This window comes from Erythrolamprus reginae, chromosome 4, assembly GCF_031021105.1.
Source record: "Erythrolamprus reginae isolate rEryReg1 chromosome 4, rEryReg1.hap1, whole genome shotgun sequence".
Lineage (NCBI taxonomy): Eukaryota > Metazoa > Chordata > Lepidosauria > Squamata > Dipsadidae > Erythrolamprus > Erythrolamprus reginae.
The window spans coordinates 137,259,204-137,331,292 of NC_091953.1; the positions used below are offsets into that span (position 1 = coordinate 137,259,204).

The following is a 72,089-nucleotide window of genomic DNA, read 5'->3' on the forward strand; positions in this document are numbered from 1 at the left end:
AGTTGGAGGGGATCTTAGAGGTCATCGTGCCCAACCCCCTTGGGAGGCGAGAGCTCTATCTCTAGGCCACGGCAGTCCCTTGTTCCCCATCTCTCTTGTTTCTTTCTTTCGTTCTCTCTCTCTCTCTCTCTCTCTTTCTCTCCTCTCTCTCCCCCCCTCTCTCTTTCTTTCATTCTCTCTCTCTTTCTTTCTTTCTTTCTTTCTCTCTCCTCTTTCTCTCCTTCTCTCTTTCTTTCATCCTCCCTCTTCCTCTCTCTCTTTTTCTTCCCCTCTCTCTCCTCTCTCTCTCCTTCTCTCTTTCTTCCTTTCTCTCTCCCTCTCTCCCCCTCACTCCTTCTCTCTCTTTCATTCTCTCTCCTCTCTCTCTTTCTTTTGTTCTCTCTCTTCCTCTTTTCTCTCTCTCTCCCTCTCTCCTTCCCTCTCTCTTTCTTCACCCTCTGTCTCCTCTCTCTCTCTCCCTCCGTCCCCCTCTCTCCTTCTTTCTCTCTTTCATTCTCTCCCTTTCCCTCTCTTTCTATCTCTCGCTCTTTCTTTCTTTCTCTCTCTCCTCTCTATCTTTTGTTCTCTCTCTCTCTCTTTCTTCCCCTCTCTCTTCTCACTCTCTTCTCACTCTCTCTCCTTCTCTCTTTCTTTAATTCTCTTTCTTTCTTTCTCTCTTTCTTTTGTTCTCTTTTTCTCTCTCTCTTTGTCCCCCCACTCTCTCCCCTCTTTCTTTCATTCTCTTTCTTTCTCTCTTACTTTCTCTCTCACCCTTTTCTCTCCCCCTTCTCTCCCTCCCTCCCTCCCTCCCCCCTCTCCTTCTCCCCCCCCCCCTCTCTCACACAGACACTCCCGGGGGGAGGGGGAGGAAAGGCAGAAGCTTGGCAATATACAAAGTAGCAAGCCGGTGCAGAAATTGGTGACAAATCCAGGGCTTGCCACGCTCTCTGCAGAAGGCCTGATATGGTTGATGGGAACTTGAGAGGGGGGATTTTCAGGAGGGAACAGGCGCAGCCACAGAGCCTTCTTTCTTTGAGGGGTTCAAGGCCATCCTATGCCCACCCATCTGGGCGGAAGCGGAAGGAGGACTGGCCACGCTGGCACAACCTGAATGGGCAACGTGACAAATTGATGGGTTGAGAGGCAAGGGATGTGAACTTTCAACTGGGTGGGAAACTCAGATTCAGTTTCCCCAGTGTAGGTGCCAGGATAACTCCAGAAATAAATTGAAATTTTGAGGAGCATTTTGACTGGGACTCTCTGATTTAGCTTGAGTGCAACCTGGAACTTTGACACATAGAGTGAGACAAGCAGCAACTAAAAAAAAAAACCCAGAAAGGTTCAGAATGGGATGGGAGACCAGCAGGTGATCCCAGGGCCAAAGGTTGGAGTGATATTTTTTTTTAAAAAAAAAAAAAAAGCAGGAAAAATGCAACAGCTACACACATACACACACACATGCACAGAGAAATACATAGACATATACATCATATGCATATGTGTGATAATATTAATACTAATACTACTACTAATAATAATAATAATAATAATTATTATTATTATTATTATTATTATTATTATTATTATTATTATTTGATAGATTTGTATGCTGTGAAAAGCTTTTTATGAAGGAGATTTTATGCACAAGGAAGCATGGAAGAGGGGACTACTCCTGGTGTTGGTTGCATTTACCGCTGTTACCAGGGTGCTGCGCACACAGCTTCAAGGGTCTCGTGAGATTTTTCTTTCTGCACATTTGCAGAAACAAATGCACACTGGACCATGCATGTGCGCATGCCACACACCTGAAACTGCATGCTCAGCTCAACTTTTACTACCAGTGTAGGAACCCACTTCTGGTCTAGTCTAATCCTCAGTCTCAGCTCTCCTGTTTGGCCTCATCTTCAGCCTTCAAGGAGCGAGTAGAAGGAAGCCACATATCTGTGGAGGAGGCAGGTGGACAGAGGGCTCGCTTTGAGTAGCCAGGATCCCTATTCTATAGGGAAGGGAAGAAAACTCAATACCACCTCTCTATAGAACCATTCCAGACCAATGGCAGTCCAATCTCTTCCTGAAAACCTCCAGTGATGGGAACACCTACACTTTCTGGAGGCAAGTTGTTCCACTGATTAATTGTTCTCACTGTCAGGAAATTTCTCCTTAGTTCTAGGTTGCTTCCCTCCTGGTTTAGCTTCCACCCATTGCTCCTTGTCTTACCCTCAGGTGCTTTGGAGAATAGCTTGACTCCCTTTTCTTTGTGGCAGCCCCTGAGATATTGGAAGACTGCCATCATGTCTTCCCTGGTCCTTTGTTTTTTTTAATTTGGGAAAGAATACAAAGTGGATTTATTTGATCAAGGTTAAAATATATGTGTTATTGTCTCTGGTATCTCCTTTTTTTCCCCTGGTCCTTCTTTTCATTAAACTAGACATGCCCAGTTCCTACAACCATTCTTCATGTGTTTTAGCCTCCAGTCCCCTAATTATCTTTGTTGCTCTATCTGGGGGAAGAGGAATTCAAAATGGATTTATTTGATCAAGGTTAAAATATATGCGTTATTGTCTCTGGTATCTCATTTTTTTCCTTCCCTGGTCCTTCCTTTCATTAAACTAGACATACCCAGTTCCTGCAACTGTTTACCATACCATCGTATCCTGTTCGTGTCGTATCATTATATCTCAATTCCTGCTTTTTGGCAGGCATCTCCTTATCTTCTATGAGCCCTGATGATGTTACCTAGCTGGGTATTGAAACGCTTCCAAGAAAACAACCCCTCTTATCATTAGCAATTGCAGTTATTTAGGAGCTCGAGCTGATAACACACCTGTGTGGCTGCCAAAGGAAAAGAAAAAACCTACAGACAATTAGATTTAACAGATTAACAAAGTTGGAAGGGATGTTGAAGGTCATCTGGATCACCCAAAACAGAAAAGAGCTGCAGATGCTTCCTCTAGCCCTTTGGCTCATGTGAAGAGAGTTGGATTGGTAGTATACAAAGATATCGGACCAGAATATCTCTGGGACCACCTTCTGCCGCACGAATCCCAGCGACCGGTTAGGTCCCACAGAGTTGGCCTTCTCCGGGTCCCGTCGACTAAACAATGTCATTTGGCGGGACCCAGGGGAAGAGACTTCTCTGTGGCGGCCCCGACCCTCTGGAACCAGTTCCCCCCAGATATCAGAGTTGCCCCCACCTTGCCTTTCGCAAGCTCCTTAAAACCCACCTCTGTCGTCAGGCATGGGGGAATTGAAATTTTCCCTTCCCCCTAGGCTTATATAATTTATACATGGTATGCTTGTTTGTATGATTGGTCTCTTAAATTGGGGTTTTTTAGATTATTTTTTAATATTAGATTTGTTACATTGTCTTCTTTATTGTTGTTAGCCGCCCCGAGTCTTCGGAGAGGGGCGGCATATAAACAAACAAATAAATAAATAAATAAAACACTGTATATATACATAGGATGGCTACTAATAAGAGGAAGACATTAGGACAGGGGACGGAAGACACTCTGGTGCACTTATGCATGCCCCTTACTGACCTCTTAGGAATTGGGTGAGGTCAACAGTGGACAGTCTAAGGGTAAGATTTTGGGGGGTAGGTGATCATACTACAGAGTAAGGTAGTGAGTTCCAGGCATCAGCTACTCGGTTACTAACATCGTATTTCCTGCAGTCGAGTTTGGAGCGGTTCACTTTAAGTTTGTAGCTGCTGTGTGCTTGTGTGTTGTTGTGGTTGAAGCTGAAGTAGTCATCAACAGGAAGGACATTGTAGCAGGTGATTTTATGGCCTGTGCTTAGGTCGTGTTGAAGGCGACATAGTTCTAAGCTTTCTAAACCTAGGTTTATAAAGTCTAGTTGTGTAGGGGATTCCGTTGCGAGTGGAGGGGTGGACAGATGTCTTTCCCTCCAGTTTATCTCTTGCAGATGTGCAGGTTAAGGCCGCTGGATCCATCCAGATAGATTAAACAGTGCTGGAGATTTTGTTTGGATCCATTTTGGGTCTTCCCCCCCCCTTCCCCGATAACCCAGTGGGAGGGGGGAAAGGAAGGCCATGTTAACTCAGCCAATGTCGTGGAACGGCGTCAGTCGGCAACAAGGAACAAGGTTTCATTTAGCCGCTAAGCAAGGGAACAAATCCTCCAAGCGTCTGCGGGTTGTTACAGAGTAAATCATGGCTTAAATTATAGATGAGCGGAAGGAGGGAAAGAAGCTTGGAAGCCCAGCCAGCTTTCGCAAGGACAGGAAGGGAGAGCCGGGGAGGTGTCGAAGCAGAAACTCAATGCAGAAGACCCTCCTCCCGGCTCCTTCCTGCCCAGAGTTCTCCTGCCAATCAATCAATCAATCAATCAAAATAGAACTGGAAAGGACCTGGGAGATCCATTTCAGAGAAGGGACTGTCCAATCTCTTCTTAATAACCTCCAGTGATGCAGCAGCCACTTCTGTCATGTGGATCCTTACGATTGATATTAATATTGATTGTTTCCTGATTGCTTATTTGTACCCATCATTATTTATTTGGACAATCATTAAGTGTTGCATCTTTTTATTCTTGATGAATGTATTTTATTATGTACACAATTCTATTCTATTCTAATTCTATTCCATTCCATTCCATTCCAATATTCTATTCTATTCTGTTCTATTCTATTTTCTATTCTGTTCTATTCTATTCTATTTTCTATTATGTTTTGTTTTGTTCTGTTCTATTCTAATATTCTATTCTATTCTAATATTATTCTATTTTGTTCTATTCTAATATTCTATTCTAATATTATTCTATTTTGTTCTATTCTAATATTCTATTCTAATATTATTCTATTTTGTTCTATTCCAATATTCTATTCTATTCTATTCTAATATTATTCTATTCTACTCCACTATTCTATTCTCTATTCTCTACTCTCTACTCCCTACTCCCTACTCCCTACTCTCTATTCTCTGTTCTCTACTCTCTATTCCCTTCCTTCTCTCTCTCCCCAATGGTAGATGACACTGAGTGAGATTGAAATACATTTTGGATCCTGTGGACCCCTCAGTTTAAACGCTTTGCTGCCGCTCATGAGAAACCAAAGAAGATGGGTAGTTGGAACGGATGGACAACTCACCTCTTTGGAATGAAAACCTGGTAGGAACTTTCAAACTCCTAGGTAGGAAAGCTATGGCAAATCTAGACAGCAAACTAAAAAGCAGAGACATCACCCTGCCAACAAAAGTGCATCTTCTTGAAAGTGTCCAGTGTTGGGGCATTCACAACTTCTGGAGGCAAGTTGTTCCACTGGTTAATTGTTCTGATTGTTGGGAAATTTCTCCTTAGTTCTAAGTTGCTTCTCTCCTTCTTTAGTTTCCACCCATTGCTTCTTGTTCTACTCTCAGGTGCTTTGGAGAATAGTTCAATTCCCTCTTCTTTGTGGCAACTCTGAGATAATGGAAGACTGCTCTCCTGTCTCCCCTGGTCCTTCTTTTCATTGAACGATCCATGCCCAGTTACGGCAACCGTTCTTCATATGTTTTAGCCTCCAGTCCCCTAATCCTCTTTGTTGCTCTTCTCCGCACTCTTTCTAGAGTCTCAATATTGTTTTTGGTATCCTGCTGACCAAAACTCGGGAGGATGGTAGAGGATGTTGTGCATAGGGTTGCAATGGGTTGGACATGACTTCGCAACTAACAACCACCAAAGGCCCGAAGGCCGCTGAGATTTCTCCTTTTCTGCTTTGACTTTTCTACCTTTCTGAGCATATGTCTGGCTGAAGGGGACAGTGGACAAAGGAGAGAAAACATACGTAGAAACATAGAAGATTGGCGGCAGAAAAAGACCTCCTGGTCCATCTAGTCTGCCCTTATCTATTTCCTGTATTTTATCTTACAATGGATCTATGTTTATCCCAGGCATGTTTAAATTCAGTGACTGTGGATTGACCAACCACATCTGCTGGAAGTTTATTCCAAGCATCTACTACTCTTTCAGTAAAATCATATTTTCTCACGTTGCTTCTAATCTTTCCCCCAACTAACCTCAGATTGTGGCTCCTTGTTCTTGGGTTCACTTTCCTATCAAAAACACTTCCCTCCTGAACTTTATTTAACCCTTTAACATATTTAAATACCGAAGGCGTGTAAATATTGCCCGCTCAATTATCCATCCTGAACTGGGGCTGTCTCATCTTCTCCTTGGACATTAGCTTGGATTGATTGATTGATTGATTGATTGATTGATTGATTGATTTTGTCCAATACACAATGAAGGTTATAGGGAATATACTCATAGTAAAAATATATCAAAGAAAGAATAGAAGAAAAGATATAGGAATAAAATATGTCAGTGAAGAATAGAGGAGAAGATATAGGAAAGGAAGAAAATAAATATGAGATATAGGAGAGACAATAGGACAGGGGATTGAAGGCACACTGGTGCACTTATGCACGCCCCTTACTGACCTCTTAGGAACCTGGAGAGGTCAATCGTGGATAGTCTAAGGGTAAAATGTTGGGGGTTAGGGGTTGACACTGCGGAGTCCGGAAATGAGTTCCACACTTCGACAACTCGATTGCTAAAGTCATACTTTTTACAGTCAAGTTTGAAGCGGTTAATATTAAGTTTGTATCTGTTGCGTGCTCTTGTGTTGTTGCGGTTGAAGCTGAAGTAGTCATTGATCGGCAGGATGTTGCAGCATATGATCTTGTGGGCAATGCTTAGATCATGTTTAAGGCATTGTTAGGGAGAATTGAATAAAATACCTGAAGAAGAAGAAGTGCTTATTCCTGCTAACAATTCTTTCCCAGGACTATCGAGCTGTCGGCTTGGTAATGCTCTTGGGTTTTAGGTGTACATGAGCGCATAGTGTTTGAGCTGTGGCAGAAAAGCTTTCTTGCCAAGCAGACCCAATTTCTGAATGAAGACGCCCAATGCACGTCGCTTGCTTTCTTCATCGTTCATCTCCCAAAGGAGTTGTCTAAATCATCCCTTAATTTCATGATGAATGGGTTGACCTTGGGAGGCCCCTCCAAAGGACATGGAATAACCCAAGAGGAATCAAATCTCGACAAGAAAAATGAGTTGGGACTGTTTTCAGTTGGGCCTCAGCTGAAATGCAGGAATAAGGGGCCTCATTTGTGGTTGGGAGACCTTATTTATTTATGTGGTATCTCTACTTACAAACTTAATTCGTTCCGTGACCAGGTTCTTAAGTAGAAAAGTTTATAAGAAGAAGCAATTTTTCCCACAGGAATCAATGTAAAAGCAAATAAGGCATGCGATTGGGGAAACCACAGGGAGGGTGGAGGCCCTGTTTCCTGCCAGGAGATTCCTAGAGAGGCCCCACGCAGGCTTCTCCCCACCTTTTCCGGCCCTGTTTCCTCCCAGGAGATTCCTAGAGAGGCCCCACGAAGGTTTCTCCCCACCTTTTCTGGCCCTGTTTACTCCCAGGAGATTTCTAGAGAGGCCCCACGGAGGCTTCTCCCCAACTTTTCCGGCCCTGTTTCCTCCCAGGAGATTCCTAGAGAGACCCCACGGAGGCTTCTCCCCAACTTTTCCGGTTACAGTTTCGGAGGCTCGAGTTTGTAAGTGGAAAATGGTTCTTGACAAGAGGCAAAAAAAATCTTGAACACCTGGTTCTTATCTAGAAAAATTCATAAGTAGAGGCATTTGTAGGTAGAGGTACCACTGTACTTATTTTATCCACCTGTCTAACCTGTCAAATTCTGGGTGGTGAAAGACAGGGAAACATCATTGCATTATCCCAATTTTTATTTTATTTTATCGTTGCTAAAAATCTCACGGTCACTCACAACACAGCTTCATTAAAATTATGGCCTAGATCCTTGGGGGAAGAGACTGCATATTCATGAAGGTTGGCAGGACGTAGCATTGCAGAGAAGCATGTTCCATATGATAGAAATGAGGTTTTTGCAACACATGTGTCAGGCATGAAGAATCAGGGCCACAGGACCCTCTGTCTCTCTCTCTCTCTCTCTCTCTCTCTCCCATCTATCCATCTATCCATCTATCCATCTATCCATCTATCCATCTATCCATCTATCCATCTATCCATCTATCCATCTATCCATCTATCCATCTATCCATCTATCCATCTATCCATCTATCCATCTATCCATCTATCCATCTATCCATCTATCCATCTATCCATCTATCCATCTATCCATCTATCCATCTATCCATCTATCCATCTATCCATCTATCCATCTATCCATCTATCCATCTATCCATCTATCCATCTATCCATCCATCCATCCATCCATCCATCCATCCATCTATCCATCTATCCATCTATCCATCTATCCATCTATCCATCTATCCATCTATCCATCTATCCATCTATCCATCTATCCATCTATCCATCTATCCATCTATCCATCTATCCATCTATCTATCATAAATTTGTTTGTTTTGTCAAGAACATATTGGTGGTATACAAAGATATAACAATGTTTATATATACGATACTAGTAAAAGAGAAACTTTAGAACAGGGGACTGAAGGCACGCTGGTGCACTTATGCACGCCCCTTACTGACCTCTTAGGAATCGGGAGAGGTCAACCGTGTATAGTCTAAACTGGGTAAGGTTTTGGGGGTTAGGTGATGATACTACAGAGTCAGTAAGTGTGTTCCATGCATCAACTACGGTAGTTGGTTACTAAAGTTGTGTTTCCTGCAGTCATGTTTGACGTGGTTTACTTTAAGTTTGCATCTGCTGTGTGTTGTTGTGGTTGAAGCTGAAGTAGTCGTTGACAGGGAGGACGTTGTAGCAGGTGACTTTATGGGCTATGCTTAGGTCGTGATTAAGGCGACATAGTTCTAAGCTTTCTAAACCTAGGATTCTAAGTCTAGTTGTGTAGGGAATTCTGTTGTGAGTGGAGGACTCTTCTAGTAAAGTATCTCTGGACATTTTTTAGAGTGTTTGTGTCTGAAATACAATGTGGGTTCCAGACAGATGAGCTGTATTTAAGGATTGGTCTGGTGAATGTTTTGTATGCTCTGGAAGAATCTGGTCAACCAGTGGTCTCCACTAAACGGACTCTAGATAAGAGGGGTTGGATTTAGACCATTTGTGGGAACGTAATGACTCCAGGGCCAGGCTGGTGACTTGCTTGACTCTGCCCCCAGGCTCTGCCTCACCTTCTCCTGCATGGTGCTAGATGTCAGTTTTGTGTATTTTGTTAATTCTCGTTGGTTTTCAATGCTGCACTCTTCTTCTCCATCAGTGGGGTTCATTTTGGTGCTTTGATGTTTCCCATTAGTTTATCTTTAGAAGATGATCTCCGAGACCGCCTGCTGCCGCACGAATCCCAGCGACCGATTAGGTCCCACAGAGTGGGCCTTCTCCGGGTCCCGTCAACTAAACAATGCCGGTTGGTGGGCCCCAGGGGAAGAGCCTTCTCTGTGGCGGCCCCGGTCCTCTGGAACCAACTCCCCCCGGAGATTAGAACTGCCCCTACTCTCCTTGCCTTTCGTAAGCTCCTTAAAACCCACCTTTGTCGTCAGGCATGGGGGAACTGAGATATCTCCCCCGGGCATATACAATTTATGAATGGTATGTTTGTATGTATGTTTGTTTAGTAAATGGGGTTTTTAAATATTTTTAAACTATAATTTAGATTTGTTGTGAATTGTTTCATTTTGTTGTGAGCCGCCCCGAGTCTGCGGAGAGAGGCGGCATACAAATCTAAATAATAAATAAATAAAATGATATCTGGTGGAATTTTTTGGGCTCTGTCACAATATGGTGTCCCAGTGTTATTTTGATTATTTTCATTTACACAACTACTACTACTACTACTACTACTACTACTACTACTACTACTATGACTTCTTTTTCTTGTTCTTGTTCTTCTTGTTGTTCTTCTTCTTCTTCCTCCTCCTCTTCTTCTTCTTTTTATTTTTCTCCTCCTCCTCCTCCCTCTACCTCTACTTCTACCTCTTCTACCTCTCCTCCTCCTCTGTTTCCCCTTCCCCTCCTCCTCTTCTCCTTCTCCTTCTCTTTCTCCCTCCACCCTTACTATCTCTCCTCCTCCTCCTCCTCCTCCTCTTCCTCTTTCTCCTCCTCCTTTGAAACATGGAGCAAACAGTACATTCCTTAGGCACTGAGTAGCCTTTAGGAGGAATGAGTTATGGTGCCGTCTTATGAGTGTTTGCACAGGAAAAGTTTATTCGCTCCTCCACCAGGTAAAGAGAGCGATTACCCTCTTTCAAGAGGACGCCTGTTGTACACACCGGCACGTGTGTAACGAACACAACTTAAATCACGACCGTTCCAATGTGCTCTTGACAAGCCGTCAAGATAACAAGCTAATTATGGCTGTCAAGCGGTGTCTTAAGAGCAGCTACGGACAAGGAGAGAAAGAGGCAGATTCAAAACAACTAATCAACCTGGAGGAAAAGAGGAGGGGGACAATGATCTCACTCCTCCCAGTTGGCCCCCCACAAATGCAGGTGGGACTTCCTTGACAAGACAAAAGTCAGAGATTTGCATACACTACTTTTAAAAAATAGAAGGGAAATGGCTGGGACACAGGAATCTTGTTAGAGAGAATTATTTACCAATGATCCCCTTTCGCAAAAGTTTTGACTTTCAACCCACTGCAACAACATTTCCAACAAGGCTTCAAGAGTTGTTAACCTAACCCTACATAGCTTCTGCTCCGGTAATCTCACACTACTAACCAAAGCATACAAAACATTTGCCAGAACAATCTTTGAATACAGCTCATCTGTCTGGAACCCACACCGCATTTTGGACATAAATACATTAAAAAGTGTCCAGAGATACTTTACTAGAAGAGCCCTCCACTCCTCCACTCGCAACAGAATACCCTACACAACTAGACTTTCAATCCTCAGTTTAGAAAGCTTAGAACTACGTTGCCTTAAACACGACCTAAGCATGGCCCATAAAATCATCCACTACAACGTCCTTCCTCTCAACGACTACTTCAGCTTCAACCACAACAACACACGAGTACACAACAGATACAAACTTAAAGTAAACCACTCTAAACTCAGCTGCAGGAAATACAACTTTAGCAACCGAGTAGTTGATGCATGGAACTCACTGCCTGACTCTGTAGTATCATCACCTAACACGCAAATTTTTATCCTTAGACTCTTCGCTGTGGACCTCTCCCGATTCCCAAGAGGTCAGTAAGGGGCGTGCATAAGTGCACCAGTGAGCCTTCCGTCTCCTGCCCTATTGTTTCTCTCTTACTAGTATCATGTATATGAATATTGCTATATCTTTGCATACCACCAATATGTACTTGACAAAATAAGAAAGAAAGAAAGAAAGAAAGAAAGAAAGAAAGAAAGAAAGAAAGATGGATGCATGCAAAAATAATGCATTGTTTTAGAAAAAGGGCCCCCTGTTTTGGCTTTCTTTCCCCAATGGTGGTGGATTCTTTCTCTCTTTTTTCTTTTACAACTACTGGGTTAGCTATTTGGGTATTGGAATGAAGAATAGAATAGAATGGGAGGGGAGGGGAGGGGAGAAGAAGGAGAAGAGAAGAGAATTGGAATGAAGAATAGAATAGAATAGAATAGAAACATAGAAACATAGAAGTCTGACGGCAGAAAAAGACCTCATGGTCCATCTAGTCTGCCCTTATACTATTTTCTGTATTTTATCTTAGGATGGATATATGTTTATCCCAGGCATGTTTAAATTCAGTTACTGTGGATTAATCTACCACGTCTGCTGGAAGTTTGTTCCAAGGATCTACTACTCTTTCAGTAAAATAATATTTTCTCATGTTGCTTTTGATCTTTCCCCCAACTAACTTCAGATTGTGTCCCCTTGTTCTTGTGTTCACTTTCCTATTAAAAACACTTCCCTCCTGAACCTTATTTAACCCTTTTCCTCCTGTCCTCCAGACTAGACAGATGGAGTTCATGAAGTCTTTCCTGATAACATGTTATGCTTAAGACCGTCCACCATTCTTGTCTTTGGACCCCTTCAATTTTGTCAATATCTTTTTGTAGGTGAGGTCTCCAGAACTGAACACAGTGTTCCAAATGTGGTCTCACCAGCGCTCTGTATAGCGGGATCATAATCTCCCTCTTCCTGCTTGTTATACCTCTAGCTATGCAGCCAAGCATCCTACTTGCTTTCCCTACCGCCTGACTGCACTGTTCACCCATTTTGAGACTGTCAGGATGGAAGGGAATAGAATGTAATGAAGAATAGAATGGAATGGAATCCTATTCCATCGTAACCTCACCACCACCACCACCCCAACCTCCTGGGCTAAGTTGGAACCCCCTTTCTTCCTTGATAGGAGCTGAGGAATCCATGAAATTTTTGAAAAGTCCAAAAAAAAAAAAAATGGGGAAAATATTCATAAGGGGAGAAATGCTGCCCCCTGCTGGCTGTTTCCACTCCCAACCTCATCGGATGGCGTCAGGCTGCTGGTGGGGTGTTTTTATTATCATTATTTTTGCTTTCCATCAGGCCAAATGAGATGGGAGGTTAAATGGCTCTTTGCAGCCTGCGTATTCATTTGTGAAGCATCTGCCGGAGGCGTCATAATTAATAAAATGCCGGAGGGGCCGAGGAGCAGGAGCTGAAACCTGTCCTCCTGCAGGGCAGTTAATGAAAAGCCCTTTCATCCACAAACCCACGGCTCCTGAGCTACGAAGCCTTTTTGGAAACTGCACTTAAGTCTCCTGGTCCTCAGGCCTTAAGAGACTGCGGATCCAGATGGAGCCAATCGGAGAGACAGTCAGACGGACAGAGTTGGAAGGGAACTTGGAGGTCATCTAGTTCAACCCCTCCCCCCCCCCCCAAGCAAGAGACCCTACACCATTTCTGACAGATGGCAGTCTGGTTTGTTCTTGAAAGCTTCCAGAATGAGATGCTTCTGCCAAACTATCTGTAACGCGTGGGGGGGTGGGGTATGGGAGGAGGGGGAGAAGGAGGAATAGAAATAGGAGGCGAGGAAGAGGAGGAGGAGGGGAAGAAGAAATAGAAATAGGAGAAGGAGAGGAAGAAGAAGAGGAGGAATAGGAATAGGAATAGGAGGAGAGGAAGAAGAGGAGGAGGAGAAGGAGGAATAGGAGAGAAGAAATAGAAATAGGAGGAGAGGAAGGGGAAGAGGAGGAGGAGGTGAAGAAGAAATAGAAATAGGAGAAGGAGAGGAAGAAGAAGAGGAGGAGGAATAGAAATAGGAATATAGAAAAAAGAAGGAGAGGAAGAAGAGAAATAGAAATAGAAAGGGGAGACGAAGGAGAAGGAATAAAAATAAGAGAATAAGAGAATAAAAATAAGAGGAGGAAGAGGAGAAATAGAAATAGAAAGAGAGGAAGAGGAAGAGGAAAATGAAGGGGAGAGGGAGGAGAGGAGGAGATGAAGAAGAAATAAAAATAAGAGAAGAAGAGGAGCAGGAGGAGGAATAGAAATAGGAGAGGAAGAGGAAGAAGAGGAGAGGAAGAAGAAACATAAATAGGAGAAGGAGAAGGAGAAGGAGAGGAGGAGATGAAGAAGAAATATAAATAGGAGAGGAAGAGGAGGAGGAGGAATAGAAATAGGAATATAGAAGGAGGAGAGGAAGAGTAGGTGGAGGGGGGAAGGAGAGGATGAAGGAGAAGGAATAAAAAGAAGAACAGGAGAAATAGAAATAGGAGCAGAAGAAGAGGAAGGGGGAGGGGAGGAGGAGATGAAGAAGAAATAAAAATAAGAGAAGAGGAGAGGAAGGGAGGGAGGAAGACCACACCTAGAATCCTGCATCCAGTTTTGGTCACCACACTATAAAAAAAATGTTGAGACTCTTGGAAAGAGTGCAGAGAAGGACAACCAGAGTGATGAGGGGGCTGGAGGCTAGAACATCTATCTATCTATCTATCTATCTATCTATCTTATTTATCTATCTATCTATCTATCTTTCTATCTCTCTAATCTCTCTATCTATCTATCTCTATCTATCTATCTATCTATCTATCTCTATCTCTATCTCTATCTATCTATCGCAGTTGCAGGAACTGGGTAGATCCAGTCTGATGAAAAGAAGGACCAGGGGAGACATGAGAGCAGTCTTCCAATACTTGAGGGGCAGCCCCAGAGAGGAAGGGGTCAGTCTGTTTTCCAAAGCCCCTGAAGGCCAGACAAGGAACAATGGGTGGAAACTGACCAAGGAGAGATTCAACTTGGAAATAAGGAGGAATTTCCTGAAAGTGAGAACCACCAACCCACGGGACAGAAGTGGCCTTCAGAAGTTGTGGGAGTTTCATCCCTGGAGGCTTCCAAGAAGAGACTGGACTTCCGTTTTGTCAGAAATGGGGTAGGGTCTCCTGCTTGGGCAATGGGGGGGAGGCTGGACTAGATAACCTCCAAGGTCCCTTCCAACTCTGTGAATCTGTTAAACTTCAAAGAAACGATTGGGATTTGACGGACAGGAAAATCCAGAAAACCATTCTTAAAAACCAACAGCGTCGTCCCTCTTTAGAAGTTCTCATGGGAGGACGGCGCAGACTGGGAGGGGGGGAAAAGCCCCACTAAGTAATCCCGGTGGCGTCTTCAAATATTGGTTCTAATAATCAAAGGAGAGAATGCCGGGGAGAAATTAAGGCCACTTAAAAGCGAGAACGCAAGGGTTGTAATTGAGCTGCTTTTCTCATTTCTTGGTTCTTCCTCTTTTTGCAAACGACGCTGAGTTCGTTCGTAATTGTGCAACCCGTGAGGGCTTCGTTTACATCTCTGTCCATTGGGTCCAGCACCTTTCCTCTGCGTGTTTGTGTGTGTGTGTGTGTGTGCTTCCATCCATTATTAATAATAATTAATAATAATAATTTATTAGATTTGTACGCTGCCCCTCTCCGAAGACTCGGGGCGGTTCACCACAATAACAAACGATGTAACAAATCCAATAATTAAAAAAACATTTAAAAACCCATATCATTAAAATAACCATAAACTCAATCCTACCATACATAAATCCTATTAGCCATGGGATAGCTCAATTACCCCATGCCTGGCGACATAGGTGGGTTTTCAGCAACTTATGAAAGGCAAGGAGGGTGGGGGCAGTTCTAATCTCCAGGGAGAGTTGATTCCAGAGGGCCGGGGCCACCACAGAGAAGGCTCTTCCCCTAGGTCCCGCCAGACGACATTGTTTAGTCAACGGGACCTGGAGAAGGCCAACTCTGTGGGACCTAATCAGCCGCTGGGATTCGTGCGGCAGAAGGTGACCCTGAAGGTATTATGGTCCGATGTCATGTAGGGCTTTATAGGTCATTATCAACACTTTGAATTGTGACCGGAAACTGATTGACAGCCAGTGCAGGCTGTGGAGTGTTGACAAGACATGGGCGAATCTAGGAAGGCCCACAATTGCTCTCGCGGCCTCATTCTGCACGATCTGGAGTTTCTGAACACAGTCGGTCAGTCAGTTGTTAATCCTTCTGGTTGTGTGGCTGTCTATCCCATTTGCGAAGAAGTAGGTTGTGGTCTACTTTGTCAAATGCTTTGCTGAAGTCCAAGTATACTATGTCCACTGCGTTTTTCAGGTCTATTAATTTGGTCACAGTGTTGAAGAATGAAATGAGATTGGTTTGGCATGATTTGTTCTTAACAAACCCATGTTGGCTGTTGGTTATTACTTTGTTTGTTTCTAAGTGGTGGTGGCAAACCTGTTTCTTAATTATTTTTTCTAGTATTTTCCCAGGTATGAATGTTAAGCTGAGTGGTCTGTAGTTATTTGGGTCTGGTTTTTTGTCTTTTTTGTAGATGGGGACCACATCAGCTCGTTCCCAGTCTTCAGGTAGTTCCCCTATGTTCCAGGATTTTTGGAAGATACAGTGCAGTGGTTCTGAAATGACGTCTGCTAGTTCCTTTAGGACTTTGGGTGTAGTCCATTTGGTTCTGGTGATTTGTATTAGTTAAATTCAGACAGGCGGTCTCTTACTGTATTTTTGCTTCAGTTGAATTTTGTTTTGACTCTCTTTTTTTACAGTTGTGTTACTTGTTGAACTGCAGTTTCTTTTTGTGTAAAGACTGATGCAAAGAATGTGTTAAATGGCTCTGCTTTGTTGTCTGTCACTTATTTGCCATCTTCTCTTTTTTTGTGGACTTGCTGCCATCGACATATATAATAACATCCAAGTCTCACATTTTTTTATCCCTGCAGCTTTTGGAAATCTTGCATGGATTCACAGGCAGATAGTATCAGAGGAATAGGAAGCATCGCTCAAATTCCAATATTTTGAAAAGGGAATTGAGGTCTGTAAATGGCCTCTTGTAGCACGGGATGCTAATCCAAACCCTTTTCTCCCATCGCTAAGTCTAAAACAACGGGGCAGTTGACAATAGCGGTGACAGGTTCTCCCACCAGAGCTGACTGTCACACCATCAAGTCTAGGGGTTATCAGCAGATGACACCAACACCTCACAACATTCAGCTGTTTTTCTCCCCTTTGGCCAATTTGTAAGTGTCAATGTTTCTGTTGCCAATGACTTCTTTTTTGGCCTCTCTGGTCCAGCAGTTTTGTTGAGCGGCATTTGAATTATAGACATCTGCAGGATTTGGAGAGATCCTGGAGTAGTATTGGGCTGCCCCCAGTACATTGGGGATCCCACACACACACACACACACACACCTCCAAACAAGAATTTGCTTCCATGCATCAGCAGAAGCAAAAAAAATAGCTGCTATTATGTCAGTACAACACAGCAAACGAGATCACTATGCTGGATTCCGTATTTCATCACCAGTCGTGCGTTTCCCAAGCACCGAGGACTGAGTGATGTAGTGGCGAATTATGTCTGCCGATCCCAGTAAAGCCGCCTTTTGCAATTGACAGATGGAGATTGTGTCAATTCCGATGGTTTTCAAATGTCCGCTGAGATCCTTTGGCCCTGTGCCCAGCGTGCCAAGTACCACTGGGACCACTTTCACTGGCTTATGCCAGAGTTGTTGCAGCTCGATTTTTAGATCTTCGTATTTCACTAATTTCTCTAGCTGCTTCTCCTCAATTCTGCTGTCCCCTGGGATTGCGATGTCGATGATCCATACTTTCTTTTTCTCCACGATCACAATGTCTGGTGTGCTATGCTTCAGAATTCGGTCAGTCTGATCCCACCAGTTCTTTGCCACTGGTAAATGGTAGTTCCGGCACAAGTTCCAGTGGATCATCTGCCAGAACTGCTATTATTATTATTATTATTATTATTATTATTATTATTATTATTATTATTTAGATTTGTATGCCGCCCCTCTCCGAAAACCCGGGGCGGCTAACAGAGTAGATACAGACATAAACATATAGCACAAATCTAATAATTTTAAAAAACTAAAAACCCTAATGTAACACACAATCATACAGTCCAATCACACCATACATTACATTTATTGGTCAGAGGGGCAAGGTCTAATTGCCCCAGGCCTGGCGACATAGATGGGTCTTGAGGCTCTTGCAGAAGGCGAGGTGGGTGGGGGCAGTACAAATCTCTGGGTGGAGCTGATTCCAAAGGGTCGGTGCCCCCACAGAGAAAGCTCTTCCCCTAGGCCCCGTCAAACGACATTGTCTAGTTCAGTGTTTTTCAACCAGTGTGCCGTGGCACACTAGTGTGCCGCGAGACATGGTCAGGTGTGCCACGAAGAAGGAAGCTCAGGTTCTGGTCTCAGAACTTTTTCCTGAGAGAGAGAGAGTGAGAGAGAGAAAGAATGAGAGAAAGAGAGAAAGAAAGCAAGAAAGAGAAAAGAGAGAGAGAAAGAGTGAGAAAGAAAGAGTGAGAGAGGGAAAGAGAGAGAGAAAGCAAGAGAGAGAGAGAAAGAGAGAAAGCAAGAGAGAGAGAGAAAGCAAGAGAGAGAGAAAAAAAAGGAGAGGAAGGGAAAGAGAGAGAGAGAGAGAAATGAGCAAAGAGGGGAGGAAAAAAGAGAAATGAGGAAATGATTGAGACAGAGAATGAGAGGAAAGAGAGAGAAACAAAAGAGAGAGAGAGAGAGAAGTGACTCTTGATTTAAAACATATGATAAAAAGCACCCAAAAAATAAGAGAGAAAAAACTCCAGCCCTCACCTGTTTTTGGAAATGGTTCAAGAGTATGTATACACACACACACACAAGAGGGGGAGGAGACAGGGATGGAAAAAGAGAGGAGAGTGTCTTAGAGTGTCATTTTGTGTCCTTTTGGTTGGTGGTGTGCCCCAGGATTTTGTAAATGTAAAAAATGTGCCGCGGCTCAAAAAAGGTTGAAAATCACTGGTCTAGTTGATGGGACCTGGAGAAGGCCAATTCTGTGGGACCTAACCGGTCACAGGGATTTGTGTGGCAGGAGGCGGTCCCGCAGGTAATCTGGTCCGATGCCATGTGGGCCTTTAGAGGTCATCACCAACACTTTGAATTGTGTCCGGAAACCAATTGGCAACCAGTGCAGTCCACGGAGTGCTGGAGAGACATGGGAATATCTGGGTAGACCCGTGACTGCTCGCGCGGCCACATTCTGCACAATCTGGAGTTTCCGAACACCCTTCAGAGGCAGCCCCATGTAGAGAGCGTTGCAGTGGTCGAACCTCGAGAGGATGAGTGGAGTGACTGTGAGCAGAGACTCCCTGTCCAAATAGGGCCACAACTGGTGCACCAGGTGAACCTGGGCAAACGCCTTCCCTGCCACAGCTGAGAGATGGTTTTCTAATGTGAGCTGTGGATCGAGGAGGATGGCCAAGTTGCGTACCCTCTCTGAGGGGGTCAATAATCCCCCCCCCCAGGGTAATGGACAGACAGATGGGATTGTCCTTGGGAGGCAAAACCCACAGCCACTCCGTCTTGTCAGGGTTGAGCCAGTTGACACCATCCAGACCCCAACAGCCTCCAGGCACTGGCACGTCATTTCCACTGCAATTAATTGACTAGTGCGTCACCTTTTGATGACAAAAAGGGGCCTGTACCCTGCAGACTATATAAACACTGCAGAGTAGATGACTCCTCCCTTTTCCCCCCTTTTTGGCCCTGGCTGAGCCTCTTTCCACCTCCTTCTATCTTCCTGTGTGCTCCATTGTCCTCGGCTGTGCACATTGAGATTTTCAAGGAGTCTGTTTCCCAGTAAGGCAGGCAGTTAGGTTATTAGTTAATTAGTTAATTAATTGGCCGTGGCGAATCCCAACCCAATGACAAGGCGGGTTATTAGCTTCCCATGAGTTATTTTAAATTAGGGTGGGTTATTTTTAAGAGAAGGGCACATGATAGTTTGAATGATGTGGACATGATTCTTATTCTCTTTGGACAAAGAAATAAAGCTGCCTCAGTTTCTCTTCATAAATGGAAAAAATGTATGTTCACGTCAAGCAAAGACAAGATGCTGCCACCAGGGGGTGCCATAAAACCATTTTTGGGATGTATGTATTTATCTTGGTATATACATATACATAAAACACATACAAACACAAACCAAGGATAAAATTAAAATGGTATTATCCTCATGACTCCTGATTCGGCAACAATAGGTTTTGATTCTGCTACATTCCTACATTAGGGGGAGAAAAAAAAGAAATATCTGGTGTCTCCCTTTTTGGACTAACAATTTTATTAAAAGGCAAAATAGACAAAAGTAGAGTAGAGTAGATTAGAGTAGGGCAGGGCAGGGCAGAGCAGAATAGAATAGACGAGAGTAGAGTAGAGTAGAGTAGAGTAGAGTAGAATAGAAGAGTAGAGTTAGAGAAGAGGAAGAGAAGAGAAGAGAAGAGAATGTACAGGAATGGAGAAGAGAAGAGGAAGAGAAGAGAAGAGAAGGGATGGGAAGGGAAGGGAAGGGAAGAGTGTAGGATGGAAGAATAGAGTAGAACAGAACAGAACAGAATTCTTTATTGGCCAAGTATGATTAGACACACAAGGAATTTGTCTTTGGTGCAGATGCTCTCAGTGTATTTTACTTAGAGTGTATTTTATTTAGAGGTTTATAATTTATAGAACTTTTAAATGAGGAAGGGAGATAAGAACCTCCAATGAATGGTTAATAAGAAAAATAAAAATGTCTATGTATGTTGGATTATAAGCCTTGTTGTTATGTATTGTTTTTATTTTCATGGTGGAGAAAAATTTATACCCATAAAAAGTGCTGAAGATATCTAAGGACACTCATGGGCTTGTTAAAATATAATTATGCCCCCTGTCTTTAATTATTTTGGTGCTCTGGTTAAGGATGTTTCAAACCGCAAATGCGTGAAGTCATGTGTTCCACCTGCCAGCGATCCGAACACATTTTATTCTTATTAAATTATTAAACCTGGTAACCTTTGGGAAATCCCAGTTCTGAACAGGGCCTTGTTTAGTGTGTCGTAAAATTAACATGGCATCAAGTGGAGCCTCCTCAGCTCGCCCTTCCAAGGTCTAACTACAGGGAGCAAAGACTAAAAATAGGAACAGCAGCAAATCAAAGCAATTAACTGGCTGCTCTGCCTTTCTTCCACGTTGTATGTATCACAAATTCACTTTTGCATCAATAATAAATGCCGTTAGTTATTAGCCTCATCATGACAGGGGCCTCATCATACAGAGGGAATATCAATAAAATGTTTTGCAGGTGGCAATTACCTCTGGCAAAAATGTTTCCCAACACATCTCCTCTGTGCTGGAAATGTAAACAGGAAGTCAGTACTTATTATCCCACTTGCTCAAAAATAAGGAAATATCGGAAAACAATACAAAAAATGGATTGAGGAAGTAACCCAACAGGCAGCAGAACTTAAACCAGAAAATTTTCTGTTATTTAGAACAAAAGTAGACAAATGCCTCCAATATCTCATATTGCACATTGTAACAGCCACTAGAATTCCCCATGCACAATTTTGGAAAACAGACATAATCCCGACAAACACTTGAAAATAACTAAAATATTAGAATGGGCAGAGATGGGCAAAACGACAATGCAACTACAAGATAAAGGGGACACCGAATTCTATAAAATTTGGGAGAATTGGTGTCAATGGTTGGAACCTGTTCTGCCAGCGTGCCTCAACCGCCCATAATTACAGGGTCATTAGTCCAGGAAGACACACACCACACGATAAAAGGAAAACCCAAAAGTTTTTATCAACAGAAAAACAGAAACAGCTCCCTTTTTAAATGTCAAAGGGATTTTCTGGTACACACAAGGCACAGGTTAAATGCAGTCCAATTGCTCACCCAGTAACTGGGAAATTGAGTCCAATTCTAAAGTCCAGAGAGTCCACACACACAATCCTGAAGAGCAAAAATCGCGATCTTGACGAAACAATGAATCAGATAAACTGCCATGAGGCTAAAACACCAGGCTGCACTTTTATCTGTAGCACTAATTACAGCAGCCCCACCCAACCACAGGTGGCCTCATTTTCTCTTGTAATAATCCTTCAGTTGTTGCCTCCTATGCATCACTCTATGCATGCGTGGATGTGTCATTAATTCTTGTTCAGAATCCAGGGATGATACAGATGATTGATCTCCTCCTGGGCTGTCTGCCAAACTCCCCTCTTCCCTGTCATTCACACTTCCTTGGTCAGAGGAGACTTCATCAGCAGATTCTACTGGGAGCAAAACAGGCCTGTGGCATGGGGATGTCTCCCCCACATTCACCTCCACATTCCTTGGGACACAATAGATAATATTATAAAGAACACGGGTGATGAAAGATAATAAGGATGGGAAGATAATTAAAGTTAAGAACATAATAGGCCTACAATAGTGATACGTAATGTTGTAATCAGGGTGTCCAGGGGGAAAGCATTTTGAAATTCTCTGATATTTCCCTGACATTTCCATGCAACTTGTGATCTAGTTAAGGTGCGGTTGTAGATGACCAAACGGCTAAGCCATGGAGAAATATCAGTAGCTCATTTTTGCTAGACTCTTCCTGTCAGCGTGATCTGTTTTGTTTTTCTTACATGATTTTTCCCTGACTTTTAAACATTTTAATATAGTTTTGGTTTCCCCCCCTGATTTATTGTTTTTTTCACGAATTCCCTGATATTTTCCAAACCGCCGGTTTCCCTGATAATTCCCTGATTTCCCTGTTTTCCAGGTTTGCTGGACACCCTGTGTATTAAACATATATAAACTTTCTCCCCCCCCCCCTCTTTTTTTATATATGTTGATCATGGTGTCTCCCCCTGCCAGGCAAATATACCTTTTTTATATATGCTGATCTTGTATATCTGTATATTTTGTATTTGTATTTTGTATATTTTATTTGTTTTAAATTCAAAACAATTCATTTTAAATTCAATAAAAAATATTTAAAAATAAATGCCATTAGCTATAAGAACACAGCCACGAAAAACAACGACACAAATGCAAAGTTAATGCAGACCGGAAAGGCAAATGAATGGAAACCGAGAAGATGAAATTGTCCAAAGGAGGAGCCCATCTCCTTGGGTGAATTTACTCATTGGCGGCTTGCAACAGCTTACGCAATTCTCCTGCCTCTCCTTCCAGCTGCTGCAGTTTCGAATGCCCCAGCCTCCTCTCCAACTCCAGGTTGTTAACTTGGCAACGCAGGCGTTTGAGAACCGCTACGGACCTCTTTCTCTGCAGCTGTTAAGGGCAAGAATAAAAGGACTGAGAAAGACCTGTGAATACAGAATTCTGTCTTGGGCAAGTGTGACTGGACACACAAGGAATTTGCCTTTGGTGCAGATGCTCTCAGAGTACATAAAAGGGAAGGAGGGAGAAAACAATGCCGCTTGGCGGGACCCAGGGGAAGAGCCTTCTCTGTGGTGGCCCTGGCCCTCTGGAACCAACTCCCCCCAGAAATTAGAATTGCCCCCACCCTCCTTGCCTTTCGTAAGCTACTTAAAACCCACCTCTGCCATCAGGCATGGAGGAATTGAGATACTCTTTCCCACTAGGTCTTTAGAATTTTATGCATGGTATGTCTGTATGTATGTTTGGTTTTTATATTAATGGGTTTTTAATCATTTTTAGTATTGGATTATTATTGTACGCTGTCTTATTACTGCTGTTAGCCGCCCCGAGTCTCCGGAGAGGGGCGGCATACAAATCCAATGAATGAATGAATGAATGAATGAATGAATGAATGAATGAATGAATAAATAAATAAATAAATAAATAAATAAATAAATAAATAAATAAATAAATAGAGAGGGAAGGAGAAAGAAGGAGGAAGGCAGAAAGAAAGGGAAGGAGAAAGAAGATAGAAGATAGATAGAAGATTTATTGGTCAAGTGTGATTGGACACACAAGGAATTTGTCTTTGGTGTACATAAAAAGAAAATATACATTTGTCAAGAATCATGAGGTGCAACACTTAATGATTGACACCCTAAGATGAGCAAATTTAAATAGTAAATTCAACCTAACATTGATCCCAATGAAAAGCCTGCTAAAGAGATTCAACTTTACCCAATTTTTCTCAATACTGGGGGGGGGGGGGGGATGAAGCCTTGCGGAATTAACGATTGAGTAAATTGCATTGTGTGGAAACCGGAGGAGAAATTTTGATTCAAGGGCAGATAAGTAAACCTTTTAGCTACTTTGGAAAGACTTCACAGCTGAGACAGATTTGAAAAGCTGCCTTCCAGTACCGTGTGCGAATTTCAACACCTTCAATTATAATAATAATTAATAATAATTTATTAGATTTGTATGCCGCCCCTCTCCGCAGACTCGGGGCGGCTATAAAATTATGTTTTACAGTAACTGCCAAAGGCTTTATAGTTTCCCAGAACTTAACTTGAAAGAGTTTATAATTTCATACCGGGATAGAATTAAAATTAGCTGCTTTGATAGCTCTGCGATAAGGACTGAATTTCAACATGCCTGGGATAAACATAGATCCATCCTAAGATAAAATACAGGAAATAGTATAAGGGCAGACTGGATGGACCATGAGGTCTTTATCTGCCCTCAATCTTCTACGTTTCTATGACTCTGACGTCTTAGGAATGCATTTTAAAAATATCGTTATTCAAAAATGAATATATTCAAGAGGGCTTCTTAAAATAAATAGCCAAGATGAATTGTAGAGATGAAAACTCACCTCAATTTCTTTCTGAAGCGTAGCATGTCTGCTTTTTTCATTGCGAATGGCGTTCTCTTCTTCATTGATGGCCTCTTTCAAAACCTTCATTTCACTTTGCAGACAAGAGATTTCGTCCTGAGTTAGGGATACAAACAAGGGAATAGAGGCACAATAAAATAAATCGGATAATACAGTGATACCTTGTCTTACAAACGCCTCGTCATACAAACTTTTCAAGATACAAACCCGGGGTTGAAGATTTTTTTGCCTCTTCTTACAAACTATTTTCACCTTACAAACCCACCGCCGCTGCTGGGATTCCCCGCCTCCGGACTTCCGTTGCCAGCGAAGCACCCGTTTTTGTGCTGCTGGGATTCTTCTGAGGCTCCCCTCCATGGGAAACCCCACCTCCGGACTTCCGTGTTTTTGTGATGCTGCAGGGGAATCCCAGCAGCGCAAAAACGGGAGCTTCGCTGGCAACAGAAGTCCGGAGGTGGGGTTTCCCAGTGAGGGGAGCCTCAGTGAAATCGCAGCATCACAAAAACACAGAGGTCCAGAGGTGGGGGTTTGAGGACTTGGTGTTTTTGCAATGCTGCGATTTCACTGATGGATAGATATGCTTTGGGAGATGAAAAGACAATTTGGGAAGAACGACAAAATAACTGCAAAGGGCAGCGATCCTGACCTGGACTTGGCCCGTCATATCCTGTTCTTCTCTCGCACGGAGAGAGGCAACCAGCTCTTCTTTCTTCTCCCTCAGCTGCTGGACGGCGGCTCTTTTTCTCACCAGCTCCACCACAAAAGGCAACTTGCTTTCCGCTTCCTTAAACCAGTTTCGGTGGGCGGCCATTTTCTCATAGTAAGCCCGGTTTCTTAAAATCTTCCTTTCCAACTCTTCTTGTAGGACCTCAACCTCCTGGGCCAGCTTCACGTTCTCGCTGTGCGAGGCTGAGATTTGAGCCTCCAGATCTCCCAGGTGGCCTCTGGTGGCGGCTAGGGCTTCCTCGGAGAAGTACCTTTGTCTTTCAACGGCCTTCCTTTCGGCTACAACGGAGTTCCTCTGGAGCTCAAGGTCCCGAAGCTGAGCCTACAGAGGAAAAGAAACATGGCGGGGTTAAAGCAGTGAATACTGAAAAGAGTCCAAAAAGTGAGGTGAACGTCTCCAACACACCTTGCACCTCCTGTTTTAGCAACAACAACTACCCTGTGAGGTGGGTTGGGCCTAAGAGAGAGGGATGGGTCCAAATGATTGGCCCAAAGTCATCCAATTGGCTTTCATACCCTTAGGCGGGATTAGAACTCCCAGTCTCCTGGTGATTGGTCCAGAGTCACCCAGCCAGCTTTCATGGATAAAGCAGGATTAGAACTGTCTGATTCCTGGTGATTAGCCGAAAGTTACCATCTGACTTCCATTCCTAAAGGCAGGACTAGAACTCACGATGCCCTGCTGATTGGTTCAAAGTCACCCAACCGGCTTTCATACCCTTAGGCAGGACTAGAACTCACCGTCGCCTAATTCTAGCCTGGTGCCTTAAGCACTAACCCAACTGTACTCCTCACCCTCTTTTTAAATTCCTTTAAAGTTTTTAAGATATACAGTGTTCCCTCGATTTTTGTGGGTTCGAAAATCGAGGGAACGGTTTTTCAAAAATATTAATTAAAAAATACTTTGCGGGTTTTTTCCCTATACCATGGTTTTTCCCACCCAATGACGTCATATGTCATCACCAAACTTTCGTCTGCCTTTAATAAATATTTTTTTAAATAAACTTTAATAAATAAACATGGTGAGTAATAATCTAAATGGTTGCTAAGGGAATGGGAAATTGCAATTTAGGGGTTTAAAGTGTTAAAGGAGGGCTTGTGATACTGTTCATAGCCAAAAATAGTGTGTTTACTTCCGCATCTCTACTTCGTGGAAATTCGACTTTCGCGGGCGGTCTCGGAACGCATCCCCCACAAAAAGCGAGGGAACACTGTAATTTATATGTAACTGATATATTTTTAATGCTTTTTCATTGTTTCTACCCCATCTTCAAGAGAGGATTCCACTTACCGCCGACCCTGGCACGCGCCGCTCATGTCCGAGCGAGACTTTGCTTCTGCACATGCGCAGGGAGCAAAATATCATGAAGGGACACGCGTGCTCGTGAGATTTTGGCAGTTGTTTTGCTTCCATGCATGCGCAGAAGCAAAAAATAGCCAGAAATCGCTCCATTTCCCCCCCCGCGGAATACCGTCCACCACCCCGTGCACCGTCCACCACCCCAATACTGCCCATCATCCTCACAATGGTCTTTGACCATCAATAAAGGGTCAATTGATCTCAATAGCTGCCTCGATTCTGCTACTTAAATGTTGGGTAGAGTCCAAGAAAATGCTTGTCTTTTTAAAATTTCCTCCTGACTTCCGTCCATCGATGCAAAGAGGTTGAAAGAAAGCATTTAAAGGAGATTTATTATCTTGGCTAGAAATTTCTCTGCTTCTGTCCTGTTTTTTTCCAAACCAAACTAGACTCAGCCCCGCTCTTTCTCTACCGGACCGTCAAGTATTTCTGAAATATTACCTGCATTTGTGTGAGCACTTCCTTGCTCTTTTGTATTTCACAAGCTTGAGTGTTTTGTTGCTCTGCTACCCGTTTCACCATTTCGGCAATTCCTAACGAATCCGAGGCAGACATGCCTAGAAAACAGAAAAGAAGAAAATAGGAATTTGTGCGATTCTCAAACCGCCACCATTTCTGCCTTACTCCAATTTTCAGAAGTAATTTGAAGACTTCCTGGAGCCACCTTCAATGCCAGGAGATCCTTCAAATTTATTTATTTATTTGGTCGGATTTCAAGACCACTTATCAAAATGGTAAGATTACTGCATGAGACAATCGGGAGTCACTGCTCACAGTCACTCATGCCCTCATCACCTCGAGGCTCGACTACTGTAACGCTCTCTACATGGGGCGACCTTTGAAGAGTGTTCGGAAACTTCAGATCGTGCAGAATGCAGCTGCGAGAGCAATTATGGGCTTCTCTAAGTATGCCCATGTTACACCAACACTCCGCAGTCTGCATTGGTTGCCGATCAGTTTCTGGTCACAATTCAAAGTTATGGCCTATAAAGCCCTTCATGGCACCAGACCAAATTATCTCCGGGACCGCCTTCTGTTGCACGAATCCCAGCGACCAGTTAGGTCCCAGAGTGGGTCTTCTCCAGGTCCCGTCAACTAAACAATGTCACTTAGCGGGACCCAGGGGAAGAGCCTTCTCTGTGGCGGCCCCGGCCTTCTGGAACCAACTCCCCCCAGAGATTAGAATTGCCCCCACCCTCCTTGCCTTTCGTAAGCTACTTAAAACCCACCTCTGCCATCGGGCAGGGGGGAATTGAGATCCTCTTTCCCCCTAGGCCTTTACAATTCTATGCACGGTATGTATGTATGTATGTTTGGTTTTTATATTAATGGGTTTTTTAATCATTTTTAGTATTAGACTACTATTGTACACTGTTTTATTGTTGCTGTTAGCCGCTCCGAGTCTCCAGAGAGGGGTGGCATACAAATCCAATAAATAAATAAATAAAATCAACATCAGAACGGGGGGGAAATGCTAAGATTGCTGAAAATTAGCCAAGCTACATTCACTCTAAACGGAGAATTTTTTTTAAAAGCATTTAAGCAGTGTTCCATTTCCATTCCTATTTTAATTTTATATTTTGTGCATTGTTGGGAACAATATGCTGACTGTGTAAGCCACTTAGAGAGGGCTGTAAAGCAATGTGAAGTGGTATATAAGTCTAAATGCTATTTTATTAATTGGATTTATATTTATTAACTGGATTTATAGGCTGCCCCTCTACAAGTTCTTCAATGTTCTCTCCAAAAAGTAAGAGTTATAGAGCACTTCTTCTGAAACTCAAGTAGATTAGCCAAAATTGGATAAATGTTTTTTCCCCCTTTGGGTAACTTATCATTACTTATCATAAAGGGGATATTAAAATTGAATTAAAGATTGCCACGTGCCTTAAAATATATTTGAAAATCTCCAAAGGAATTGCTATTAAGACACAAATCAATAAAGCTAGCAATGGTAATTTGTTGAAGTGAGATAAAGATTAATCAATAATCAATGTTATCATCCCCTATTAGGATAATAAGCTAGAATTCCTGAAATCCTTGCACAATTTTAAACTAAAACTAAGGCTAAAATCAAAAGTCTAGCAAATAGCCATGAATCATATCCATCCGCGGCGTGTTGGTTGGATCTGATTTTTTTTGGCTCCAAAATTCTTTGCCAAGGGCAGGTTTCAAAGCAGAAAAACAATTTAGAAGTTTCATATTATTTCATATTATTTATGCTAAATTTTAGGTAAACTGCAGGGCTGAAATTTAGAGAAATTGCAGTTTAGATAACAACAACACGGTGAATTTGCAAATTCTTTTCTGTATTATTATCTTCGCTTTTGCATTAGGTATCTGAACAATTTTGGCCATTTTGTCTTATTCTTAAATTGCATCAAATTGCCTTTTTTAAAAAGACGGTTCAAAATCTTATGGATAGCATTTTTAGAGTATTATTTTAGAGTATTATTCCATCTGGAGTTGGGCGGCCTCTAAATCCAATAAAACTTAAACTTAATTTCTCTGCAGTACTTTAAAATTTTTCATACAGGAATACTTTAGCTACAGAACTTGGCATATAATTTTGCATCTGTTCTCCTGTGCCTTTTTTATATTTTATGCAGCTTTTAAAGCTATCTCCCCTTTTTTCATTCTTAATCGCAATTCTCTTTGGTCCTTTTCTCAGAAATTTTAAAACGCTTTGATGAGAGACTAAAAAGAGAGAGAGAGAGACTAAGCTATTGTTCAATTTTCTGCCATGGCTTATATTATGTTGCTCCCATCTTACTGTGTAAAATGAATTCCATTATTCACTAGTTCACACTGTAATATTTTTTTCTTTTAAATCTAAAGAACGAGCCAAGCAATGTAAAATATTATATATCTTGCTCGTGTGCACAACTGCACACTATTTACATAAATGCAACTTTTGGAAAAGCTACAGATGCTCAAATCCTGGAAGGGAAAAAAATTAACATTTCTCGGGGAATCAATAGAAATTCTTCAGCACTAAGCTTTCAGAACTGATTTACATAGATTTTTCTGTCTTTCAGAAACTGTCTGAAATACATCCTTTTATTATTATTATTTTTAAATTATTTTTCCTCCACATCAATAAGATAAAAAAACATACATCACATATACCTTCAATAAAAATCAATATACAAATACTGTCACTTAAAAACAATAGTACAATAACGTAAGTTGCATTCCAATTTTTATTTTTATTTTATTATTTAATCCATCTCAATCTTCCCCCTCTTCACTCCACTCTTTCTATCTCAGGTGACTATTCCACCTATAGTAACTACCTTCTTACTCCTTTTCTCTCCCCTCTCCTACTACCATCTCCTTCTCTTTCCTTACTTACTTCTCCACCTCTCCTTCTACCCTCTTTCCTTCCTCCTTCTCTACCTCCCCTTCTACTCTCACTCCTTTCTCTTCTTCTTACCTACTTTCTCATACACCCTCTAAATCAGTGGTTCTCAACTTTTCAAATGTCGTGACCCCTTAATAAAGCTCCTCATGTTGTGGTGACCCCCAATCATAAGCCTAGCGCCAATTCTCCCAACAGAGCTTTAAGCTGATTGGCGGGAAGGTCAGAGGGACACCCCCACTGTAAACACCTGATTGGTCAGATTGTAAAAATATACTCCGAAGCGCCAGAATAGAAGCTACAGTTCCTAACACCATGGGAAATTTGTCTTTTCTCATGGTCCTAGGTGACCCCTGTGAAATGGTCATTCGACCCCCAAAGAGGTCCTGACCCTCAGGTTGAGAACCACTGCTCTAAATCCTTCCCTGAGTGGATAATTTAATTACAAAGATTTTTTTTCTTATTAGTTTCCTCCCCACTAAAAAAACAACATACTATAGGTCAACTTAGTAAACTTATATCATCTACTAAATATTATTAATGCTACTTAATTTCATACCTTACTCTCGTATGAAATTAATCTCATACTGCTTCCTTTGTCTAATTTCGCTACCCAGTTTTACACCGATGGCTTCATTCTCCAATTATTATTTATTTTTTAATGCTATTGTTTACTTCCTCTGCTATTTACTCTCACTTGCTTAATCGTTGTTCAGTTATACTGTAGCTTTCCCTCTTATGCTTCAAATATAACAAATCCAAATTCGTATCAATCTACAATATACTTAATTTTTTTTCAAAATTATTACTTCGTTATATAATTCATTAGTTTTAAATGCGTATGTTAAATTTAATTCTTAAGTAGGATGAATCAATATCGGTGCCAATGCGATTCTCATCATCAACTACTACTAGGCATTCAAAATCATAAATTTCCCAAAAATTACACATTGCATCTATTACTAATTGCAATTCTTTCATAAAAAGATGCATAAAATACAGTACATCCTTTTAAAGAAACTGCAGCACTGACAAAGAGAAGGTGGCAAATTTGCAGATTCTTCTTTGGATTATATTCCAATTATTTGACTCCAGTTCTGTGACAATCGTTGGCCAGGCCTCACTTTGCTGGAAGGGCTAGTATTAGTAAAGAGAGATAATCTGGATTTCCAATATTTTTAAAGCAGGCCTTGAGATGCAGAAAAAACAACGGCTGCCAACCTGCCTTCTTCCATTGAGGACCTGTAGACTGCACAAGTCAAAAAGAGGGTGGGGAAAATATTTACTGACCCCTCACATCCTGGACACAAATTGTTTCAACTCCTACCCTCAAAACATCACTACAGAGCCCTGCACACCAAGACAACTAGACACAAGAACAGTTTTTTTCTGAACGCCCTCACTCTGCTAAACAAATAATTCCCTCAACACTGTCAGACTTTCTACTAAATCTGCACTTCTATTCTACTAGTTTTTCTCATCATTCCTATCACCCATTTCCTCCCATGTTGACTGTATGACTGTAACTTGTTGCTTATATCCTGAGATTTTTATTAATATTGCTTCTTCATTGCTTATTTGACCCCTATGACAATCATTAAGTGTCGTACCACATGATTCGTGACAAATGTATATTTTATTTTATGTATGCTGAGAGCATCTGCACCAAGGCAAATTCCTTGTGTGTCCAATCACACTTGGCCAATAAAAATTCTATTCTATTCTATTCCATATCACCAAATCATAAGTCTCTGTTTCAAAATGGAGGAAAAACATGAGAAGGCAGTTGCAATACAAAAGCAGAAAATGACTTTTTAAAAAAAGGAAATTTGGACCAACCGAGTTATCAGAAATTCAGTTTATATTTTATTGGTTTGGCCTTCATGGAAGGCCAAAGCAATAAAATGGCCGCTTCCACAGTTAATCCAGTGAAGGGCTACAAAATTTTTTACTACCACATGCATGGCTTACTTTGTGGGTGTGGCTTGCCAGCCAGGTGACCAGGTGGGAGTGGCTTGACAATCATGTGACGGGGTGGTGGCTTAAGGGTCATGTGACTGGCTTAAAGGAGGCCAACTTAATGTCATTCAGCTCAAAGGTTTGGGTTAGGCCGGGCCTCTCCTTGCCTCAAAGAGAGACAATTGCCCTCTCTATTTACTATTAGTGAACATTCAAAATATACTATTTAATCCTATGTATAGATGCCATAGGTATACATACATATTACATGCAGGCATACAAAATATACATTATCTAATACAGTGCTTCCCAACCTTGGCAACTTGAAGATATCTGGACTTCATGTCCAGTCAACGAAGCAGTGGAAGTGATGTGCCGGTGTCTGGAGGCTGTTGGGGCCTGGATGGGTGTCAACAGACTCAAGCTCAACCCGGATAAGACGGAGTGGCTGTGGGTTTTGCCTCCCAAGGACAATTCCATCTGTCCGTCCATTACCTTGGGGGGGGGAATTATTGACCCCCTCAGAGAGGGTCCGCAACTTGGGCGTCCTCCTCGGTCCACAGCTCACATTAGAAAAACATCTCTCAGCTGTGGCGAGGGGGGCGTTTGCCCAGGTTCGCCTGGTGCACCAGTTGCGGCCCTATCTGGACCGGGACTCATTGCTCACAGTCACTCATGCCCTCATCACCTCGAGGTTCGACTACTGTAATGCTCTCTACATGGGGCTACCTTTGAAAAGTGTTCGGAAACTTCAGATCGTGCAAAATGCAGCTGCGAGAGCAGTCATGGGCTTACCTAGGTATGCCCATGTTTCGTCATCACTCCGCAGTCTGCATTGGTTGCCTATCAGTTTCCGGTCACAATTCAAAGTGTTGGTTATGACCTTTAAAGCCCTTCATGGCATTGGACCAGAATATCTCCGAGACCGCCTCCTGCCGCACGAATCCCAGCGACCGATTAGTTCCCACAGAGTGGGCCTTCTCCGGGTCCCGTCAACTAAACAATGTCAGTTGGCGGGCCCCAGGGGAAGAGCCTTCTCTGTGGTGGAACCAACTCCCCCCGGAGATTAGAACTGCCCCTACTCTCCCTGCCTTCCGTAAAGTTCTTAAAACCCACCTTTGTCGTCAGGCATGGGGGAACTGAAACATCTCCCCCGGGCACATACAATTTATGTATGGTATGTTTGTGTGTGTGCTTGTTAGTATATCGGGGTTCTTTTTTAAACTTTTTAAAATATTTACATGTATTTGAATCTATTTGGATTTGTACGATTTGTTTATACCTGTTGTGAGCCGCCCCGAGTTCACGGAGAGGGGCGGCATACAAATCTAAATAATAAATAAATAAATAAATAAATAAATGAATGAATGAATGAATGAATGAATGAATGAATGAATGAATGAATGAATGAATGAATAAATAAATAAATAAATAAATAAATAAATAAATAAATAAATAAATAACTCCCAGAATTCTCCAACCAGCATTCGCTGGCTGGGGAATTCTGGGAGTTGAAGTCCAAATATCTTCAAGTTGCCAAGGTTGGGAAACAATGATCTAATATATAAACTGTAGGTGTATGTACACACACACATGCACGCACAGCTCTTCTAAAATTATACACATTCAACCTCATTTACTACGATAGGAAAAACATACCCAGAGCCCAGAAGGGATAAAAAGAAAAAAAAAATCAAAATTTTTCTACTGGTTCTGCGTATCTGACCGTACCCGTAGAAGGCCATCATTGAGTTAATTGCATTTTCTTGTAAGGGTTAAATATTAACATTTAATATTTAGATATTAAATCAATATAAAAACAGTTAACCCCCCCCCCCAAAAAAAAATAAAACAGCCATTCAACAAACATTCATTTCTTTTAGGCCTGCCGCCAGAGTCAAATTTTCACAGTCCCTTGGAAGGCTAGGAGGATGGGGGCGTTTTGTATGCCGTCCTCAGAAAGGGGCAGAATACAAATAATAATAATAATAATAATAATAATAATAATAATAATAATAATAATAATAATAATAACAACAACAACAACAACAACAACAATAATGGGAAGGAGAAGGAGAAGAAGAAGAAGAAGAAGAAGAAGAAGAAGAAGAAGAAGAAGAAGAAGAAGAAGTAGTAGTAGTAGTAGTAGTAGTAGTAGTAGTAGTAGTAGTAGTCTCCTAGGGTAGTTGATTCCACAGAACTGGAGGCGCCAGCTCTGTAAATCACTGTTGTATGCTGCCCAGAGTTCGAAAGGAGTTGTGCAGCTTATAAATGTATAAAATAAAAAAATAAAATATAAAATAAAATAAATTGTTCAGTGCTGTTGTAACTTCCAACCCGTCACTAAATGAATCGTTGTAAATTGAGGACGACCCGAATTGAAAGAGAAGGATGAAGTAGGATTTTCAACAAAGGTGTGACAAACTTAGTCTGAAGTCACAATGCTGAAGTCACTTTCTGGTGGAGTAAACAAGGTTCCACTGACCTACATTTATCTCTCGTTTACTCTGCAACTCAACTCATTAAGATTACCCGGGGAGACTTCTTTCCAGGAAAGGAGCCCTGTAGAAACTCCACGGGACTTTTTCCAAGTAAACATGTTTTGTCCTCAAACTCTTGGCCGCTGTCGTTTATTTTCTTGACTTTGAAGTGACGTTTGCACTCGGAACTGGCTGTAAAATCTCATTTCTTGTCTCCGAGACCAACTAAAAATCCCAGGACTGAGGTTTAAGGAGACTTTCCTTGTTTTAATATAACAATATTTTGGGTAGATTTTGAGACTTATTAAGCCAGTAGTTCTCAACCTTTCTAATCCCGTTACCCCTTAATACAGTTCCTCATGCTGTGGTGACCCCCAACCATAAGTCTAGCGCCAATTCTCCCAGCAGAGCTTTAAGCTGATTTTTCCCATTGTGCTGTTTTTTGCACTCTGAGGCTTCAGGAAGCTTCCCTGAACCCTCTGGAGTGCAAAAAAATAGCACAACAGCAAACCAAAAGTGCGTTTTTCCAGTTTGTCTGTTGGGTGATTTTTTTTGCCTCCGGGGATTCAGTGTAGGGTTTCCTGCCCAAGCAGGGGATTGCACTAGAAGACCTCCAAGGTCCTTTCCAATTTTATCCTGATTCTGCTACAGACTTTGGGGGAAAACGAAAGGAATGGGTGGATTCTGAGATGTCATCTACTGCCGGGGAGATCTTTTGAGGATCTTGGCATCGAGAGAAAGAGTTCCCAGAGCAAAGGAAGGTCTTTCTTGTCCTCGGGTAACTGCTGGCCAAAAAGCAGGAATGCCCAACCAGTTTCCAAACCCAAACCGCCCACCTGGTGCAGTTCTTCTCAGAAGGCTTAAGAGTAACAGGACTCCTACATTGCAGTATTTCTCAACTTCGACAACAGACTCTTAGGCTGGTAGGAAATTAAGAGTGTCGGGTTCCATTGTTTAATAGGCTGTAAGTAAAATTCCTATGTTCACAAAATGTTTTTATTTTTTATTTTATTTATTCAATTTGTATATGTATATAATGTGTATACAATTTGTATATGCATATAATTTGTATTTGTATATAATTTGTATAATGGTGGAAGGTCTTAAGCCTAAAACGTATCAGGAAAGACTACGTGAACTCAATCTGTATAGTCTGGAGGACAGAAGGGAAAGGGGGGACATGATCGAAACATTTAAATATATTAAAGGGTTAAATAAGGTCCAGGAGGGAAGTGCTTTTAATAGGAAAGTGAACACAAGAACAAGGGGACACAATCTGAGTTGAGTTGGGGGAAAGATCAGAAGCAACGTGAGAAAATATTATTTGACTGAAAGAGGAGTAGATGCTTGGAACAAACTTCCAGCAGTCCCGGTTGGTAAATCCAGTCAGTGAATTGAAACATGCCTGGGATAAACATAGATCCATCCTAAGATAAAATACAGGAAATAGTAGAAGGGCAAGCTAGATGGACCAGGAAGTCTTTTTGTGCCGTCAATCTTCTATGTTTCTATGTTGTGTTTTGTGGTGTGTGTTTTTTTGCTTAATAGGCTGTAAGTAAAATTCCTACATTCGGAAAATGTATTTATTTTTTATTTTATTTATTCAATTTGTATTGAGTAAATGAAGTTCAATTTTTGGCTCCCAACCAAAAATAAAACATACAAATAATGTTTAAAAAACCTCTAAAAGCAATTTAAAAACAATTTAAATCCAACACTTAAAAGCCATTTACACCTAAACAGAATGTAGGAGCCCATTTTTGTTTTTAATTAAAGGAAGGGTAGGTTCTGATTGGAACTAATGGAGGCACCTGAATGACAGACATAAATCAAACCCTATTTGAAGAAAAGAGGACCCTGCAGGGCTGTTGTTTAATGGAGGCTTCCTCCCACCCCTCTTCCCTGCGGAGAGCCAGGCTCTTCAATCCCCCACTTGGGCCAAAGCTTTCCTCGTGGCCTCCTTTCCTTTGCAACCCAAAAAGGAGGCCGTCTGGCTTCCATCCAGCCCAGGCAGGGCTGAGCTTGTTGTATGTCCTTGGAGAGGGGCAGCATACAAATCTAATAAATTATTATTATTATTGTTGTTGTTGTTGTTGTTGTTGTTGTTTTGTTGTTGTTGTTGTTATTATTATTATTATTGTTGTTGTTGTTGTTGTTATTATTATTTTGCTGCTGTGTGTTGTGTCTGGGCTGCACCTGCCCGCCAAGCCCCCCCCCCCCCGCGGAGAAATCCCCAATTGACTCAAGGTGGGAATTCCCTCCCCCCGGCGGATGACGTCAGAGCCTTGGTGCCAGGCGGGCCATTTAAGGTGGAAGCGCTGCGGAGCTTGCACGGGGGCGGGCGGCCGACAGGTTGCAATTCCCCACCGGCGTCTTTCTCCTCCGTAAGTGCCTCCGTGGAGCCTCTCCAACCGCCGGGTCTTGGGGTGGAAGGTCTCGGGTTGGAGCCCTGGGGTTTGGGGAGGGGAAAGCCCATTCCTGGGGGCTCTTGTCCTCCCCACCCCCCGCGAGACCCCGTCCTATGGGGCAGGTTGAGGAAGGAGGAAGTTAGCAGCTTGGTTTTCTGGGAGCGGAGTGGTTTTCTTGGGGACGTTTTGTGACCCAACTAGGGAACGTCATCAGTGCTGCAAGGGAGAGGCGAGAGGAGGAGGAGGAGAGGAAAAAGAGGAGGAGCAGAGAAGGAGAGGAGAAGAAGAAGAGGAGGAGGAGGAGGAGGTGGTGGAGGAGAGGAAAAAGAGGAGCAGAGAAGGAGAGGAGAAGAAGAAGAAGAAGAGGAGGAGGAGGAGGACTGTGGGATCCTTGGTGCTCTCTGAGCTGGGTTGTTTTCTTGCAGACGTTTCATGAACGAACTAGGGAACATTATCAGTGTTAGAAGGGAGAGGGGTTTGCAAGGAGGAAGAGAAGGGAAGGAGGAGGAGAGGAAGAGGAGGAGGAAAAGGAGGAAGAGGGGGAGGAGGAGGAGGAAGAAGAAGGGGAGTGGTAGTCCTTGGTGCTCTTTGAGCTTGGCTGATTTCTTGCAGACATCCACGTAGGTAACATCACCAGTGCACAACGTCTGCAAGAGAGCAACCAAATTCACAGAGCGCCAAGCACCCTCCGGTCTTGAATGGCGCCCCAACTTCACATTGAGTGGCAGGAGCGAGCCGTTCAGGAGGAAGTGGATTGAGGCGGAAACTCCAGTGGCTCAGCTTTGCACGCGATCGCTTGTTCTCGCTTGTTTTTATGTCCTTTGGCCCATTGCCCAAAGAGTCATCAATTTATATATATATATTTAGTACACAGCACAATTGCTCTGAATTCAACTGAGAGAGAAAGAGCCGGTGGTTCTCAACCTTTCTAATGCTGTGACCCCTTAATACAGTCCCTCCTGTGGTGGTGACCCCCAACCATAAGCCTAGCGCCAATTCTCCCAACAGAACTTGAAGCTGATTGGCAGGAAGGTCAGAGGGACACCCCCACTGTCGACGCCTGATTGGTCGGATTGTAAAAATAAATTCCAAGTTACTAACATCATGGGAAATTTGTCTTTTCCCCCTTGGTCTTAGGTGACCCCTGTGAAATGGTCATTCGACCCACAATGGGGTCCTGACAGTGATGGGCTCCTACGGTACAGAGAACCGGTAGAAAAATTTTGATATTTTTTTTCTTTTTCCCCCTTCTGGGCTCTGGGGAATAATAATAATAATAATAATAATAATAATAATAATAATAATAATAATAATAATAATAATAATAATTATTATTATTATTATTATTATTATTATTATTATTATTAATAATAATAATAATTAGATTTGGACTCGGAGCGGCTCACAACAATAGTGAACAATGTAAACAAATCCAATACTTTAAAACTATCTAAAAACCCGTCATTAAAATAACCACACAACCCAATCATACCATTCATAAACCAGGAAAAACCAGTATGTTTTTCCTATTGCAGTAAATGAGGTTGAATGTGTATAATTTCAGAAGAGCTGAGCATGCATGTGTGTGTACATACACATACAGTTTATATAGTAGAAACATAGAAACATAGAAGATTGACAGCAGAAAAGGACCTCCTGGTCCATCTAGTCTGCCCTTATACTACTTCCTGTATTTTATCTTAGGATGGATCTAGGTTTATCCCAGGCAGGTTTCACTTCAGTTCCTGTGGATTTACCAACCACGTCTGCTGAAACTTTGTTCCAGGCATCTACTCCTCTTTCAGTCAAATTATATTTTCTCACGTTGCTTCTCATCTTTCCCCCAACTAACCTCAGATTGTTTTTCGGTTCACTTTCCTATTAAAAACACTCCCCTCCTGAACCTTATTTAACCCAGTGGAGTCTCTCCTTCTAATTCCGCCTTATTTCTGCGATAGCTTCCTCTAGCTTTCACTTCTTATCCAACAGGTTTCACCTTATTACTCACGCAACTGCACGTTTGGGGCATGCGTGCAAAGCATATATACTGTACATGACTCATTGGCTGCTTCCTTGAGCTTGTGCTTCCTCAAAATAATTGTGGGTCTGGTGTAGAACGTTGAACAAGAGTCACTTCTTCGTGAAGTGCTTCTGATCGGTTCCCCCACTCAAGTTTCTCTGCAACGGTGAGTAAATAAGCTTGGAATTTCAGAGTTTGAATTTGGCAGCGAGACATTTGCTTATTTTTATTTTATTTTTGCATGCAGAAGTAACGGGTTGGAAGATCGTTAAGCAGAGATCCAACCTAGAAACAAGGGGAGATTTCCTGACAGCGAGAACAATTGCGGTATTTTTCAGACTATAAGACGCACCGAGGTTTGAAAGAAGTAATAACGATAGCAATAGCATTTAGACTTCTCTACCGCTTCCTAGTGCTTTTACAGCCCTCTCTAAGTGGTTTACAGGGTATCCTGATTGAGGGGGGGTTGGGCTAGATGACCTCCCAGGTCCCTTCCAACTCTTCTTAATCTGTATCTGTATATTTAATTAAATTCCGATGAACCTGGGAAATTCCAAGTCACCCTGGTTTTATTTTTCTTTTAAAAGAAAGGCGTTCAATGGTTTTAAACCTGTGAAATTGGTTAAGAATAGTGCTTTTTACAGCCCTCTCTAAGTGGTTTACAGAATCAGCCTTTTGCCACCAACAATCTGGGTCCTCATTTACCCACCAAGGAAGGAAGGAAGGAAGGAAGGAAGGAAGGAAGGAAGGAAGGAAGGAAGGAAGGAAGGAAGGAAGGAAGGAAGGAAGGAAATAGCATTTAGACTTCTATACCGCTTCCTAGTGCTTTTACAGCCCTCTCTAAGTGGTTTATAGAATCTGGGTCCTTTTTACACATTTTTGCTAAAAATGGGGCACCAGAGGGTTTGGGAAGCCTGCAGAATATTTCTGGGGGGTAGAGAAAAGCAAAAACACCCCCATTTTTGCAAAAATAGCCCGGTTTTTGGCTTGTTTTTTCACAAAAATGGGGGTGTTTTCAGTAATGGATTGCAAGCTAGTACGCGCCACACTGTGTACCAGTAGCAAAAATGGAGCTGAGCGTGCAGCTCTGGGTAACCCGCAGGGGGCGCACACGTCCGAGCGAGATTTGGTTTCTGCGCATGCACAGGAAGTTAAATCTCGCGAGAGGAGATGGGTGTGAGAGAGATTTTGGTGATCCTCAGCAGGCGCAGAAGCAAAAAAAATCACCAAAATCTCGTGCCGCTGTGCGTCTTCTTTCTCTTCCTGCATATGCCCAGAAGCCAAATCTCGCTCGGACGTGTGTGCGCCAGGTCTCCCAAACTCTCTGCGCACCCCGTTTTTGTGAAAAACTGGCCCAATTTTCACACAAATGGGATGTAGGGGTGGAGATTTGGGAGGCCAAAAATGGCTGCATTTTCTGTATAAGACACACCAACATTTCCACCCTCTCTTAGGGTGAAAAAAGGTGCATCTTATACTCTCAAAAATACAGTACTGGGTAGAGACTCTTTGTTAGCATATAGGATGGAAAAAGGGGATGGAAGGTCAAGAGAGAGCTAGTTTGCATATTTGTATGTAAACCAGTTTTTGGCAGTTGGAAGGTAGAATTCTTTGGGGGATTCCTATGCTGACTCTTGGTGAATCTGCACCATAGAGAGCAGATGCACAGAGAAATATAGTTATACTGTCAAGTTGTTTATTTGTGTAAATATGAAACCAGTTCAATGAGAAAAGAAGAAATAAAAGCATAAGATTTATATTGCAGTGATTGTATCTGTGCCCCAATATACATTGAAGCACGGTTCTGCTATGAAGAGTCTCTGCTCTACGAAGTGAAGAACGTCACTTATAACCATAAATAACATAGAATTCCAACACTCTTGCCTTCAGAAGTTGTGAATGCTCTAGAATTATATAGATAATTTAGATTAATAATTGTAAAAGGTTGATGTGAGTTAATGATAGGGAAATGTTAAGGTTCTTAATATTATCTAATTTTGGAAATATTGAAATACATATGGAAAGGTACTATGTATATTGAAATACATATGGAAAGTTACTATGTATGCACTGAAGTATTGATAGCTACTATAATATTAGATAGATAGATAGATAGATAGATAGATAGACAGACAGACAGACAGACAGACAGACAGACAGACAGACAGACAGACAGACAGACAGACAGACAGACAGCATTATGATAAATTTCTACCTAAAATAATGGATTGATCAATAGTTATGGGTTTGGTTTTTTGATTTTTTTAAAAATTTAATAGTAATAGTGTTCGGTTCTTTTTTCTTTTTAAAAAAATTATTATATTTTCTTTTTTTTTAGCTTCTCTGTTTTGATCATCATTGCCCCCTTGAAGTACAAATAGCACATGCCTGTGTTCTAGCAAAAGGACAAATTCAATTCTTTGCAACTTTATTTTTCACTTCTTTCGTCTCTCCAAAGGTTGACCTGTTGCTGCTTTCTGAAATACAGAACTACTCATTGGTAGAGTAGGAGGAGAGAGAAGAGAAGAGAAGAGAGAGAAGGGAAAGGAAGAGAAAAGAAGAGAAGAAAGAGAAGGGAAGAGAAGGAGAGCACGAAGGAAAGAAGAAGGAAGGGAAGGACTGAAAAAAGGAGAAATCCGAAAGAGGACCACCGGAATGTTTAAAAAAGCAACAATTTTATAACCCGAAGCTGCTTTCCAAAGGAAAAACCAAGAGCGAAGCCAAGAAAATAAATAATTACAACTCAAGGATGTTGGGTTTCTAAAATAAAGGGATAGATAGATAGATAGGTAGGTAGGTAGGTAGGTAGGTAGGTAGGTAGATAGATAGATAGATAGATAGATAGATAGATAGATAGATAGATAGATAGATAGATAGATAGATAGATAGATAAAAAAGGGAGGAGGATGGATGGTCACTCTGCCTGTCGGCCGCCAAAGTCAGCAGCCTTGATTGATCTGTGGCCCTTAGGGCCAGAGGCTTCTGACCCAATCTTCCTGGATTCCTCCTTTTCGGAAGTGATCAAAGTCGTACGCAAGAGAGACCTGGGTGGGATCCAGCTGGCATATTTCATGTGCCCCCAGAGGAGTTCCGACCAAGAATGGACGGGCGAAAAACCCCTAGAGGCCAATTTAGAAGAGCTTCATTGCCCCAAGCAAGGGATGGAGGTGGTGGCGGCCGAAACGTTTGCCGCGGCCTTATACGCCGTGAAGCAGAAACTGGACGAAAATGGGGTGGAAAAGGTCACCGTCCTGTTGTCCTGGCGGAGGAGACCCTTGGTGGAGATGTATATGGAGCAGCTCTTCGGCAGGTTTTACCGCTACGAGTTGATCGAGCTGCCCGTGGGCTCCAAAGAAGGTCTCGTGGAGTCGCGGAAGAAAGGGAGGCCTCGCGGAGATCCCGAGGCGGAAAAGATCCAGAAGGAAATTAGTCAGTTTTTGGAAAGTCTTCCCAACCTGAAAGGAGAGATCACCATCCTCAAATCTTCATTGATCCCAGGTAAGCGGGGAGAATAGATCTTCCTTCTTTCCTCCTTTCCCCATTCTTCCTTCCTTCCTTCTTCTCACATTCTTCCTCCTTCCTTCCTTCCTCCTTCATACCCATTCTTCCTCCTTCCTTCCCTCCTTTCTGCCTTCCTTCCTTCTTTCCTCCTTTCCCCATTCTTTTTTCTTGCTTCCTTCCTTCTTCCTACATTCTATCTCCTTCCTTCCTTTCTGCCTTCCTTCCTTCCTCCTTCCCCCATTCTTCCTCCTTCCTTTTCTGCTTTTCTTTCTTCCTTCCTCCTCCTCCCATTCTCCCTCCCTCCTTCCTTCCTTTCTCCTTCTTCCCCATTCTTTCTCCTTCCTTCCTTCCTTCCTGCCTTCCTTCCTTCTTTCACCATTCTTCTTCCTTATTTCCTTCCTTCTTCCCACATTCTTCCTCCTTCCTTCCTTCCTTCCTTCCTCCTTAATCTGTATTAAATGTAGATTCGGGAGCTTTCAAATTTCAATATTTGTATAGTAATGTCAGTAATTGAGGAAATTCAGATACTGCTGATCATGAATCAGTTCCAGTTTTATTTCAAAGCATATGTGACAAAATAAGAAAATTGAGCCCAAAGTCACCTTTAATAAATTTATTTGTAATCTGTTTTGTAGAAAATTCTGAAAGAAACAAGAGAACAGTTTTTAAACAGGAGTCCGTTTGCTGGCATTTTTAATTAGGTTGAGTTCTCTGTAAGGATAATAATAAAAAAGCACCTTAAAAACATAAGAAAACTTTCACTTATGCCCTGAATATAACTGCTTTTTTCCCCCTTTTGTGTTTGAAAACCTTTTTTTTTTAAGGAAACATTTTCCTGCATGGATTCACCACGAGAAACGGAGGCATCTCATATGTCCCAACGCTGAGCTCTTTAAATCTCTTTAGCAGTTCCAAGCGGAGGGACCCCCCGGCGGTGGTGAAGGAAAACCTTCGAAGATTATCCCATGCGGCCGGATTTAACCCAGACATGTATCAGAGCATCAAGGTGAGATCCGGAGGGAGTAAGAAGAAGCCTTCTTAGGTTGAACTCTGGGGTACTTTTCCCTATTTTTCCTCCTCCAAAATTAAGGTGCGTCTTATTTTCCAGTGCGTCTAATACTCCAAAAATACAATAAATTGGAACTTTGAGGAATACTTTGATTTAGTTTGGCTGTTACCTGGCACCTTGACATTGTTATAGAATAGAATAGAATTTTATTGGCCAAGTGTGTTTGGACACACAAGGAATTTGTCTTGGTGCAGATGCTCTCAGCGTACATAAAATAAAATATACATTTGTCAAGAATCATGTGGTACGACACTTAATGATTGTCACAGGGGTCAAATAAGCAATGAAGAAGCAATATTAATAAAAATCTTAGGATATAAGCAACAAGTTACAGTTATGGAGGATATACTCTTAGTAAAATACATGATGAAGGTTATAGAGGATGGACTCATAATAAAATATATCTAAGAAATAATAGAAGAGAAGATATAGGAATAGAACATATCTATGAAAGAATAGAAGAGATAGAGGAATAGAAGAAAGGTATAGGAGATATAGGAGAGCAATAGGACAGGGGATGGAAGGCACTCGAGTGCACTTGGACTCGCCCCTTTGTGTGTGTAGAGAGGAGAAGGAGATCTGATGGGTCCCCGGTGGTCTCTAAGCTTGATGGCTTTCTTGTAGGCATTTCAGGACACAACTAGGGAACATCTTCAGTGCTAGAAAGAACTCTATATAAGCAGAAAATAGATCCCACTCCTTTCCAGCACTGATGATATTCCGTAGTGGGGTCACGAAATGACTCTACAAGAAACCCATTCCCAATTCCCTTCAAACTGGCCCGCTAAAAAGGCTTCCCTTGGAATTATTGGTTTGGAAAGTTCTAAAGGGAATATTTGGAACCCCAGAAGATTAATAGGGCCCCCGCTTGTTGGTTTCTGACCAGGTCAACCATGCCAGTGACGTCTGGGTGATGGGGAAACCCCAGCCGGAGAGCTACGATGGGATCGTAACTAACCAAAGAGCCGTCACCGTTTCTGCTCCGGGCGCAGACTGCATTCCAATTTTGTTTGCTGACCCGGTCAGGAAAGTTTGCGGAGCTGCCCATTCAGGTAACCAAGCACCTGTTGTTCTGACCTGGTATCCCCAAACATGAAAAAAAAAACCTCTGAAGTGAACGCAAAGATTCCTTTATTAGGAATCCCAGCAAAAGGTTTTTCTCCCACCACAGACTAACAAATCCATCTGGCCAGAGAGATGAATATCCCTAAGGGTCTGGATGGGGGTTCACAGGTTAAAGTTCAACCCAGACAAGGCTGAGCGGCTGTGGGTCATTCCATCTTTCTGTCTTTGGTAAAGTGACCAGATTTTAAGATTGGGAAAGAGGGACATCATTGAGCAGGGGAGAGGGGGGCTAAAAAAAAGTTTCTCTCTCTCTCTCTCCCTCCCTCCCTCCCTCCCTCTTTCTTACTCTCTTCATCGCTTCCTCTCTTTTTTCTCTCTATTTCTCTCTCTCTCCCTTTCTCCTTGTCTCTTTCTCTCTCCCTCTTTCCCTCCCTCTCTCTTTCTTGCTCTCTTCCTTCCTCTCTTTTTTCTCTCTTCCTTCCTTCCTCCCTTTCTCTCTTTCTCTCTCCCCCCTCTTTCTCTCTCTCTTTCTCTCTCTCTTGTTCTCTCTCTCTCTTGCTCTCTCTTGCTGTCTCGCTCTTGCTCTCTCTCTCTCGTATACAACGCTGCTGCCTCCCCCATTGCAGCTCTCGGGTGGCGGGAAGGGCGTGGGCCAGCAGGGGCAGCGGGGCCGGGCAGCTGTGATGGGTGCCGGGCGGGCAGTGAAGGCGGCACCGCCAAGCAGGGGTCAAGGTATCATTTAAAAGTGGGACTGTCTCGCTGAAGGCGGGACATCTGGTCACCTTAGTCTTGGGGGGGAGAAACAATTTCCCCCTCGGATAGGCCTCGCAAACTGGGTGTCCTCCTAGATCCACAGCTGAGGCTAGGGGGGCCTTTGCACAAATTCAGATATGTGTGTTTTTCTTTTATGTTTGTGTGTTTTTATATGTGAATTTTGTTTTAAATAATTTTTTTTTAAAAAAGAGAGAGAATCAATCCAATTAAAATAAAAATTACATAACCATTTAAAATCCCAAGCTATATTAAAATCAATCATATCCATTTGTAACAACCATACAAACATTCGTTGGCCAGGGTTAAGATCTAATCTGACCAAGCCTGGCGACATAAATGAGTCTTCAGACTCTTACGAAATACATGGGTGCACACGCTGGCTCTTTCTGAGCTACGCTGCAAAAATTGCAGCTTGCAAAAAATAATGTTGTCTTGCAAAATGCAAAGATTGCTCTGCCCTCTGCTTCTTTTTTTGTTGCTAAGGTTGTGAAGATTAATCTCTAACGCCTGCAGGGGTTTTCTCGTTCTTCCTGGTTCTTTGTCTGGGGAAGTTAGGTGGATGGCTGGGACATTCCGTCCTCTGAATTCTGAAGGGTTGGTTGAGTCATCTCCAAGAGTTGACAACAGGGCATGGGAAAAGCGATGGAATAGAGAAGACTAACCACAACTGCTGTTTTTTTTCTGCACACCAATGGCACGCATCTAGAATAGTGCATCTAATTTCAGATATCAACACTCTAGAAAACATCCAGAGATACTTTACTAGAAGAGCCCTCCACTCCACCACTTGCAACAGAACACCCTACACAACTAGACTCACAATCCTAGTTTTACAAAGCTTAGAACTACGTCGCCTTAAACGTGACCTAAGCATAGCCCATAAAATCATCTGCTACAACGTCCTTCCTGTCAATGACTACTCCGACTTCAACCACAACAACACATAGAAACATAGAAATATAGAAGATTGACGGCAGAAAAAGAACTCATGGTCCATCTAGTCTGCCCTTATACTATTTCCTGTATTTTATCTTAGGATGGATATATGTTTATCCTAGGCGAGTACCCAACAAATACAAATTTAAAGTAAACCGCTCTAAACTTGACTCCAGGAAATATGACTTTAGTAACTAAGTAGTTGATGCATGGAACTCATTACCAGACTCTGTAATATCATCACCAAACCCCCAAAACCTTACCCTTAGACTATCCACTGACACTGTTGACCTCTCTGATTCCCAAGAGGTCAGAAAGGGGCGTGCATAAGTGCACCAGCATAGCTCCGTACCCTGTCCTAATGTTTCTCTCTTACTAGTATCAAGTATATAAATATTATATCTTTGTATACCACCAATACGTACATGACAAAACAAATAAATAAAATAAAAATAAAATAAATCTTGGTCACCACACTATAAAAAAGGATGTTGAGACTCTGGAAAGAGTAAAGAGAAGAGCAACCAGGATGATTAGGAGACTAGAGGCTAGAACATTTATCTGTCTGTCTGTCTGTCTGTCTGTCTGTCTGTCTGTCTGTCTGTCTGTCTGTCTGTCTGTCTGTCTATCTAATTTGTCAAACATGTATAGGATAAGTGAAAAGGAAGGATGAAAGAGGACAATAGAACAGTAGGACAGTGACAGTAGGCACATTGGTGCGCTCATGCACGCCCCTTACAGACCTCTTAGGAATAGGGAGAGGTCAACTGTAGACAATCTAAGGCGGGGTCTCCAACCTTGGCAACTTTAAGACTTGTGGACTTCAACTCCCAGAATTCCTCAAACAGCTTTGCTTACTAAAGAATTATGAGTTGAAGTCCACACGTCTTAAAGTTGCCAAGGTTTGAGACCCCTGGTCTAAGGTTAAAGTTTTTGGGGTTTGGGGAAGAAACCACAGAGTCAAGTACAGTGCATTCCATGCATCAATCTCTGTGCTGCTGAAGTCGTATTTTCTGTAGTCGCGTTTGGAGCAGTTTATATTGAGTTTGAATCTTGATACAACATGTTTATACACCAATATACCAAATCTATTAATCAATCAACTATTAGCATTCCTATATATGTTATTTATTTATTATTCTCATTTAGTTTTTCCCCCCTTCTTTCTAACCATTCATAAAATATATTCCAAATTTCATAATACTCCGAGTCTTCCTTATCTTTTAATTTCATCGTCATCATATCAAGTTCTACCCATTCCATAATCTTCCTAATCGGTATATTTTTCACTTGGGATAACTTTTTTATCTCTCTATTTTATCTATCATCTATCAAAAGTTTTTCATTTCTATGTATACAACTCTTTAATCTCAGTATATGTTACCAATCTAATGTCTCCTAATCTAGTTTTGTCTCCTGGGTCTGCCACCAACTAATTTCAATTTTTATTCTGAATTAACTGCTACGGCTTCACTTTCCAAGAGACCTTATTATTTTTTCTCTGTGTTTCAGGATGGCAAGGCACCTTACTAGGGGTTTCCATGGCTGTAGTTAACGCCACGGTAACAGAATACGGTTCGGACGTAAAGGATATCCTTGTAGTTCTTGGCCCATCCGTGGGGCCCTGTTGCTTTACGCTACCCAAGCAATCAGCCAAGGAGTTTTACAAGATTGATCCCACATGTGTACGATGTTTTGAATCACCCAATCCATACATTGATATCCGGAGAGCAACACGGTAAGTTTGGTCTTGTAGGCACTTTAGAATAAAAGAAGAGTTGGGACCTTGGAGGTCTTCTAGTCCAACGCTCTGTTTGATAAGGAGATCCTATTCCATTCCAGGCAAATGGTTATCCAATCTCTTCTTAAAACCCTTCAGTGATGAAGCACCCACAACTTCTGGAGGCAAGCTGTTCCACTGGTTAATTGTCTTCATTCTTAGGAGGTTTCTCCTTAGTTCTAAATTGCTTCTCTCCTTGTTTAGTTTCCACCCATTGTTTCTTGTCCGACCCTCAGGCGCTTTGCAGAATAGCCTGACTCCCTCTTCTTTGTGGCAGCCATTCAAATTTTGGAAGACTCTTCTGCCATAAAATAACATTAATTACACTAATTAATATCTGAATCCCAAAACTAGATTAAGAGAGAGCATTAGATTGGTATATACTGGTGCATATACCGAGAGTTGTATACATAGAAATGATAGAAAAACTTTGATAGATGATCATTTTTCTCTCTTTCTTTAATTAATGCAAGTTTATTTATTTATTTATTGGATTTGTATGCCGCCCCTCTCCGTAGACTCGGGGCGGCTAACAACAATAATTAAAAAACAGCATGTAAATCCAATAGTAAAACAACTAAAAAACCCTTATTGTAAAACCAAACATCCATATATACAAACATACCATGCATGAATTGTAAAGGCCTAGGGGGAAAGAATATCTCAGTTCCCCCATGCCTGACGGCAGAGGTGGGTTTTAAGGAGCTTACGAAAGGTGAGGAGGGTAGGGGCAATTCTAATCTCCGGGAGGAGTTGGTTCCAGAGGGCCGGGGCCGCCACAGAGAAGGCTTTTCCCCTGGGCCCCGCCAAACGACATTGTTTTGTTGACGGGACCCGTTGCTGGGATTCGTGCGGCAGAAGGCGGTCTCGTAGATACCCTTATTCTGCCTTATTCTGCCTTATTCTGGCACTTAATATAACTTTACAGAACTCAGAGGTTAGGAATTGGGCGCCTCCAATAACGCTGATAACTTTGAAGGTTCTGACTATCAAAGATAAACACAGCCAAGTCGCCCAGTGATTATTCTTGCTGGAAATGTTGATTATCCATTCTCCGCAGCTGGGAAAATCCCCTGCGCTGTTTTGCCATAATTGCAGTGACTAATAACTGCAAACGTAATATTGTCTCGTTTTTTCTTCCCCTTGCAACAGAGTTCTCCTAGAAGCTGGAGGCATCCTACCCAGGAATATTCAAGATGACTCGACGACAGATCCAGAGCAAAACCTTACTCTTTGCACCTCCTGTCATCCCGACCGATTCTACTCACACGTTCGAGACGGAGAAAACTTTGGCACTCAAATTGGCTTCATCTCTATTAAAAACTGAGAGTTGCATCCTAAACCATGGGGACTATGGATGAAGGTTGATGTATTTTCCTTACTAGTGTTCTGTCGAGCTCTCTGGTAGAATCCTTCCAAAAATGCACAGATACAATTTCAGACACACACACACGTTTGAAAATTCAAAACAATGTTCTTTACACCGAAAATGCAAATAAACAGAGCACTCTTTTTGTATAGCAAAGAGCACTCGTCTCCAAACAAACTGGTAATTTGTACAAGTCCCTTATCAGTTCAGTGATACTTAGCTTGCAGCTGTGAGGCAATTCACAGTCCTTCTTCTTTCACAAAGTGAAACACACTTTGCTCTGGGTTAGTTTCAAAGCGGGGGAAAATCAGCACACAAAGATCAAAGTCAGTCAAGCAGTCACGAAACACAACGATCAGATAATCCTCCACAATGGCCAAACCCACAGGCTGCTATTTATAGCAACCTCACTAATGACCACAGCCCCACCCAACCACAGGTGGCCTCATTTTCTTTGATAATAATCTCTCAGTTGTTGTTGCCTATGCATCGCTCTCCGCATGCGTGGCTGTATCATTGACTCTTGTTCTGAATCCAAGGAGGAGCTAGATAATTGATCTCCTTCTGAGCTGTCTGCCCCACTTTCCTCCTCCCTGTCACTCATGTCTTCTTGGTCAGAGGAGCCTTCATCAGCAGATTCCACTGGGGGCAAAACAGGCCTGCAGCATGTGGATGTCTCCCCCTCATCCACAGTCCTTGGGGCAGGAGCTGGGCCAGAGCTAACCACAACAACTAGTGACAGTTATAGTTTCCAAACAATTTTTTAAAAACTGTTTGCAACAAATCATTTGGGTATGGCTGGTGAAAAGAGGGAGTAGGGGAGAGATAACAGCAGCATTCCAATATTTGAGGGGATGCCCCCAAAGAAGAGGGAGTCAAGCTATTCTCCAAAGCACCTGAGGATAGGACAAGAAGCAATGGGTGGAAACTAAACAAGGAGAAAATCAACCTGGAATTAAGGAGAAATTTCCTGACAATAAGGACAATTAACCAGTGGAACAACTTGCCACCAGAAGTTATGGGTGCTCCATCACTGGGGATTTTAAGAGATTGGACAACCATTTGAAAAGGGTATAAGCAGTGATGGGATCCTATAGGTAGGGTCAGGTACGCAGAACCGGTAGAATTTTTTTTTTTTCCCCCTTCTGGGCTCTGGGTATATTTTTCCTATTGCAGTAAATGAGGTTGAATGTGTATAATTTAGAAGAGCTTTGTGTTCGTATGTGTGTGTATACATACACATACAGTTTATATAGTAGATAACATATACTGCTCAAAAAAATAAAGGGAACCCTCAAAGAACCCATCCTAGATTTGAATGAATGAAATATTCTCATTGAATATTTCATTTGCACAACTATTCCAATTGTACAACGCAGGTGAAATTGACTGTCAATCAGTGTTGCTTCATAAGTGGACAGTTTGATTTGACAGAAGTTGGATTTACTTGAAGTTATATTCTGTTTTTTAAGTGTTCCCCTTATTTTTTTGAGCAGTGTATATTTTTGTGTGCCTGTGTTTAATATGTATCTACACATATATACAAGAATATATTTTGGATGTTAAATAATAGTAAATCGAGAGGGAAATTGTATTTCTTTGAGGCAAGGAGAGGCCAGGCACCCTAACCCAAACCCTTGAGTTGAGTGACGTCAAGTTGGCCACCTTTATGCCAGTCACATGACCTTTAAGCCACCACCACCCTGGTCACATGATCGTCAATCCACTCCCACCTGGACACATGGCCAGCAAGCCACACCCACAAAATAAGCCATGCCCACAGTCTGGCAATAAAATAAATTGCAGCCCTTCACTGGGTATAAGGTCTTCTGCTAGAAGACCACCAAGGTCTCTTCCGGTTCTATTCTAACCTTCAAATCCTCTGCTCAATCTTGTCTTCCATAACTCCATACATAATAATAATAATTAATAATAATAATAATTTATTAGATTTCTATGCCGCCCCTCTCCGAGGACTCGGAGCGGCTCACAACAAAATAAATAAAGATTTATTTTGCACACAAAAAAGAATAAAAGGATCAAAATACCACCACACCAGCAATCCAACACCTAGATGAGCAGAGTTTCAACACCAAGGTTAACATCATATCAACAATCAGGAAGTAAACAATACCCAAGTCAAGAAATTGCCAAATAAGTTAACAGTAAACAGGCCAACGAAAGAAGCATCGACACCACTTGCACCAACACTGACAGTGAAAAACTACTAGAATGTAAATTGAGAGCAAACCCCCATGCCCCACTAGCCTTGCTGATGTTGCCTACTTGGGTAATGAAACGTCTGAAGACAACCAAATTCTGAGACCACCAAGGACCCCTCAAGATTATATTTCTGCATGTACTTACCAAAGCTTCGTTTCAGATTGAAAGGTACACCCGAGTTTTATGGCTGTTAAGATCAAGGTTTGATCAGAATAATAATGATTTTTTTCATTTCATTTCAAAATCTGTTGAATAAAATAATAATTTGACTGAAATGTTCACTCGACCTTGTGCATTTCTTCAACCTTTTGGGAACGCAGGGATGGGCAGTTTTCTTCAATTTGAGGAACCATTCTTTTTTTTTTACCCACAGCTTGATTTTAATTTAATTTTTCAATTTTAAGCATCTTCGTTCCTCTATATTCCATCTTTGCTTTGTCTTAGAAACATAGGAGACTGATGCAGAAAAAGACCTCCTGGTCCATCTAGTCTGCCCTTATACTATTTCCTGTATTTTATCTTAGGATGGATCGATGTTTTTCCCAGGCATGTTTAAATTACTGTGGATTTACCAACCACGTCTGCTGGAAGTTTGTTCCAAGCATCTACTCCTCTTTCAGTCAAATCATATCTTCTCGCGTTGCTTCTGATCTTTAGAAACATAGAAACATAGAAGTCTGACGGCAGAAAAAGACCTCATGGTCCATCTAGTCTGCCCTTATACTATTTTCTGTATTTTATCTTAGGATGGATATATGTTTATCTTTACCCCAACTAACCTCAGATTGTGTCCCCTTGTTCTTGGGTTCACTTTCCTATTGAAAACACTTCCCTCCTGAACCTTATTGAACCCTTTGACATATTTAAATGTTTCTATCCTGTCCCCCCTTTTCCTTCTGTCCTCCAGACTATGCAGATTGAGTTCATGAAGTCTTTCCTGACAAGTTTGATGCTTAAGACCTTCCACCATTTTTATAGCCCGTCTTTGGACCCATTCAATTTTATCAATATCTTTTTGTAGGTCTTCTTTGCAGTGCGTTCTTTTTATTTATTTATTATTCACTATCTACCCTGATGATCCTCCCTGTTTTATGATGGTTTGGTCCCCTGGATGTGAGCTTTAATGCAGAGGGTCCCATTTATTAGGTGTGGGGTTTTTTTTGACTCTTCAGTTCCTGACACCATTCACTGGGTGGCAGTGTATAGTTAAAAATGCCATTTAAACCCCCTTTGCAAGTCTATTTAGTAGCATTTTAAAGGCATTTTTGTGTCTGGGTAATTCTGCAGCGCTGCTCCAGAAAAAATGTTTTTATTAGATGGAGAGAGGGGGGGGGGGATTCCGGATAACCCTTCATATCATTCCACTCCAACAGCTTTTTTTCATGTATTGGGAAGATGTTTAAAAATGCCCAGTGGGAAGTTTTTCCACTTAATGCCAAAGACAGAACCAGCCACCAAAACCAAACATTGGTAGATGATCACAATTTTTGCTTCCACCAACACAAAGGTGTCACTGCTTTATCCAGGACCTTTTTTCCATCCAGACTGATTCTTAGTACCAAGAGAACAATTGGAAAATAAGTGTTAAAGGAAGCTGACCCATAAGACCTGTAGATAAGGCAATCTTGTTTTTTCTCACCTCCCAAGGTGTGTCGTATTCATCTTTGGTGTTTTTAAAATACACTGCTCAAAAAAAATAGAATAAAGGGAACACTTGAACAACACAATATAACTCCAAGTCAATCAAACTTCTGTGAAATCAAACTGTCCACTTAGGAAGCAACAATGATTGACAATCAATTTCACCTGCTGTTGTGCACATTCAACTTTCTACAGAACAAAGGATTTAGTGAGAATATTTCATTCATTCAGATCTAGGATGGGTTCTTTGAGTCTTCCCCTTATTTTTTTTAGCAGTATATATATGTTTGGCTGATTTTGAAAATTAAGGGAGACTAGGATAGATCTATTTCGGCCTTATTTTGGCCTCATCAGCTAGCCATACCCTCACTGGGACTTGAACCTGCAACCTTGGCCTTGTAAGGCAGAGAATTATTATTATTATTATTATTATTATTATTATTATTATTATTATTATTATTATTTATTGGATTTGTATGCCGCCCCTCTCTGCAGACTCGGGACGGCTAACAACAGCAATAAAACATTATATAACAAAATCCAATACTAAAAACAGTTAAAACCCCATTATATAAAAACCAATCATACATACATACACACCATGCATAAAATTGTAAAGGCCTAGGGGGAAGTGTATCTCAGTTCCCCCATGCCTGGGGGCAGAGGGCCGGGGCAGCTTACGAAAGGCAAGGAGAGTAGGGGCAGTTCTAATCTCTGGGGGGAATTGGTTCCAGAGGGCCGGGGCCGCCACAGAGAAGGCTCTTCCTCTGGGTCCCGCCAAGCGACATTGTTTGGTTGACGGGACCTGGAGAAGACGCACTCTGTGGGACCTAACTGGTTGCTGGGATTCGTGCAGCAGAAGGCGGTCCCTGAGATAATCTGGTCCGGCTACAGTATCCAATCCCTTCAGCTCTGTACCAGGGATGGGTTACATATTTTTGTGTCAAATATATCTATATTGGGTAAAAGAGCGGAAACGAAGACTTCTTAAGCCTCATTCATTCAGGCTGGGTGTCTTCCGCTGCCTTCCACCTTCACCCATCTCCCAATAACCAACTTTTAATTCAGATTAATTTTATATTATGATCATCCTAATAACATTTTTGAACTCAAAACTATATATTCTGGGTAAAAAAGATGCAACAAAAGACTTCTTAAGTATTCAATGAGAATATTTCATTCCTTCAGATCTAGGATGGGTTCTTTGAGTGTTCCCTTTATTTTATTTTATTTGAGCAGTATACTTTTTGTTCCCTGGTGTTTATCAAAAGCAGATAAATGGCAGGATTTTTATTCCTTGGAAAAGCACCAAGGAGCCTTGGCTTGCACAAAGACAATCTTTTTATTTCTTCTTTGGGTGGGAATTCCCACAAGCGCTCATGTTTCAGCCACAACAGAAGGCAACGAAACCAAACAAAACCAGGCTTGTGGAAACGTCTTTCCAATTGAAGCTGTTTTATTTCGTCTCCTAGTATGATTTATGTTGATTGCTTATTTAGTATCCTATGACTATCACTAATTGCTGAATCATGTTTTAGGATGAATGTTTTTTTTAGGATTTAAAGCCTAATGCTGGGAATGGCTGACGGCAAAAGAAGAAGGGGAAGGCAGAGAAGGAAGTGCTCCGAGTCCTCGGAGAAGGGGCAGCGTACAAATCTAATAAATAATAATAAAAAGGAGGCTGGATGGAGTCACCGAAGCAGCCGGTGTGAGTTTAAATGGACTCCAGGAGATGGCAGAGGACAGGAACGCCTGGGGGAATGTTGTCCATGGGATCATGATGGGTCGGACGCAACTTCACAACAAAAAAATGTATGATGACTACAATCATGATTTATCAATTATAGCTTCTATGTACACTGAGAGGTTATGCGCCATAGATAAATTCCTCTTGCGTTCAATCACACTGAGCCAATAAAGAATTCTATTCTATTCTATTCTACTCTGTTCTGTTCTGTTCTTTTGTGTTCTGTTCTGTTCTAATCTATTCTATTCCATTCCATTCCATATTCTATTCTATTCTATTCTACTCCATTCCATTCTATTCTCTTATATTCTGTTCTATACCGTTCTATACTGTTTTATTCTCATTATTCTATTCTATTCTATCTTTTATATTCTGTTCTGTTCTGTTCTCTTCTCATTCCATTATTCTATTGTGTTCTGTTCTGTTTTATTCTATTGTATTCTACTCTATTCTAATTCCATTATTCTATTCTATTTTCATTCCATTATTTATCTATTCTCTACTCTCAAATCTCTACTCTCTATTCTCTATTCCCTATTCCTTTCTGTTCCATTCCGTTCCATTCTATTCCACCCTTTATATTCTTAGTGACTGATAGTTGTATGTATGTACATATAGAACTGTAGCTTCTACAGGAACTGTAGAAGTCACAGTCATCTGGTTCTTGGGACTCCCTCTGAGAGTCATTGAGGCTACTTGGACAGGAAAACAGATCAACCTTCCAGGGGCCTCAAACTGACTCTCAGAGGGAGTCCTAACGACCAGATGAGTGCAAAGACTATAAATCCTTCCATCTTCCACCCTTTAGTCAGAACTGAAGAAGCTTCTTGGATGAGAAGTGAAACCTCTTCAAGGAAAAAAACAACAACCAAGAAAGTCCAGCTGCCCTTTGGAAAAAGAACCTTTGAGACAAATCCAGGGGTGAGATTTAGGGGGAAATGGACCTCCGTGCTAGCCATCCTCGATGCAAAAGAGTTTGTGGTGTTAATCTCACTAAGGAAGGAGATGAGGAAATAATTGAAAGCAGCTTTGGCTTTGGTGTGTGTCTCGCACACACAAAAATTGGAAGAGCTTGTATTGTACTATCTTGATACCCCCACACACACACTCTTGGTCCTGTATTCAATTATTATTTTCAACAGCTTTTCAAAGATTAGCTTATTTCCTTTGGATATCTGTGAGCTTGTTGAAGTGAGAATTGGAACAGCTGGAGATGTTCAAAGCTCTTTGGCAGGTTCTGTTTTTCCCAAAAAAATCACACAAGCAGAGAAGTGGGCGTAATTTGGATACTGGTGTATGTCCAACAAGACAAACTTCAGAGGAGAATCAGAACTGCAGAAAAAACCATGGCTGCCCACCTGCCTCCCATTGAGGACCTGTAGACTGCACAAGTCAAAAAGAGGGTGGAGAAAATATTGACTGACCCCTCGCATCCTGGACATAAACTGTTTCAACTCCCACCCTCAAAACGTCACTACAGAGCACTGGACACCAAGACAACTAGACACAAGACCAGTTTTTTCCCGAACGCCCTCACTCTGCTAAACAAATAATTCACTCAACGCTATGAAACTATTTACTAAGTCTGCAGTATTATTACTAGTAGTTTTTTCTCATCATTCCTATCACCCACCTCCTCCCACTTATGATTATATGACTGTATCTTTTTTGCTTCTATCCTAAATGATTTCTATTAATATTGATTGTTTCCTGATTGCTTATTTGACCCCTACAGCAATCATTGTGTGGTACCACATGATTCTTGACAAATGTATCTTTTTCTTCTATGTACACTGAGAGCATCTGCACCAAAGACAAATTCCTTGTGTGTCCAATCACACTTGGCCAATAAAGAATTGAATTGAATTGAATTGAATTCTATTCTATTCTTCTATTCTATTCTCATTCTATTCTATTCCATTTAATTCCATTCTATTCTATTCTATTCTAATATTGTTCTGTTCTATTCTATTCTCATTATTCTATTCTATTCTATTTTCATTATTCTATTCTATTCTTATATTGTTCTATTCTATTCACATTATTCTATTCTATTCTATTCTTATATTGGTGTATTCTATTCTATTCTTATATTGGTGTATTCTATTCTATTCTCATTATTCTATTCTATTCTTATATTGGTGTATTCTATTGTATTCTCATTATTCTATTCTTATATTATTCTATTCTATTCTATTCTTATATTATTCTAGTCTATTCTATTCTATCCTTATATTATTCTATTCTAGTCTAGTCTATTTTTTTGCCTTGAGGAAAGATGAAATGACACCACAAGCAGCGTCGCCAGTTTTTACAGACCGAATTGTCCCCAAAAAGATGTTCTGTACTTTTAGCATTTCAAACAGTCACTAAACAGGCTGTTGTACCTGTAACATACTAGAGAGCTGAGCCCAATGGTTTTCTTTCCGACCTTCCATTAAGACAATAAAGAAAAGTATTCCTGGATATTTTTACACGTGATGCTTCCGTGTAAACCTCACGCAGAAGGAGAGAAGCTGGACACCCACCCACCCCCCATTTCTCCAGATGCAAACTTCACACCACGTTACACACCAATTAAAAGAAAGACGAGTTAAAAATCTTGCACGCAAGTTATTGTCCAACATTCAGATGCCGTGTGTGAAGCAGTCCGAGCTTGGAAAAACTCAAGCTGGCTTTCTGTCACCAGGGATTTGTTTTGAAGCAGGCTTGCTGGGCTGAAAGCTTTGATCTCTTTCACAGAATCATTGTCCGTCCTTGGCAGGAGTCTGATTCACTGGGTTTCTGGTCCCCTGCCCTCCCCCACCATCCCGCGAAATATTTCCCAGCATTTGTTCCAGTTCAGAGGGATCAGATATTATTTTTCTCACTCGCCTTCTCAGATCAAGGAAGGCTGAGAAGTTCCCAGCATCGTCATTGTTGTCTTCTTCTTCTTCTTCTTCTTCTTCTTCTTCTTCTTCTTCTTCTTCTTCTTCTTCTTCTTCTTCTTCTTCTTCTCCTTCTCCTGCTTCTCCTTCTCCTTCTCCTCCTTCTCCTTCTTCTCCCTCTTCTTCTCCTTCTCCTCCTTCTCCTTTTCCTTCTCCTTCTCCTTCTTCTCCCTCTTCTTCTCCTTCTCCTGCTTCTCCTTCTCCTTCTCTTTCTTCTCCCTCTTCTTCTCCTTCTCCTGCTTCTCCTTCTCCTTCTCCTCCTTCTCCTTCTCCCTCTTCTTCTCCTTCTCCTTCTCCTCCTTCTCCTTCTCCTTCTTCTCCCTCTTCTTCTCCTTCTCCTGCTTCTCCTTCTCCTTCTCCTTCTTCTCCCTCTTCTTCTCCTTCTCCTGCTTCTCCTTCTCCTTCTCCTCCTTCTCCTTCTTCTCCCTCTTCTTCTCCTTCTCCTTCTCCTCCTTCTCCTTCTCCTACTTCTCCATCTTCTTCTCCTTCTCCTGCTTCTCCTTCTCCTTCTCCTTCTCCTCCTTCTCCTTCTTCTCCCTCTTCTTCTGCTTCTCCTTCTCCTCCTTCTCCTTCTTCTCCTTCTCCTTCTCCTCCTTCTCCTTCTTCTCCCTCTTCTCCTCCTCCTCCTTCTTCTTCTCCTTCCTCTTCCTCTTCTCCTTCTTCTTTTTATTATTTCAACAGTACAACACAGCAAACGAGATCACTATGCTGGATTTCGTATTTCATCACCAGTCGGGTGCTTCCCAAGCACCTAGGACTGCATGACGTAGTGGCAAATTATGTGTGCCGATCCCAGGAAAGCGGCTTTTTGCAATTGATGGGTGGTGATCTTGTCAATTCTGATGGTTTTCCAATGTCCACTGAGATCCTTTCGCTCTGCGTCCAGCGGACCAAAAACTACTGGGACCACCTTCACTGGCTTATGCCAGAGTCATTGCAGCTCAATTTTCAGATCTTCGTATTTTGCAAATTTTTCTAGCTGCTTCTCCTCAATTCTGCTGCCTCCTGGGATTGCAATGTCAATGATCCATGCTTTCATCATGATGTCTGGTGTATTGTGCTCCAAAATTTGGTTGGAAGTCCAACAGTAGTTTTGATTGCTCATTTTAGACCACTTTTTCGGGCTTAGACCCCACCAGTTCTTTGCCATTGGTAGATGGTAGTTCTGGCCCACGTTCCAGTGGATCATCTGTGCCACAGCATCGTGTCTATGCTTGTAGTCAATCTGTGCGATCGTTTTGCAGCAGCTGAGGATGTGATTGATTGTTTCGTCTGTTTCTTTACAGAGTCTGCACTTTGGATCGTCTGTTGATTTTCTGTTATTGTTGTTGTTGTTGCTGCTGCTGTTGTTGTTGTTGTTGTTGGGAACTGCAAGAATTGAAGCCTGGCTAGCCCAGGAATTCTGGGAGTTGAAGTCCACCCAAGTCATCAAGGGGCCACAACACAAGGCTATGAAGGCAACAACCAGCAGCTTCTCAGAAGCCAGCATGGATCTGTCGAGACCAAATCTTGGCAGACTCAGAGGTCTCATTTTCTGATCAACTAATTTCCTCGGATGGCGGGAAGCCATTCTTTCTGCAAGGCGGTCAGCCAGCTACCCACGGACATCCTGATTAGGTGGCTTATTCAAACAGGGAGCAGACGGCGTGACAGCTCTGACGTGGGACCAGCAAAGGTCGCCACACTGAGAACAAAAGTTGAGCTGCATGCGCAGCTTCGGGTGTCTTGCAGGCGTGCGCCTGCATCTCAGCGCATGCACGGAAGCAAAAAAACATATTGTCAAAATCTCATGCAAATGTATGTTTATGAATGTTTATGTGGATATGGTGGGAAAAAACTAGGATAAGATAGGATAGAAAAGAATTAGAATAGAATAGAATAGAAATAAAATAATAGGATGGAATAGAGAATGGAATAGAATAGAATAGAATTCTTTATTGGCCAAGTGTGATTGGGCACACAAGGAATTTGTCCTTGGTGCAGATGCTCTCAGTGGACATAAAAGAAAAAGATGCATTTGTCAAGAATCAGGAGGTGCAACACTTAAGGATTGTCATAGGCTACAAATAAGCAATCAGGAAACAATAAATATTAATAGAAATCTTAAGGATACAAGCAACAAGTTACAGTCATACCGTCATAAGTGGGAGGAGATGGGTGATAGGTACAATGAGAAAAAAATAGTAGTAATAGTAGTGCAGACTTAGTAAATAGTTTGACAGTGTTGAGGGAAATATTTGTTTAGCAGAGTGATGGCGTTTGGGGAAGCAATTGTTCTTGTGTCTTGTTGTCTTGGTGTGCTGTGCTATGTAGCGATGTTTTGAGGGTAGGAGTTGAAACAGATTATTTACTGTGAAGGATCAGTAAATATTTTCCCTACCCTCTTTTTGACTTGTGCAGTCTACAGGTCCTCAACAGAAGGCAGGTTGGCAGCCATTGTTTTTTCTGCAGTTCTGATTCTCCTCTGAAGTCCGTGTCGGTCTTGTTGGGTTGCAGAACCAAACATGCTCAAAAAAATAAAGGGAACCCTCAAAGAACACATCCTAGATCTGAATGAATGAAATATTCTCATTGATTACCTCAGGGACCGCCTTCTGCCGCACGAATCCCAGCGACCAGTTAGGTCCCACAGAGTCTTCTCTGGGTCCCGTCAAATAAACAATGCCGCTTGGCGGGACCTTCTCTGTGGCGGCCCCGGCCCTCTGGAACCAACTCCCCCCAGAGATTAGGATTGCCCCCACCCTCCTTGCCTTTCGTAAGCTCCTTAAAATCCACCTCTGCCGCCAGGCATGAGGGAATTAAGATTTCTTCTCCCCCTAGGCCGTTACAATTGTACGCATGGTATGTTTGTATGTATGTTTGGTTTTGTATACTAAGGGGTTTTTAATTCATTTTTTAGTATTGGATTATTATTGTATACTGTTTATGATTGCTGTTAGCCGGCCCAAGTTTTCGGAGAGGGGCGGCATATAAATCAAATAAAACTTGAAACTTGAACTTGATTCCTTTCCGTTCTGTAACAGCAGGTGAAATGGATTGTCCATCAGTGTTGCTTCCTAAGTGGACAGTTTGATTTCATAGAAGTTTGATTTACTTGGAGTTATATTGTGTTGTTTAAGTGTTCCCTTTATTTTTTTATTTTTGAGCAGTATATATATATATATATATATATGAAGCAGTGAAGGGCTACCGAAATGTATACTACCACACTGTGGGCATGGCTTATGCATTTTCTTTCAACATCTTTCAGTGCAAATTGGGTGCTCTGGGGTGGAGCTCCATTTTCGCTACCCCACTGTGTCCCCCCCCCAGTCCGGGAAATAGCCCACCACTGATATGAAGTTATCCTTGGCTTCAGCCCCACGAATCAGGGCAGGAGAGGAATCTTGGAGGAAGTGAAGGGGGTGAAGATGTTAGTTTTTCTTCCCCTTCCTCCGATTGTCCTTTCAACCCAGACACTCCGACCTCTTCAACGGAGAGGACGGGACCTTCCCTTCGCCCTCTTCCAACGCTGCCTTGGAGTAGACAGGAGTTGGGGGTCTCTTTCCTCCTCAACACTGTCCCGAGTTCAAAGGCTGAATTGGCACCAAACGTTTTGGCTTTTTTTTTTTTGCACAGCTGTGTCTCAACAGCCAGGACTGAATCCCGCCATCCAGACCTTGAAAACGTGCAGTTTCCAAACCGCAATGTTCCTGGAGATGCCTTGCCAGAATAGAAACAAACAATTGAAGCCTTTTCGTTTTATTGAGGGGGAAGAGTGGAAAGAACTTAACTCTTTCAGCAGGGTTCGCGGGGACATTTTGAGCAGGGGCTGTTTCGCCCCGGCTTGAAACAAGACAGGTTTTGTTATGCTGGGCTTCACGTTACGAGCTCCAATTAAGTCAGAAATGTAAATTCAAGCACACACGCCGTTGTAAAGTCAATCAGGGAATCGGTTTATCAAAACAAAAGTATTGTAGGCACGCACTTTAAAACAGCCCAAGTGCTCTCCCACAAACCACAAGCCTTGATTGCAGCGAAAAACAAAAACAACACAGAGCAGATAAAGGCAGCTGTGAAGGCGTCACAGCCACCCCCCTTCAAGAGTCCACAAAATGTACTTAACTGTGAAATATCCAAAAAGTCTTTGTAAATCCTGGAACAGTCCAAATCAAACAACACTCATCCTTCTCCAAACAGATAATCTCCCACGCATGCTCTCAGCAACACTGGCAATTTATCAACAGCCCCATTAGCCTAATTGCCCCAGCCACAGGTGTCCTCCCTTATCGTCTATGATACTTGTGCAGTTGTTCCCTTATCGTCATAAACCTGTGCCTGCGAGCATCAATTAATCCATCTTCCTCTGAGTCTGATGATGATGACTCACTAATGGGGTCATTAGCTAATGGGCTGCCTGCCTCACCGCCTGTTCTGTCTGGGTCACTCCGGAAGCTATGACCAACCCAAAAAGATAAGCCAGACACACCGGTTGAATCCAAACACAGTTTTATAATGGTAAAGAGAAAAGAAGCCAACAGAAAATGTCCTTACAAGTCAGGAAAACACTGGAACTCCAAATAGATACACGAAGGCAATTGTTCATACAAAAACACAGGATCCTTGATGACAAACGAGGCTGTTGCTAACAGTCACAAACCTCCCACGAGTCTTCAAGACTGCTGGGCCACAATCCAGGAACAAAACGCTGAGAGAAAAGGCAGATAACTCCAACTCCACTATGATAACACTCCACGCTGCCGAAAGAGTTTGCCTGCCTTATAAACCCTTCCCTGCTAATGAGGACCACACCCAACCCCCAGGTGTTCCTCATTCAACGCTGATAATATCTCTTCAGTTGCTGCCTCCTTTGATCTATGCGTCTCTGTCACATACTAATGAGAGCTTGTGCGTCATCATCCAATGACTCCAAAGAATCCAAGCTACTTGCTTGCGAGAGCCCTTCCCCAGGGCTCCCAGGCCTTTCTTCTTCGTCACATTCCTGACTGTAATCTCCCCTGTCTGGCTGCCAAGAACTCTCCTCTTCGCTCTCAGCCTCCCCCGGGCATGGAGCCAGCAGAAACGCAGCTGGTCTTTGCTCTGACTCAGGCTGAACCCCAACGCCGCCCGATCCTGCTTCACTCCCAGAGTCTGTCCTTGACACAGAATCTTCACTCTCTGAAGCTGTTGGCAGTAAAACCGGTCTCTGAGAACTTGAGGATTCTCCCAAACCAACATCCACAGTCCTCGAAGCAGGAGCTGGCCCAGAGCCAACCACAACAGGTTTACCATTTTATTTCTATTTTATTCTCCTTATAATGTAACAAGTATTGAAAATATATCATTCGAATTGATCCAATATTCTTTGTTTGTGGGAAGCTGAACCCTGAAAAAATAGGCAGGAGGAGGTTCTAACTAGTTTAAAGAAATGGTGAACTACCTTTTTTAAAAAACAAAACAAGAGGTGAGATCGAAAACTGATTACTCTTTCCCTCTTACGTTAATTTGAAGGCCCACCATCATATAATCCTTGGTTTCTGTTAAAAAAAATCTGGGCTGGTGCCCCCCAAGTTTCCTATTTTTAGATTTAAGACTCACAAACGAAAGGTACCCGGTGATTTTGCGGCTGAAGGATAGAAAATGATAGCCCTGTCGTTCTCATTCAAATTTTTTATTTATTTTTATTCCATTAAATTTATATTCCACCCAACTCCCAAACGACTCCGGGAGGTTTTTGTAAGTTATTTTCCTCTGGGAAGCTTGTAATTTTCTCCCTGCAGCTTCCTCGTGTGGATAATTCTTAATCAACATAAAATGGATGATCAGAGAGGCATTTGGTGTTTAGAGCTTTAATTGCTTTTTAGTAGCTTTAGTTCTGCAGCTGTTTGAGACACACAACCTATCTTTTAGAACCCAACTAGACATTTGGTCTAGATTAGATTGTTATTATCCCACGTTTGATGTTCGTGGTAGGTGCCGTGGTCGATAATTCATCTTTTAAGCTTTCCCAGGGGTTGCAATGCAGTCAAAATACCTTTTATTTGCTCACCAAAAGCCACTGCAGATTTTTGCAGCCGTGAAAAGGCACAGAAACAAATAAACTGGCCTATAAAACAAGGACTTTTTTTTTTTTTGCAATTCCTCAAATTGCAAATGAATCCATGGACAAGGAAACGAAGAGCTGAAGAAGCTTCTTGGATGAGAAGTGAAATCTCTTCAAGGAAAAAAAACCCCAAGAAACCCCAGTTTCCCCTTGAAAAAAACAGCTTCAGGGCAACTATGACCTGGATGAGGGAGAATCTCCACAGTCGCTAAATGGCATCGGACCAGAATACCTCCGGGACCGTCTTCTGCCACACGAATCCCACCAGCCGATTAGGTCCCACAGAGTTGGCCTTCTCCGGGTCCCGTCAACTAAACAATGTCGTCTGGTGGGCTCCAGGGGAAGAGCCTACTCTGTGGCGGCCCCGGCCCTCTGGAATCAACTCCCCCCAGAGATCAGAACTGCCCCCACCCTCCTTGTCTTTCGCAAACTACTTAAGACCCACCTATATCGCCAGGTATGGGGGAATTGAGACATCTCCCGCAGGATTTTTATAATTTTATGTATGGAATGCGTGTGTTGTATGGTTTTTAGATGCTTTTTTAATATTAGATTTGTTTATATTGTCACACTGTTTTATTGTTTGTTGTGAGCTGCCCCGAGTCTTCGGAGGGGGGGGCATACAAATCTAATAAATTATTATTATTATTATTATTATTATTATTATTATTATTATTATTATTAAAGAAGGACATTTTTTGAGGCTTTGAAGTTAAATTCTTCAAATCACACCAAAATATGGAAGGATGTGCCCAGCTGCAAGAAAATCTCATTGATGTTTGAGAGAAATTATCAGTTTATTTATTTCCTTAAATAAATAAGTCATTGGAGTCAACATCAGGAAATTCATACAAAAGAAATTCATAGAAACATTCATAGAAATAATAATTGTTGTGGTCGGCTCTGGCCCAACTCCTGCCCCAAGGACTGTGGATATGGGGGAGACATCCACATGCTGCAGGCCTGTTTTGCCCCCGGTGGAATCTGCTGATGAAGGCTCCTCTGACCAAGAAGACATGAGTGACAGGGAGGAGGAGAGTGGGGCAGACAGCCCAGAAGGAGATCAATTATCTAGCTCCTCCTTGGATTCAGAACAAGAGTTAATGATACAGCCACGCATGCGGAGAGCGATGCATAGGCAGCAACAACTGAGAGATTATTATCAAAGAAAATGAGGCCACCTGTGGTTGGATGGGGCTGTGGTCATTAGTGAGGCTGCTATAAAGAGCAGCCTGTGGGTTTGGCCATTGTGGAGGATTATCTGATTGTTGTGTTTCGTGCCCGCTTTACTGACTTTGACTTTTTGTGTGCTGATTTTTCCCCGCTTTGAAACTAAACCAGAGCAAAGTGTGTTTCACTTTGTGAAAGAAGAAGGACTGTGAATTGCCTCACAGCTGCAAGCTAAGTATCTCAGAACTGATAAGGGACTTGTACAAATTACCAGTTTGTTTGGAGACAAGTGCTCTTTCCTATACCAAAAGAGGACTTAGTTTAAGCGAATTTTCATTATAAAGAACATTGTTTTGAATTTTCAAACGTGTGTGTGTCTGAAATTTGTACCTGTGAATTTTTGGGAGGAGTCAACCAGAGAGCCCAACAGAACAATGATGATGATGATCATGATGATGATGATAATAATAATAATAATAATAATAATAATAATAATAATAATAATAACAACAACAACAACAACAACAACCTGACTTACAACCTACCACCTACTGTAATAACAACAACCAGACTTACAACCTACTGGTTGTAAGTCTGAGGACTGCCTGTATTGGTTGCAGCCTTACATTTCACAACCATTTCTCATGGAAATATCCCAAACTGGGTGGAAAAATAGACCCTAAGCAAGACGTCAGCTCTTCCACTGCGGGAGTTTTCAGAACCCCCGAGGCCTTGCTTTTCATTCAATTCTTGTATGTTCATTTTGGACTCGGTACAAAATACTGCATCAGTATTCAAGGTTTTTTTTTTTATTAATAAACAAAAGGAACAATCAGCTCCTTGGTAAATTAAATAAATGGACCATCTGTTTGAATTCCTACAACCGCTCAACAAAGTAAAGCTAGGACAAGACTGCTTTTATCTTTAGTCAGATTTTCATCGGATGATGTTGCCAAAAAAATAAAGTTACTAACCACTATAAATTGAGTCAATTAACTCGTGCAAAAAAAAACCCCTCCACACGAAAACATTACTGTGACAGGTAGAAGAAAAAATATATCCTGGGGAAAAACATGTTTTGAATAAGGGAGATATTATTTGGAAGAGACAAAGAACTCTTAATGCTTTAATGAAAACCTAACAGCTAAGTAAAAGCCAGTAATGCCCCACACATCCGCTATTTATTAATGAATAACTAAGAATCTATCAAATCTTGACGTCTGGGCTGCCAAAAATCACAAGCTTAGTTCTGTCTCTTTTTTCCCCCCATAAGGGATCCTAAAAAGCTAATCTTGAGTTTGTGATCATAGTTCGTTCCTTTTAAGAGAAGGATTATAATCAGTGCACTTATTTTAGGGTTACTGTAGTATCATTGTGTTTTTCCCTTTGCGTCCAGAGTTTCATAATTTCCTTTAAAATAAAATGAATTGGTGGGGTTTCCAAATTCATAATAGAATAGAATAGAATAGAAAGGAGTGGAGTGGAGGAGGGGAGTGGAGTGGAGTGGATTTGAGTGGAGTGGAGGGGAGGAGAGGAGAGGAGATGGAAGAGAAGGGTAGAAAAGAGGAGAGAAGAGAAGAGAAGAGATGGAAGAGAAGAGAAGGGTAGAAAAGAAAAGAGAAGAGAAGAGGAGAAGATTAGAGGGGAGAAGAGGAGAGGAGAGGAGGAGGAGAAGAGAAGAGAAGAGAATTCTTTATTGGCCAAGTGTGATTGGACACACAAGGAATTTGTCTTTGGTGCAGATGCTCTCAATGTACGTAAAATAAAAAATACATTTGTCAAGAATCATGAGGTATAACACTTAAAGATTGTCATAGCCATCTAAAACAATCTGCAACAAAAACAGGCTTTCCTTTAGCCATGTTTTGTATAAATATACCGTATATGCTAGGACATTATTTTTTAAAAAAATTATTTGGTTACTACAGAAGGATAAAATAATTCATTGTGAGGCTGTGTACAGTTTAATTAGGTTTTCAGAACTTTGGTCATAACTATAAAGCTAAAAATCTTTGATAGAAGCAATAGCGCCATTCGATGTGTGTTTCCTTTGCTGGTGCCTTTCTTGGGACAACACAAAACAATTGTGAAGACACAAAACACAATTGGTTACAACCAAGTTCAACTGGAAACAAACCCAACAATATCCATGAGAAATCATTTTGAACTTAATAACTTGCAGACATCTGGGAAGCCAGACGGGCTAATTTGCAAATTAGTCTGCCCCGAAATCCTTAAATTGCTGACAGTTTTCTGGCAAGACCCCAGCGAGTGATGAAATTCTCCAGACTTCGCCAAAGTTGTGGTGGAAATTAGCACAGTAAGTTGGATTTAAGCCCTTTCACACTCCATCCATCCCTGAGAAGGCAAGCCAAGATTGTTGGCCATGCTCAACCTCTTGAAAAAAAACTGACTTTAAAACTGACTTTTCTACCGTATTTTTCGGAGTATAAGATGCACCCTTTTCCTCCCTAAAAGAGGCTGGTAATTTGGTTGGGTCTTATACTCAGAATGTGGCTCTTTTTCCAGCCCTATCTACCTGCAAAGGATCTTCCCAGCTCTTACCTTGCAGGTTCTTTCATTGTTACTCTCTGCGAAGAATGTTTTCCAAACCCTAAGTTTTTGCAGGGGTTTTTTCGTTACTCTAAGATGCTCCGAACAAGTTTCTTCCCAGCCCTAACCAGGTGCTAAGGATTTTCCCAGCTCTTACTGGCTTGCAACCTCTTCCATTGTTACTCTGCAAAGAATGTTTTCCAAGCCCTAAGTTTTTGCAGGCTTTTTTCTATTGTTCTACTTGCTCCAAATGTTTCTTTCCAGGTGCTAATGATGTTCCCAGCTCCTACTATCTTGCAAGCTCTTTCATTATTTCTCTCTCCAAATAAAGTTTTTTTAAAAGCCTAACCAGGGGATAAAATAATTTGGAAGTGTCATAAAAGATATTGTCTATTTTGCTCATCTATGTATCAGGAAAAACATCTAAGAAAGGACTTTTACAATGTAGCATTAATTGGGAACAATAATCCATTCTGCAGGCCCTTCAAAATCATTTAAATTAAGCATAGGAAATATACAAAACCCTTGAGTGAGTGAAATCCTATGATAGTCATTTTTCAATTAAAGAAGTCAAGAACTTGGTAGCATGAAATTGATGGATGGATGGTTTGGGAGGGAGAGAAAGAAGGAGGGAGGAAAGGAGGAAGAAAATGAATAGAAAATGAAATTTCTAGAGTTTTTTCCAGTTTTCTATCCTTTTTAGTTTAATATGTGAGAAAGAAAGAGAGAGAGAGAGAATGAGAAAGAAAGAAAGAAAGAAAGAACATGAATAGAAAATGGAATTTCTAGAGGTTTTTCCCAGTTTTCTCTTCTCTCCTATTTAGTTTAATGTGTTTTTCCAGCTTTTTTAGATGTATTAAAACCTTCTTCTTTAATTCGTTTTTCAATGTGATAGCAATATTATTGTTACTGTATATAACCCCAATGCTTTTTCAAGAAATGTAAACTATAATGTTTGCAAAGCTTAACTGAATGTAGAAATAGATTTAAGGATTCTCCTCCATTATATGAGAGTCGGTAAGGAGTTGGGCAGCCTATAAATCACACTAATAAATACATAAATAAATAAATACAAGTTGGTGATTCCAACTCATAAAGAGAATAAGAAGGTGTAAGTCACACAGCACAAACAATCCTCAAAAGGTTAAACCTTTTAAACAGTGGGCACATCCCAAACTTCTTAGGGCTTTGTCTAAATATATAAACACACAAATGCTGAATTGTATTGTTTTCGGTGAGATTCAAAGCCCGGATTGAATCTGTGGCAGAGATCCAAAACTGGAAAACTGACATAACTGATTGTGGTCTCGTTCAACCCTGAAACATTTGTGTTTTCTTAGCTACACAATTCATAATTGTATTTATTTGCCGAAGAACACACCATTTCTATGCAAAGGGAAGGTTTTTAAGGACTTGAAGTGGCTTAAATTCCAACGCTAAAGTTTTTCTTTCCTTGAATTTTAGCAAATCGACTGATGTTCCCGCTGCTAATTCAATGCGAGGATTGAATTCTCCTCTTATCCAGGTGCAGCTCCACCGAAGCGAACGTAAAAAGCGTTTGGCGTTCATCTGGGGCCGAGTTTCTTTTGTGCCACGGAAGAATGCCGTGATTCAGCTGATCCTCGGCGCTATTCATTCAGGGGTTTTGACCTGGGTTGACCCAAATCAAATATCCCCCGATGTGTGTGTGCATGTTTACACACCAGGCGTGAATGTGCCCACTCGGGGGATGGGCGGGGTGCATGTACAGGAAAGCAGGAAACACTGCAGTGTGGAGGAATTGTGCTCTTGTTGTGCTTCCTTCTGTTCTGGCTTCAGGCTGATTCATAGAATACTTGGAATAAAGGAATTCTCCATGCCTCTCATTGTAAAACATCTCCCCTTTCATTTCTCCTTTAATACTTCAACTCTGCACGCAGTTTTCTTCTCTCATTGTTATTATGTCAGCAACTAAGTACAGGTAGTCCCTGACTTACGACGTCAATCCGTTCCTACGGGGCGTCGTAAGCCGAATTTCCGCATCGAAAGAGTAGTAGATCCTTGGAACAAACTTCCAGCAGACGTGGTTGGTAAATCCACAGTAGCTGAATTTAAACATGCCTGGGATAAATATATATCCATTGTAAGATAAAATACAGGAAATAGTATAAGGGCAGACTAGATGGACCATGAGGTCTTTTTCTGCCGTCAGTCTTCTATAAGTTGGAATATTCCAATTTACACAAACGGAGGCGGTGGTGGTGGTGGCGGCTTCAAGGGACCAACAGCCTGTCCTTCTAGGTGCTGTATTGCTGCAGCCTCCAAGGCTGCCGCCGCCTCCGTTCGGGCAAGGGGGTCTCCGCGGGGTCTCCAAAGTCACCCCCACCGCTGCCCACCACAGAGATCCCCTCACCCGAATGGAGGTGGCAGTGGCGGCAGCTTCAAGGGAGTTTTGGCTCGGCTACTGTCCCCAGGTCATTGTAATGACGAAACATCGTAAGTTGGGGATGACGTAACCCAGGGACTACCTATATGTTAGGCTTGGCAGTAATGTAAAAGACGTTCCACAAGTCATTCTAAAATTTATGGCTAATTAGGGCTAGCCACGAGTCATAAAGAAACAAGTAATAAATCACACATGATAGCTTACGCTTCGGAGCAAGTTCGGGACGTGTCTACTACTCTTTCAGTAAAAGAATATTTTCTCACGTTGCTTCTGATTTTTCCCCCAATTAACCTCAGATTGTGCCCCCTTGTTCTTCTGTTCACTTTCCTATTAAAAACACTTCCCTCCTAAACCTTATTTAACTCTGTAACATATTTAAATGTTTCAATTATGTCCCCCCTTTCCTTTCTGTCCTCCAGACTCTACAGATAGAGTTCATGAAGTCTTTCCTGATGAGTTTGATGCTTAAAACCTTCCACCGTTTTTGCAGCCCGTCTTTGAACCCGTTCAATTTGATCAATATCTTTTTGTAGGTAAAGTCTCCAGAACTGGACACAGTATTCCAAATGTGATATACATGCAACTTCCACTTACCAAGAACTATGTCTTAGTTCAACAAAAACTTGAAAAACAAAAACCTCCTTTGAAACTGCTGCAAACATAAAACTTAAGTCACGGGGACAATTCTGCATTTTATGTTTTTCTTTACAATCCTCTTAAATCAGCCAACAATGGAGGTTTTTATTCTTCCAATCTATTTCCTCCGTGCCAAAAATGTTTTTGGGCCAAATAAACTTTCCAGAGTTCGCTCCCAGAATCCTAAATCCATCCTGCTCAATTTTTACATACTATGTTTTATTTCGTTTTGAAGAGGGACCGTTTCATTGGAGGAGATTAATTGGAAATTTAGTAATCATTTGTTATCTGTAAGTGGTATTAAAAGTCTGCCTTTTTTATTGGAACTGTTATAGTCACCATGATTAGCAGTCATTGGTTGTCTTATATAGCCTCACATCAATGCGCTGGATTTCCTCTGTAAGTTCTGGAGTTTGACAGACTTCACCATATAGTCCTTGCCTTGCCAAGGGTCGTTTAGCACAACAAACATTCCCAAAGTCTACTCAACCATCGTTCATTGAACTGAAGTTTCTGGATTCACATGGAGGCCCTGGGTTATACAACAGGATGAGACAAAAATGTTGGAAACTTGGAATATTGCATCTGGTTTTGGATTCCCACGATTATCAAAAAGATGTTGAGACTCTAGCAAAAAGAGCAACAAAGATGATTAATGTTGTGGTTAGCTCTGGCCCAGCTCCTGCCCCAAGGACTGTGGATGTGGGGGAGACATCCACATGCTGCAGGCCTGTTTTGCCCCCGGTGGAATCTGCTGATGAAGGCTCCTCTGACCAAGAAGACATGAGTGACAGGGAGGAGGAGAGTGGGGCAGACAGCTCAGAAGGAGATCAATTATCTAGCTCCTCCTTGGATTCAGAACAAGAGTTAATGATACAGCCACGCATGCGGAGAGCGGTGCATAGGCAGCAACAACTGAGAGATGATTATCAAAGAAAATGAGGCCACCTGTGGTTGGGTGGGGCTGTGGTCATTAGTGAGGCTGCTATAAATAGCAGCCTGTGGGTTTGGCCATTGTGGAGGATTATCTGATCGTTGTGTTTCGTGACTGCTTTACTGACTTTGACCTTTTGTGTGCTGATTTTTCCCTGCTTTGAAACTAAACCAGAGCAAAGTGTGTTTCACTTTGTGAAAGAAGGACTGTGAATTGCCTCACAGCTGCAAGCTAAGTATCACAGAACTGATAAGGGACTTGTACAAATTACCAGTTTGTTTGGAGACAAGTGTTCTTTGCTATACAAAAAGAGGGCTTAGGTTAAGTGAATTTTCATTATAAAGAACATTGTTTTGAATTTTCAAACGTGTGTGTGTCTGAACTTTGTACCTGTGAATTTTTGGGAGGAGTCTACCAGAGAGCCCAACAGAACAATTAAAGGACTGAAGACTCCAACATGCTGGAATTGAGTGTGTCTGGTCTAATGAAAGGAAGGATTAGGGGGACATGAGAGCAGTGTTCCAATATTTTAAGAGAAGAGGGGGTCAAACCATTCTCCAAAGCAGAAGAGTGGAACAAGCTACTTGGATAAGAAGCAAAATGTCTTCAAAGAAAAACCAGAAAGTCCAGTTGCCTTTTGAAAAAGCACCTTGGCGATTATTCTGTCGTAAGAACCTAAGAAGAGCCCTGCTTAATTTGGGCCAAATCCCATCGAGTTCAGCATTCTGTGTCCCACAGTGGCCCCCCAATTGTCCATGGGGATCTTGAACAGAAGGAGAAGGCGAGACCCTCCCTTTCCCTTGACCTCCAACAAATGGGACCCAAGGGAACCCTGCTTGCCTCAACCAACATAGAGGCGGCACTTGGACATCCATTTCAATAAGGGAGGGAGGGAGGGAGGGAGGGAAGGAAGGAAGGAAGGAAGGAAGGAAGGAAGGAAGGAACATAAGAAGAGCCCTGCTGAATG

At 41.9% G+C, this 72,089-nt stretch overlaps 2 protein-coding genes across 6 annotated transcripts; one reads left to right on the plus strand and one right to left on the minus strand.

Annotated features, from left to right (window-relative positions):
• Positions 1–22,292: 22,292 nt before the first annotated feature.
• CCDC122 (coiled-coil domain containing 122) lies at positions 22,293–36,338 on the minus strand. Its single transcript, XM_070751587.1, is given in 7 exon segments — positions 22,293–22,490; positions 23,956–24,072; positions 24,623–25,024; positions 26,504–26,619; positions 33,915–33,951; positions 33,953–34,005; positions 36,230–36,338. Coding segments are annotated over 7 exon segments (987 nt in total). The 3' UTR covers positions 22,293–22,337.
• LACC1 (laccase domain containing 1) lies at positions 36,202–51,282 on the plus strand. 5 transcript variants are annotated; one of them, XM_070751394.1, is made up of 7 exons: positions 36,202–36,246; positions 38,260–38,456; positions 40,629–41,788; positions 42,616–42,797; positions 43,747–43,912; positions 47,148–47,373; positions 48,568–51,282. In XM_070751394.1, exons 3-7 carry the CDS (start codon positions 41,197–41,199, stop codon positions 48,740–48,742), a joined length of 1,341 nt encoding a protein of 446 aa, XP_070607495.1. In that variant the 5' UTR covers positions 36,202–36,246; positions 38,260–38,456; positions 40,629–41,196; the 3' UTR covers positions 48,743–51,282. The 5 variants fall into 5 exon arrangements, with proteins under 5 accessions (XP_070607495.1, XP_070607496.1, XP_070607497.1 ...); XM_070751395.1 differs by lacking the exon at positions 36,202–36,246 and adding an exon at positions 38,538–38,657 and having other exon boundaries at positions 38,211–38,456; XM_070751396.1 differs by lacking the exon at positions 36,202–36,246 and having other exon boundaries at positions 38,211–38,456; positions 40,629–41,079; positions 41,116–41,788.
• The last annotated feature ends 20,807 nt before the right edge of the window (positions 51,283–72,089 follow it).

Bases quoted from the DNA above. Each gene is read 5' to 3' on its own strand.
- LACC1 (XM_070751394.1), top strand. From the start codon at position 41,197: ATGGATGGTCACTCTGCCTGTCGGCCGCCAAAGTCAGCAGCCTTGATT. The intron at 42,798-43,746 runs GTGAGATCCGGA...GTTTCTGACCAG, and splicing joins ACATGTATCAGAGCATCAAG to GTCAACCATGCCAGTGACGT. The intron at 47,374-48,567 runs GTAAGTTTGGTC...CCCTTGCAACAG, and splicing joins GATATCCGGAGAGCAACACG to AGTTCTCCTAGAAGCTGGAG.